At 39.7% G+C, this 72,089-nt stretch overlaps 1 protein-coding gene across 1 annotated transcript; it reads left to right on the top strand.

The window, feature by feature from the left end:
- The first annotated feature begins 18,541 nt into the window (after positions 1–18,541).
- On the top strand, positions 18,542–38,249 carry LOC126251408 (respirasome Complex Assembly Factor 1). Its single transcript, XM_049951819.1, has 4 exons — positions 18,542–19,015; positions 19,089–19,192; positions 27,248–27,377; positions 38,052–38,249. Exons 1-4 carry the CDS (start codon positions 18,911–18,913, stop codon positions 38,091–38,093), a joined length of 381 nt encoding a protein of 126 aa, XP_049807776.1. The 5' UTR covers positions 18,542–18,910; the 3' UTR covers positions 38,094–38,249.
- Positions 38,250–72,089: the final 33,840 nt, after the last annotated feature.

Raw genomic sequence — 72,089 nt, 5'->3', positions numbered from 1 at the left:
GAATTTGGTAAGCTAGACTGGATACCTGGTGAAACAGTTGCTCAGTAATGCAAGGTTAACTTCCCCAGACAGCTCACAGGTTTTAACCCGCTTTTATTGAATATCAGCACCGCTTTCATAGCAAATTAATGCAACAACGTTACATTGTGATCTCTCAAAGGCTTTTGATTGTGTAAATCATGAAATTATGCTAGACAAGCTCAAGTATTGTGGCATGAGTGGGACAGTGCGCAAATGGTTTAATTCGTACCTAACTGGAAGAGTGCAGAAATTTGAAATAAGCAGTTCTCATAATACACAAAGACCAGCACATTCCTCAAACTGGGGAACTATCAAGAATGGGGTTCCACAAGGGTCGGTCATAGGTTCTTTGTTGTTATTAATATATATTAATGACTTGCCATTCTATATTCATGAAGAGGCAAAGTTAGATCTCTTTGCTGATGATACAAGTAGAGTAATCACACTTGACAAACAAGAATTAACTGATGAAATTGTCAATAATGTCTTTCAGAAAATTACTAAGTGGTTCCCTGTAAATGGACTCTCATTGAATTTTGATAAGACACAGTACATACATTTCTGTACAGTAAATGGTATGACGCCATTAATAAATATAGACCTTAATCAGAAGCATATAGCTAAGGTAGAATATTCAAAATTTTTAGGTGTGTCCATTGATGAGAGATTAAATTGGAAGAAACACATTGATGATCTGCTGAAACGTTTGAGTTCAGCTACTTATGTAATAAGGGTCATTGCAAATTTTGGTGATAAACATCTTAGTAAATTACCTTACTACGCCTATTTTCACTTATTGCTTGCATATGGCATCATTATTTGGGGTAATTCAACACTGAGGAATAAAGTATTTATTGCACAAAAGTGTGTGATCAGAATAATAGCTGGAGTCCACCCAAGATCATCCTGCAGACATTTATTTAAGAATCTAGGGATGTTCACAGTAGCTTCTCAGTATATATACTCTCTTATGAAATTTGTTGTTAACAACCAAACCCAGTACAAAATTAATAGCAGTGTGCATAACTACAATACTAGGAGAAAGGATAATCTTCACTATTCAAGATTAAATCTAACTTTGGCACAGAAAGGGGTGAACTACACTGCCACTAAAGTCTTTGGTCACTTACCAAATAGTATCAAAAGTCTGACAGATAGACAATAAGTATTTAAGAAGAAATTAAAAGAATTTCTGAATGACAACTCCTTCTACTCCATAGAGGAATTTTTAGATATAAATTAAGAAAAAAAGAAAAAACAAATAAAAAAATAAAAATAAAAATAAAAAACAAAATAGGTGTTATATTAACTTAATTATGTTGTTAAATTAACTTAATTATGTAATGTACTGGAAAATTTGACTCGTTCCACATCATTACGAAATATCGTATTCATGATCCATGGAACTAGCATTAATCTAATCTAATCTAATTAATTATTGAAAAATGAATGAACAATGTAATTTCTGTAATATAGTATTTAATGTTCGAGTTCAATTACTTAATAAGGAACAATAACATACTTATTCATTTACTTGTATATGGGGTGGAAATTGTGAGAGTCCAGAATTTTTATACAGGGTGTTACAAAAAGATACGGCCAAACTTTCAGGAAACATTCCTCACACACATATAAAGAAAAGATGTTATGTGGACATGTGTCCGGAAACGATTAATTTCCATGTTAGAGCGCATTTTAGTTTGTTCTTCCACCTATACTCAATGGAGCACGTTATCATGATTTCATACGGGATACTCTACCTGTGCTGCTAGAACATGTGCCTTTACAAGTACGACACAACATGTGGTTCATGCACGATGGAGCTCCTGCACGTTTCAGTCGAAGTGTTCATACGCTTCTCAACAACAGATTCGGTGACCAATGGATTGATAGAGGCGGACCAATTCCATGGCCTCCACGCTCTCCTGACCTCAACCCTCTTGACTTTCATTTATGGGGGCATTTGAAAGCTCTTGTCTACGCAACCCCGGTACCAAATGTAGAGACTCTTTATGCTCGTATTGTGGACGGCTGTGATACATTACGCCATTCTCCAGGGCTGCATCAGCGCATCAGGGATTCCATGCGACAGAAGGTGGATGCATGTATCCTCGCTAACGGAGGACATTTTGAACGTTTCCTGTAACAAAGTGTTTGAAGTCACGCTGGTACGTTCTGTTGCTGTGTGTTTCCATTCCATGATTAATGTGATTTGAAGAGAAGTAATAAAATGAGCTCTAACATGGAAAGTAAGCGTTTCCGAACACATGTCCACATAACATATTTTCTTTCTTTGTGTGTGAGGAATGTTTCCTGAAAGTTTGGCCATACCCTTTTGCAACACCCTGTATAGTTAAATTCTGAATTTCTGTTCATAAAGTAAGAGTTGTGAGGTTGTCTGTACCCTTGTCATCTTACATGAATGAGTAACTACATATTTTATTAACGATAGGGTAAGGGGGAATGTTTCAGGACGAGAGCAGGTCTGCATTTTTTAATATTATGTTATATGTTACTACAACTACTTGTTTCCATTGTTATGTGCTTCAGATACTCTTTGGACAGATTGTGGTGTTTGAAGGTCATCAGAAGACGCCTTTACATCACAGCATGTGTGACACTGAGATTCCAAGTATGTATGGACAGCGTAAGAAGTGCCTTGGAATTAGAGACGTTGAAGGTCATCAATGAAAATTATACAAAAAAAATGTGTAAGTAAAAACTTGCATAGGAAAACTGTGAGTTTGTCTTAGTATTGAAAATTGTATTCAGATACATATGCAGGCAACATGTTGTTCAAACTAACACAATTAATATACACTGTTATTTAATCCTGTGAATAATTATTTACAGTTTATGAAAGGGTATAATAATAAGGAACACATTCACAAGGCAGATACCAGAAAACTGTACACAGATTGTATACCTTTGTAAAATGGTGGTATTCTTACATGCTTCTGAGTAGAAGTAAATGATAGCTGTTTTTTTAGACTTGTTATTTATTTTGTTGTATGAGTTTATCTATTCTGTGGACGTTTGTTTAGAGTGAGTTTATTTTGTGGCGTAGTTTTCCCCCACAAGAGTCACTTGTGGCCACTGTAACCAGATCCAATCTCTGAGCAAAGCAGTTTTCAGCAACAGCAGCTTATCATTTGTTCACAGAATGTATACATTGTTTAATATAGCGGCATTCTTACATACTTCTGAGAAGAAGTGGAGAGTAGCTGTTTATTTAGCTGGTTTTGTACTGGTATTATTTTCTACATCTACATCTACATTTACGTGACTACTCTGCAATTCACATTTAAGTGCTTGTCAGAGGGTTCGTCGAACCACAATCATACTATCTCTCTACCATTCCACTCCCGAACAGCGCGCGGGAAAAACGAACACCTAAACCTTTCTGTTCGAGCTCTGATTTCTCTTATTTTATTTTGATGATCATTCCTACCTATGTAGGTTGGGGTCAACAAAATATTTTCGCATTCGGAAGAGAAAGTTGGTGACTGAAATTTCGTAAATAGATCTCGCCGCGACGAAAAACGTCTTTGCTGTAATGACTTCCATCCCAATTCGCGTATCATATCTGCCACACTCTCTCCCCTATTACGTGATAATACAAAACGAGCTGCCCTTTTTTGCACCCTTTCGATGTCCTCCGTCAATCCCACCTGGTAAGGATACCACACCGCGCAGCAATATTCTAACAGAGGACGAACGAGCTGTAGTGGACTTGTTGCATCTTCTAAGTTTCCTGCCAATGAAACGCAACCTTTGGATCGCCTTCCCCACAATATTATCTATGTGGTCTTTCCAACTGAAGTTGTTCGTAATTTTAACACCCAGGTACTTAGTTGAATTGACAGCCTTGAGAATTCTACTATTTATCGAGTAATCGAATTCCAACGGATTTCTTTTGGAACTCATGTGGATCACCTCACTCTTTTCATTATTTAGCGTCAACTGCCACCTGCCACACCATACAGTAATCTTTCCTAAATCGCTTTGCAACTGATACTGGTCTTCGGATGACCTTACTAGACGGTAAATTACAGCATCATCTGCGAACAACCTAAGAGAACTGCTCAGATTGTCACCCAGGTCATTTATATAGATCAGGAACAGCAGAGGTCCCAGGACGCTTCCCTGGGGAACACCTGATATCACTTCAGTTTTACTCGATGATTTGCCGTCTATTACTACGAACTGCGACCTTCCTGACAGGAAATCACGAATCCAGTCGCACAACTGAGACGATACCCCACAGACCCGCAGCTTGATTAGAAGTCGCTTGTGAGAAACGGTGTCAAAAGCTTTCCGGAAATCTGGAAATACGGAATCAACTTGAGATCCCCTGTCGATAGCGGCCATTACTTCGTGTGCATAAAGAGCTAGCTGCGTTGCACAAGAACGATGTTTTCTGAAACCATGCTGATTACGTATCAATAGCTCGTTCCCTTCGAGGTGATTCATAATGTTTGAATACAGTGTATGCTCCAAAACCCTACTGCAAACCGACGTCAATGATATAGGTCTGTAGTTAGATGGATTACTCCTACTACCCTTCTTAAACACTGGTGCGACCTGCGCAATTTTCCAATCTGTAGGTACAGATCTATCGGTGAGCGAATGGTTGTATATGAGTGCTAAGTTGGGAGCTATTGTATCAGCGTAATCTGAAAGGAACCTAATCGGTATACAATCTGGACCTGAAGACTTGCCCGTATCACGCGATTTGAGTTGCTTCGCAACCCCTAAGGTATCTACTTCTAAGAAATTCATGCTAGCGGCTGTTCGTGTTTCAAATTCTGGAATATTCCATTCATCTTCCCTGGTGAAGGAATTTCGGAAAACTGCGTACAATAACTCCGCTTTAGCGGCACAGTCGTCGGTAACAGTACCATTGGCACTGCGCAGCGAAGGTATTGACTGCATCTTGCCGCTGTGTACTTTACATACGATCAGAATTTCTTCGGATTTTCTACCAAATTTTGAGCCGTTAGTTGTTGTGTACATAATGTGATTCGATACGATTAATTTTTTGTTTTCAACGCTAAGTTCCTATGCGAAAGAATACGAAATGACCCGATCTGGCTCAACAGTGTTAAAGGGCATAGGACAATTGGGATGAAGACGTATCGAACTGTACTTTGACCTCGGCAGCATCTAATACGTTTTTGAAAGGTGCTTCTCATATCATCTACGGTCTAAGGATACAAGCATGTGGCCTTCTTGACATGACCAAGTAGTGAATTCTGAAGATGAACTGTGAAAACAATGTATTAGCTAGCCTTCGGAAGTGGCAGTGAGTTGCCTCGTTGACGCCCGCCCTGAGCTGCAGAAAGGAGGGCGGCGGAGTAGTACGTCACGGGTGACCACGCCTCGGTCGTCCAGGACGTCAGGATACTTCAGTGGTGAGGGATGGGGTCGCCGTGCGTCAATAAGGGGCGCAGCCCGGCGCCTAAACAAAAGCCGGACAAAGTAGCGCACTTCTCACTTAAGAGCTGCTCGCAACAAAAGGAGGACCGGCCCGCGATGAAAGCGAGGAGATCCAATCTACTTGGGTGGCCAGCGGCGGCCAACTTCGGCTAAGGTGTTTTAAGAGGCTGCTCCCCTTTCTTCTCGAGTTTGTTGCTGAAAGCGAGTTTCGTGGGGTAAAGGGAGCGGCAGGGAAAAGGGGGGAATGGTGGGGGGTAGTAGGAGGAGGGGCGGCCCGCCGCTGGAGCGGTGAGAGTGGCAGGGAGCGAAGAGGGAGGGGGGAGAATTTTTTCTGGATTTTCTACCAAATTTCGAGACAATGTTTCGTTGTGGAACCTATTAAAGGCATCTCGCTTTGAAGTCCGTGCCAAATTTCGCGCGTCAGTAAATTTTAGCCAATCTTCGGGATTTCGCAGTCTTCTGAACTTCGCATGCTTTTTCCGTTGCCTCTGCAACAGAGTTCGGCCCTGTTTTGTGTACCACGGGGGATCAGTTCCATCTCTTACCAATTTGTGAGGTATGAATCTCGCAATTGCTGTTGCTACTATATCTTTGAATTTGAGCCACATCTCGTCTACATTTGCATAGTCAGTTCGGAAAGAATGGAGATTGTCTCTTAGGAAGGCTTCTAGTGACACTTTATCCGCTTTTTTAAATAAAATTATTTTGCGTTTGTTTCTGGTGGATTTGGAAGAAACGGTATTGAGCCTAGCTACAATGACCTTGTGATCACTAATCCCTGTATCAGTCATGATGCTCTTTATCAGCTCTGGTTTTTTTGTGGCTAAGAGGTCAAGTGTGTTTTCGCAACCATTTACAATTCGCATGGGTTTGTGGACTAACTGCTCGAAATAATTTTCGGAGAAAGCATTTAGGACAATCTCGGAAGATGTTTTCTGCCTACCACCGGTTTTGAACAAGTATTTTTGCCAACATATCGAGGGAAGGCTGAAGTCCCCACCAACTATAACCGTATGAGTGGGGTATTTATTTGTTACGAGACTCAAATTCTGTCTGAACTGTTCCGCAACTATATCATCGGAGTCTGGGAGTCGGCAGAAGGAGCCAATTTTTAACTTAGTTCGGCTGTTAAGTATAACCTCCACCCATACCAATTCCCACGGAGTATCTACTTCGACTTCACTACAAGATAAACCACTACTGACAGACACAAACACTCCACCACCAATTCTGCCTAATCTATCTTTCTGTAGTTAGATGGATTACTCCTACTACCCTTCGTAAACACTGGTGCGACCTGCGCAATTTTCCAATCTGTAGGTACAGATCTATCGGTGAGCGAGCGGTTGTATATGAGTGCTAAGTAGGGAGCCAACGATAATACGATAATTTCAAATGAGATTAGTATAGATTGAATGAAGACAAGTATTTATGGTGGTTCAAACATGGTAATCGGATGTTTAACGGACCCATGCCTCTGGAGCAGTTGTGGTGGAACATTTGGAGGGAAACTTGAATAGAGTTGTTTGTGTTGAGTGAGTTCAACTTCTTAGGTTAGCTGAAGATTGATAGAGACTGAGCCTGTTGCATGAGCATGATGGAGGAATTCGGGAATTCGCGACTGTTCACAATCAGGTGGAAGCTGTGCTGGCCACAGTCGAAACACTTCACGCTGCTGCCCTGGGCTAAGGTGTCCCGGGGCACCTAGACAATTACTTTGGCATCTCTGGAGCGTATAGAATCGGCAGAGGTCCCTGGTGCCGCTTCACCTTCCAATTTGCATGTCCCAGACGATGAGCTCTCTCTGGGTGGAAAGCAGAACTGGGTACCAGCAGCTTGGCTGAAAGTAAATCTGAGCCAGCACAGGATGCCTCGCCTGTTGGGATAGTGGCCAGTCTTCCTGAGAGGTCCGGATAAGTGCAGAGGGTGGGATTCCTTGTCATTTGGAAATATAATGTTGGGTAGGTGATGGAGCACCTCAGGGAAACAGTGGACAGCTCAGCAAAGAGGCCATTGTCCTCTATGTTTGCTTGCTGTGCAAGTCTCATCCCAGATGTGGAGGAGGCTCTGCTAGCACCTGCAAATCGCGACTCATGTAGACACAAATGACAACTTCTGCCTAGGTTCAGAGGTCATCTTTGGTTCCTACAGGAGTTGTTTGGCGAAGACAGCTAGCCTCGCCTGTGTGGTGGAAGCAGCGTTACCGTTTTGTAGCTTAGTTCCCAGAACCAATCGTGATCCTCTGATTTGGAGCTAAGCAGAATATTTAAACCAGAAGCTCAGACTATCCTGAGATGATCTTGGATGTTGATTTCTCGATCTGCGCTATCAGGTGGATAATTGTTGGACACCCTTAATAAATAAGTTGTGCAGTACACGCAGGGAGCAGCTGCTAGGCTAGCGGTATGTATGTGGCATGTACATGTACCTTTTTTACGATTGCGAAATTCCAATACAAGCCCAACAAAATTTGCTCTGATTCCAGACAGGGTGGCATACATCACAGCAGTTTGGAGAAAGAAAATGTTAGTATAGTATCAGATAAATGCAGGTGCATCTATTGAAGAGTTCTGGAACTAGCCTTGCTTATAAACGTTAATAATACACACATAATACTAGGAAAAGAAATCAGGTTGAAACCAGATGTCAGTAGTAATGAAATTCTAATTTCCGAGTGGAAATGTGTATTGTAAGGATAGCTCGAACACTGGCGCTAGAGGTGTGTTTATAGCCATAAGTAATACGATAATTTCAAATGAGATTAGTATAGATTGAATGAAGACAAGTATTTATGGTGGTTCAAACATGGTAATCGGATGTTTAACGGACCCATGCCTCTGGAGCAGTTGTGGTGGAACATTTGGAGGGAAACTCGAATAGAGTTTCGCATAAATTTCCTGGTCATGTCGTAGTATCAGGTGAAGATTTCGTCTTACCAGCTACAGACTGGAGGACAAGTGATTAGGGAAAGGGAATCATGCTAAGTTGTTTTAAATGCCTCTCCCGAAAATTACTTTGAACATTTAATCTGAGAACTTAATCATGAAGATAACATCTGAGATCTTCTGGAAGCAAACATACTCAAATTTTCGACTCAGTGTAGGACACAAAATCAGAGATCATAAGGCTGTTCCATCATCGCTAAATATGCCTGTAAATAGGAATACAAAAAAAAGTGGGAAGATTTTCCAGGTTAGCGAGAGTGACGAGAAACAGATTTCAAATTACCTGAGCAGTCAGCTTGAAAATTTCTTCTACAACACTAACGACATTGAGTACAGTACATTTTAAACAGTTATCTGCCTAGTAAAGTTATGAACGATGGAAAAGACCTGCTGTGGTCCAACAGTCTATTTAGAAAGCTGCTACAAAAGCAAAAAGGGCTTCACTGCAAATTTAAATGTAGCTAAAGCCTCACAGATATACAAAAACTGAACGAAACCAAAATTACTGGAAAGAGAGCCATACCTGTTGCGTTCAGCGATTTCGAAAGAAACATTCTTTCTACCGACTTGACAGAAAATCCTAAGATGTCCTGGCTTCTGTTAAGTCAGTAAACAGGTTGAAGCCATCTGTCCAGACACTCTGTGACCATAATGCCACTGAAACGGAGGACTACACAGAAAGACCGAAATACTAAACGCCTTTTTCCAAAACTGTTTCACAGAGAAAGATAGCACTGTAGTACTTTCTTTGAATTGTAGCGTGAACAACAAAATGACTGATATCGAAATGAGTAACCATGGACTAGAAGAGCAACTGAAATCGCTCAATAAAGTGAAGACCACTGGAAACGGCAGAATACCAATATGATTCTGCTTAGAGTGTGTGAAATAACTTGCCTTCTGCTAGTGCAGTGTAGTGTAGCTCTGTGTAGGAGTGATCTTGGATCATATGATTTTGGATCATATTAAGAGCTCACATATTCTGGAGACCGAAAATCTCATCTGCAGGAATAAATGTGGGTTCTGATAACAATGGTCATGTGAAGACCACTTTGCTCTGTTCATCCATGAGACCCAGAAGGCTGTAGATACTGGAGCCAATGTAGGTGCCATGTTCATTGACTTCCATAATGCACCAAATACAATTCTGCACTGCCTCCTAACTAACAAAATGCGAGTTTATTAAATATAAGATCAATTGTGTGATTGGAATGATCACTTTCTGGTAAACAGAACATGACATGACAGTTTCAATGGAGAAAAGTCTTCAGACACAAAAGTGACTTCAGATGTACATCAAGGCAGTATTATAGGTCCATTGCTCTTCACAGTATACATAAATTACATAGCAGACTTTATCAGAAGTTCCCTGAGGCTTTTGTGAACGAGGCCATTGTATAAAGAGAAGTCGCAAACCAGGAAAAAACAGGAAGACCTTCACAGGATTGATACTTGGTGTGGGGAGTAGAAATTTCTCTGAGACTGTTATTGATAATATCTTTGTAGACAAATGTAGGAAAAAAGTTGTATCACAAAACCAATAGTTAATTGGCTCTCTGATCATGACATGCAGCATCTTGTGTTAAATGTTGAAACTTGTCAGCGTAAATAGTCTATTAAATCTGAGTACAGGAGGGTAATAAATCACTCAAAAATTGAAAATTTTAGGAGATTGCTCAAAGATAAGAACTGGATAGATATTTACAGAATTTCTGACTCAAATGGAAAATACAAAGTATCCTTTAATAAAGTTACTTCTTCTTTTGAAATGTTCCCCTAAAGTTAACTCAAATCAAACAGAAATCTAAAAATAAACTATGGATTACACACGGAATGAAGATATCATGTGGGACAAAAAGGAGACTGTATCCACTATCTAGGAACAGATCTGATGTTAGCATTGTAATGCATTAGAATGAATGCTTTAAAATATTGAAGAAAGTAATATAGAAATCTAAGCAGCTTTATTATGAGAAAAAGATAATTACATCAGGCAACAACATAAAAACTATGTGGGATATACTGAAGACAGAAACAGGTGGGACCAAAAAGGTAGTGGAAAAGATACGTTGGTAACAAACACATGTATTGGTGCAAACTTCCTAAACAAGTACTTTGTTGCTGCTACTGACAACTTGGGGTTATCAGGTTCAGTAAACAGAGCAATGGAGTATCTGAGGCCTGTCTTTGCAAATAACTTCAGTAAAATAGAAATGACACACACGCCTTCCAAAGAAGTAATATACATCACAAAATCCTTAAAATCTAAGTATTCTAGTGGTTATGATAACATTTCAATGAAGTTAATCAAAGGGTGCTCATGTGAGTTACATTTTCTCTTGTGTGACCAATCTCTTATCAGTGGAACATTTCCAGACCAGCTAAAATATGCTGAAGTCAAGCCTCTTTACAAGAAAGATGATAAGGAGATACCATCAAACTATCGATCAGTTTCATTTTTGCTGGGTTTTTCAAAAATATTTGAAAATGTTGCGTTCAGGTGTCTCCATAAGTATCTGACCGCAAATAAGATATTATCCAAGGCACAGTTTGGGTTTCTTAAGTGTTCTGATATAGAAAAAGCTATGTACATTTGCAGTGAGAATGTACTTAATTCCTTAAAGGCTACTGGCATTTCCTGTGGCCTGTAAAAGCCTTTGACTGTGTGAATCACAGCATTCTCTTAAGTAAATTAGAATATTATTGGTGACACCAGCAGTACTGTGAAATGGTTTGAATCTTATCTAGCTAAAAAAAAATAAAGGGTGTCGTTGTGAAGTATCTGAGCAGTAAGCAGTAATTCTACATCTGGTTGGGAATTAATTACATGTGGTGTTCCTCAGGATTTCATCTTGGGTCCATTGCTTTTTCTTGTATCCATTAATGGCTTCTTGTCTGTTACACTGCCAGAAGCTTGTTTTGTTTGCAGATGATACAAACACTCTCAGGATTAAAAATCCTGATAAGTAGCAAATTAAGTACACATTTGGAAATGGCTGCTAATCAAATTTTCATTGACATTATTAGATGGTTTAAAGCTAATTCACTGTCATGACATTTTGAAAAGACCTACTATATGCAGTTCAGAACCTGTAAGAGATTTCCTTCCAGCATGTGTACAACATATGAAGACGTTCAGATTGAAGAGGTTGACAGTGTTAAATTTCTGGGGTTACAACTCAGTAATAAATTCAGTTGGAAAGGGCATACCACAGAATTGCTGAAGCACCTAAACAAGTTTGTGCTGCAGTGAGAACAATGTCAGATGCAGAAGACATGAATATCAAAAAACTTGCATACTTTGCTTGATTTCATTCTATTATGTCATAAGGGATCATATTTTGAGGTAACTTGTGAAACTGAGCAAAAGTTTTTAGAGTGCAAAAGACTCACTTGTGGAGTAAATTCGAGAAAATCATGTTGAAACCTGTTCAAGGAACTTTGTATTCTAACCACTGCTTCTCAGTGTATTTATTTCTTAATGAAATTTGTTGCAAGTAATATATCTCTGTTTCCAACCAATAGCTCAATACATGGTATCCAATATTAGGAATGAAACAATCGACATAAAGACCTAAAATCACTCACCTTGGTCTAAAAAGGGGTCCAATATTCAGAAACACACTTTTTCAATAAATTGGCAGCATTCATTAAAAACTTGGTTTTAGATAAATCACAATTTAAACAGAGTTTGAAATACTTTTTGATAGGCAACTCCCTCTACTCTGTAGATGAGTAGTTTAACATGGACTGTTTGACCAGCTTAAGTTAAAATGTCTCTCAGATTTCAGTTTTGAGAACACTTGGTCGCAACAGACAAAATTAGCTATTTTGTATATGATAAATTTATCAAAAGTTTGTAACTCTGTTTCACTCTGACAGTGTATTAATTGTGTAAATATCAGCAGTTCCAGATTACTTTACGCATTCACCTATTTTGACAATCTCCTGACTTATGATCAAGGTAGTGAGTATTATATTCAAATGTTTTTTGTTTTTTATGTTTCACTTTCTGATTTGTTCCACATCCCATGAGAGTCATCTCATTTTTGGGTCTATGCAATGAAAACTGAATCTAATTTACTCTAATCTCGATGTAAACAGATGTAACATATTGTGCACACATAGACTGAAAGACTCATTATTGTATGATTACATAACGGCAGAACAATCGCTGGAAGCAATTATTTCCATAAAATATCCAGAGTATGTGTATACAGTGACTTAAAGTGGAACGACCACATAAAACCAATTGCAAAAAAGGCAGATGCAGCAATGAATTTCATTGAAAGAAACCAGAGGGAATGTAGTCCATTAGCGAAGGAGGTACCTTACAAAACCTTTATTCAATCAATACTTGAAGATTGTTCATCAGTCTAGGAATTGTACTGCATAGGATTGATAGAGAAAATAGAGAATATCCAAAGAAGCGCAGTGAATTTCATTACAAGTTCATTTAGTAGGCACAAAAGCATCACAGAGATAATCAACCAATGCCAGTGGCAGGCAATGCAAGAGAGGCATTCTGCATCATAATGTGCTTTACTGTTAAAGTTTCGAAAGTGTATCTTCCTACAAGAGTCGACCAATACACTGCTTTGCTCTATGTATATCTCGTGATAAGACCATAAAGATAAAATTAGAGAGTTTCCAGCTCACCAGAGGCTTATTAACAGTTGTTCTTCCCATGACTGCCACAAGAAAAAGGGGGGGGGGTGAAGTGACAGTGGTATAAAAAATACGCTCCACCACACACCGCAAGATGCCCTGCGGAGTATAGATGTAGTGGTATATATGTAAATAATGATTTATCACGAGTTGACATGGCAGAACCCTCTCATAGCTAACTCCTCCCACGAGTGGACAGTTTTAGCTTGTACAGAGTGGTCAAAGTGAGGTTATGAGAATTTAAAGTTTGTAAGATAAGCTGCTGAAAAGACGAACAACAGGAAATGTGTTGTACATTCATTTCGAAACATCGACATTTATATGCTAGAGAAATTGTGTATGTAGAAATGCATCAAACAATATTTACGGGCAACACATAAAAACTGTTTACATTGTTCATTGTGTTTTTTTCTAAGTACCGCATAACGTCAAAACAACCGTGTTTTTCTTCTTCGGTAGACATGATTTTTACACTGTTAACAAAAGGTTATTTGATTGAATACTGACTGGGCTGGGACACACAACAAACCACAATCACACTGTGGTTTGGTGAAGTGAAAAGTGTTTTTGCTACGTTATTTGTGGAAAATACTTGTTATAGTTACGTGTGCATCACAACACCTCAGAATGATGCTGGGAATGGAAGTGCTTGCCACACTAAAACGTAAGTAAAAACGAATATATGCGCGAAAACATCACGACAAACTGAATTACATTCTAGAAGATAGGTTAACACCCAGCAAAAACCTTTCTCATAAACATCGTTTGGTTGCAGGTGACAAGCTACCTGTAGTAATTAACACACAAGTGATCCAGAAAATTCATGCACACCAGATTAAAGCCATTTACAAAAAGAAACGATCTGTTGTTTGAACGAAAGATGCACATAATTTTATAATCATTTAACAAAAATGTTCACATTGCAGAATAAATAAAAATGACAACCCACTGATGATGGCACAGTGGTGCCAAAACACGTTTGGGTACTGAGAGAAAACGGTGTTTTGCGTAAAGGACCTCATATCCAACAATTTTAACTGCGAACACAGCCAATACAAGGAGCTGCAAAACAAAATTATGAATAGGCAGAGTACTGTTTACAGTTTTGTGCCACCTTGATGACTGTAGTTTAAAGCTTTTTCATTTGTACAAAAGATACAAATCTAAAGATTAGAAAATATTTACAATTTATATGACACACATTAACACTGATTATGTTACTGACTAAGGTATTCTACCGAAACTCATCCAGATTTTTGGAGCAGCTAGCTTCACTAGCTTCTATATAGTTTAAGATAGTACATATTCATATAGAACTTTTAAGTGTTACAGGGTTTAGGTTAGCATCTCACTTTTGTAGATGAGAAATGGAGAAAGGAGTGGTTGCCACATTCATCAGGAACTATCATAAATTTAAGAACATAGACATTGATAAATTTTGCCTAGAACAGCATATGGAAGCATGTGCAACAGAATTAGATTTTCACAAAAAATCCTTCATAATATTAAGTGTATATCGAGCACCTGCAGGTAACTTTAATCTGTTTGTAAACCACCTTGAAGCTGTACTGGCCCATTTAACAACCAAAAACAAAGAAATAGTGGTTGCTGGTGATTTCAATGTTGATTTCCTTAAAGACTCTCCCAATAAGAACTTATTTGAGTTAGTAACACTATCATTCAACTTAATTCCCACAGTAAAGTTCCCCACTAGGATAGCCACTTGCTCACAAACAGCCATTGATAATATCTTTATAGAAAAGTCCAATGAACAAAATTATATTACAAAACCAATAGTCAATGGCCTCTCAGACCATGACATGCAGTTCCTTCTGTTAAATATTAATACTGAACAGGATACAAAATCTGTTAAATCTGAGCTCAAGAGGGTAATCAGTAGGCCAAAAATTGATTATTTTAGGACACTCTTCAGAGACATTCACTGCACTGATGTTTACAGTGCTCATGGCATGAATGAAAAATATAACATTTTTGCTAATGAAGTGCTTACCTTATTTGAACACTGTTTTCCCCCAAAACTTACCAAGGTTAGAGCAAAGTCTACAAAGAAGCCATGGATTACTCGAGGAATAGGCGTATCTTGTAAAACAAAAGAAAACTGTATCTGTCAATCTGAAACATTTCCAATGTTGATGCTATAGCACATTATAAGAAATACTGCAAAATATTAAAGACTGTAATACTGATGTCAAAGCAAATATGTTACAAGGAAAAGATAGTCATATCAGATAACGAAATAAAGACAATATGGGATATAGTGAAGGAGGAGACCGGTAGAACCAGACATGAAGAGGAACAAATAGCATTAAGAGTAAATGATACATTAGTGACAGATGTGTATAGTGTTGCAGAACTTTTTAACAAACATTTTATAACTGTTACTGAAAAGATGGGGTTGTCAGGTTCGGTAGATGCTGCTATGGATTACCTTAGACCAGACATTCAAGTAACTTCCATAATATGAATTTGACCCTCACTACCCCAACAGAAATAATGTCCATCATAAAATCTTTAAAATCAAAAACATCTAGTGGGTATGATGAAATATCAACAAAGTTAATTAAAGAATGTGATTCTGAGCTAAGTAACATATTAAGCAATCTGTGTAACCAGTCGTTTATCAGTGGAATATTTCCTGAATGGCTGAAATATGCTGAAGTTAAGCCACTGTTTAAGAAGGGAGATAAAGAAGTAGCATCAAATTTCCGTCCAATTTCACTGTTGCCAGAATTCTCAAAAATTTCCGAAAAAGTAATGTACAGTCGTCTTTATAACCATCTTATCTCAAATAACATACTGTCAAAGTCACAGTTTGGATTTCTAAAAGGTTCTGATATTGAGAAGACTATCTACACTTACAGTGAAAATGTGCTTAATTCATTAGACAAAAAATTGCAGGCAACTGGTATATTTTGTGATCTGTCAAAGGCATTTGACTGTGTAAATCACAATATCCTTTTAAGTAAACTAGAATATTATAGTGTAACAGGAAACGCTGCAAAATGGTTCAAATCTTATATCTCTGGTGGGAAACAAAGGGTGTTATTAGGAAAGAGACATGTATCAAGCTATCAGGCATCATCCAACTGGGAACTAATTACATGTGGGGTCCCACAAGGTTCCATTTTGGGGCCCTTACTTTTTCTTGTGTATATCAATGACCTTTCATCAGTAACATTACCAGATGCCAAGTTTGTTTTGTTTGCCGACGATACAAACATTGCAATAAATAGCAAATCAAGTGTAGTCTTAGAAAGATCAGCCAATAAAATATTTGTGGACATTAATCACTGGTTCCTAGCCAATTCTTTGTCACTAAACTTTGAAAAAACACACTGCATGCAGTTCAGAACTTGTAAGGGGTGTCCCAAGAGTATATGTCTAACATACAATGACAAAAAGATAGAAGAAGAGGACAGTGTTAAATTCTTGGGATTACAGCTTGATAATAAATTCAACTGGGAGGAGCACACCACAGAACTGCTGAAGCGTCTTAACAAATCTCTGTTTGCAATGCGAATTTTGTCAGACATAGTGGATATAAAAATGAAAAAGCTGGCATACTATGCTTACTTTCATTCCATAATGTCATATGGGATTATTTTTGGGGTAATTCATCAAGCCAAGCTAAAGTTTTCCGGGCACAAAAACGTGCAGTAACAATTATATGTGGTGTGAACTCAAGAACATCCTGCAGAAGCCTGTTTAGGGAACTAGGGATACTAACTACTGCTTCCCAATATATTTATTCCTTAATGAAATTTGTCATTAAAAATATATCACTTTTTCAAACCAATAGCTCAATTCATGGAATTAATACTAGGAATAAGAATAATCTTCACAAGGACTTAAAGTCGCTTAGTCTAGTACAAAAAGGTGTGCATTATTCAGGAACACACATTTTCAATAACTTGCCAGCAGCCATAAAAAGCTTAACAACCAATGAAATTAGGTTTAAGAGAAGCCTAAAGGATTTATTGGTGACCAACTCCTTCTACTCCATTGATGAATTTCTTAGTAAAACCAACTGATTTGTATATAAGTACAACATAACTTCTGCACAATTTCAGTGCAGTAATGTGTTCAGTGAAAATTTGTGTGTGTGTGTGTGTGTGTGTGTGTGTGTGTGTGTGTGTGTGTGTGTAAGTATAATCTAACTTCTGCACCATTTCAGTGCAGTAATGTGTTCATTGTAAATAAGTATTACAGTAGTTGTATTACATGTTTATTACCTTATAAATAAATAAAAAACTTTTTTATTTTAAATTCAGTGCATTAGTATTTGTAAAATGACTCTTAGTGTTCATTAAAAAATGACGATTATTCCACTTGGGACCTGTGGAATGGTACATTAGCTTATTTGTTTTAGTTGTAAATATTTGTCATGTATTGTTGTTTTTCTGACATGTTCCACATCCTGGAGGACCTCCTCACTACGGATCAATTTTAATGAAAGTAAATCTAATCTAATCTAATCAACTCCCATAGTACAGTTTATTTAAAAAACACATTTTTAGAGCCGTTTTAAAATTCATTAAATTTTTTTGTGTCTTAATGTGTTGTGGTATCTCGTTCTAAAGTTTCTTCCCTGCTGATAAAGGCCCATCTTGTTTAACTTTTGTTTTTGCATATTCACTATGCAGTTCCATTTTCTATTGAGTATTGTACTTATGAACTGTTGCATTTTTTGCATTAGTTGGTCTTGAGTATGTGTTTTTTTTTTAATGAAACATGTTACTTCTAAAATGTATGATTAACACGGAATGCCAAAACACATCACAATGCAATGTCAGTGCCTAGTGTTTCTCCGAAATGAACGAAGTTTTGACGTTGATGGCGAAAACTGATGACTGAATTGGCCCTCACGTTTATATATTTTTTTGAATGTGTAAGAACATCAATCATACATGAATATTAAATAGTGGTTTACATGTTTCTCTTTGCTGTCTGAATAAAACTGTTCTGGTGACTTTTTTAAATTTGAATAACTTCACTCAGAACTTTGACCCTAAAAAGTAACTGATTAACACGGAGCCCCAGAACAAGCCACAATGCAATTGCAAAAGCGGCATTCACACAGTCTGTCAATAGCACAGAACGGGACGGAACACAGCGGAATGAAAGAGCCACGTTTTCTCCGAAAAAAAGAAAGTATTGACGTTGATGGGGAAAACTAATGACTACTCTTGCCTCACGTTTAAATAACTTTTTGAATGTGCAAGATTGTCAATCATACATGAGTTTTATGAGAATAAAGTTTTTGTTTATTAAATATATTTTTATTAGTTACATTTTTTGTGATCGATCGATGAACTAATGCTTAGGCCGCAAAATATGAACTGATAGTACCAAGAAAAAAAATTCTGGCGCAGATGATACATTTTTTTAGAAAAACCAAAAGTGTTACGTCTTTGGTGATGTTTTGTGTATAGAAACTTTGACACAACAGTGTCAATGTGACGTACCAACATGTGAAATGTGTTCATCTTCGGAAGCTGTTCGATGTAGTTGGTGTTAGTACGAATTGTAGGGTCAGAAATTGTTCGCCAGAGTTATTTCTTAAATTGTTACTATTTTGGCTGCTGTCTAGTTTTCCATTGTGTCTTTTATTAACTAAATTGTTATAGATAGTGTTGTGGGAAATTTTTCTTTGAAGAGGAAGTTTTTAATCAATCTGAAAGTGGAAATTGTAACATGTGGATTACATTGACGAGACCTGACAAGAGGAAACGAGAATTTTGATACTGTTTTTACATATTAATGTCTTGAACAACTGACGCAAACGTTATATGCTGCTTTAATTAAAGTACGAAAATATGTCTAAAGCAAGAGTTCATGAAAAGAATGGTACCGCTGCTGTTAAACAAACTGAATCCGTGTGGGTTAGGGCGTTTACATCGAATTCAGAATGGCCAGATAAGGTGAAATAAATTATGATTTAAATTATTGTTGTGCGTTTGTTGTTTACAGAGCCATAATAGTGAGTTCTTTCAGGAGGAATTTTTAGACGTGATCTATTGGGGAAGACAAGCCCTTGGAATCGTAATTGGATTGCTTTGGGGGCTAATACCACTGAGAGGATTTATTGGCCTGTTTTTGTAAGTTGCGTTGTCAGTTTTGTAATCAATCTTTTTTTCAATATGCATTACCCGAATGTTTAAATACGTTGTGTGTTTTGGTGTGCCTTCAAATATTTCATTGCTGTTACAATGACAGTAACAGTAGTATATCATATTCGTTTACCTCATTAACATAGAGAGACTGAAGTGTTGCCAGCAGTATAAATCGACAGAAATATCTCATGTTGTGAGATGTTGGTTAACATTCAGTTTCTGTGTATGTGCTGCCATCTGCTACTCCTTGGTGAACATTGCTGTGTGAAGCACTGAGGCTGAATCCATTTGAAATATCAAACAACAGCTAAAACGCACAAACATGAAGGGTCAAGAATTATCAAATTAGTTGAAAAGTGTAGCCATCTGACATCTAGGACAGGGGTAAGGGGAGATTTAGTGGAATGAGATGTTAAATATATGCTATTTTAAAAATATTTGTAATACTGTCCCTTTTTCCCACAATAAGTCTAGTTATACGTATATTATTGACATAACATTTATCCCCTATAACTGTGGAAGTTAACACCATGTTATATTTTCAAAATTTCTCTTTAATGTATGTCATTCACAGAGTAGTTTGCTGTCTGATGGTTTGTAGTGCTTCAGACACATGCAGTGGAGGAATGTAGTAACTGAAAATTGACAAAGCGTAGAACTAGTTGCACATTATGTCTTCAGTGGCTGCTGGTACAATCCCATCATGTTTCAATGAGGTCCCTGTTGCACATTTCTGTTCTTCCCATTACTTGCTGTGCATTCCCCAAGAGGTTCCATTATTTTGTCAATTTGACTGCACTTCAGATTCGTAAGTGGTAAATGTGTAGCAAGCTGCAGTCGTGTTCTGCATGTACTCACCCAAAAATCATATCATATTGACATCACAAGGTAGCATTGTAGTTCGCAACTTAGTTACATAATTAGTGTGGCTTTCTGAAAAAATTTCAACTTACATTGTTGTTCAGATTCCACTTTAAATTCTGTTTCCACTTCAGATATTCAATTCACATTGCATTAAGATTGCTTGTATTCTGTCTAGTGACATCATCAACATGACTTTAAACTGAGCACAGCACTGTGGTGGTCAAACCAACATTTGTGTTAAAAACAGATTTACATGCCCGTTGCTGGTTGCAAGTACCCAATAAGGCAGCGAAAGAGTAACATTCCTAGTAATGACTGGAAACAATTGTAGCATCCTGTACGTAACTTAATGAAGGAAAGTCTGTTGTGTGCAAGGAGGAGTGTCCAAAATTTCTGAAGTTCACATTATATTTGTGATTTCAATTATAATAATACTAAGAAGAAAAAAAAAACAAAAATTGTGGGCCACTTCATGGAGCCGAAATTATAAAAGAAAGTAAAGTGTAAAACATGTGTCCTCTGGTCGTTGTTTGTAACTGAACCACTACTTCAGCTGCTCAGAAACATTGCCAAGATGCTTCTCTTGACATCTTATACTTCGGTTAGCCACGTTTTCACCACAACCTTCGCACCAAAACACGTAGTAAAGAAATTATAAAAGATGCGACAACAGCAGTGTAAGGCACTATCAGAATCCACTATTCTAATGTCAAATGATTTCAGTTTAAACTTTCAAATACAATTTGTCTTTTCACACCTCTTATTACTTACTTAAAGATATCCCCTCCTTCCTCTTGGTGACACTAAACAGTTATCTAACCATTTTACATACTGTAGAGGACAAGAGCCTTTGTTTAGCCATTGTGTGTGCTGTTTGTGTTGTTGAATGTGCGTGCATGCATGCTTTACTGCTTTGAAAGTAGGTCTAAGGCCTATACTGTTACTCAATTATTGTTTATAAAAGGTCTTTCTTTAGGGCAAAAAGTGAACACATTCATTTAAATATTGTCTAGAATGTGGAGTTCCAAAGAAGACCTAAGAGTGCACTTTCTTTTGATGATTTGTCTTTGTATCAGCAAATTTCTGAAAACATCCAAATTCAGTTTTCAAGACCAGCTATTTTCTCCTACCAGCAGCCTGTCCTGAATTTGAACAAATTTTTTGAAATTACTGTTATTGCTTAGTCAGTGTTCACAGATATGGTGATCATTGTTACTAATTACACACGAGAACACACATGCATAGTACACAGAATATGTAATTGCAGAAATAACATGAAACTAATGGCACAACTGTGGGAATGAAGGAGTTTTGGGCAGGGACAAATTAAATACGATAATCCTAATAATGAAGATTTACCAAAACAAAAACTAATGAAACCTACAAACATATCATCGATCTGTCATCGAAAAACTTACCTGTCCAAAAAACAATGCACTCCAATATACCTACTTACGAAAGTAAAGCAGTCAGTCTGAATGATTGTTTTGATTGCTGTACTAGACATGGTAGTGTTGGAGATTGTATGCTGTTGCCTTCCTCTGACCTTTGCACTGACTTAACGAGCCAGTAGTGGGTGCCGTAATGTGCATATTGAGCCATGATGCAACTCAACGTTCCTCACAGCAACAAACATTGTGCAAGGTGAAAGAAGTGATAAGTGACATAAGAATCGTAAGACTGGAACAAACCCAGGATCTTAGGATTTGAAATCTGGTGTTTTAGCACTGAGCCACCAATACTGACCAATATCAGCAAATAATTAAGATCATCAAGTAACAACCCAATCCACAAAATCATAAAAAAACTACTTCAGCATCAGTTAATCCCCGCATCACAAAAGTGCATGTGCGCACGTACACACACACACACACACACACACACACACACACACACACACACACACACTCTCTCTCTCTCTCTCTCTCTCTCTCTCTCTCTCTCTCTAGAAGAAACAAAATTATGGAACACACCTAATTATGTCCCACATACTTGACAGCAACTTTGGTCAATTTCATTCGTTCACTGCAGTGCTACCACTTCACACATTCTGCTACTGCAGAAATTTAATTCTGATGATCATATTGTCACCCGTAGTGACAACCAATGTACGACTCGTGTATTTCGATGTAGTATTCAAAACTAGTAACAGATGAAAAACAAAAATTAAATTTTCAACCTTTAACAACACAGTGAATTAACAGTTCCAAAACTGAAAACAAAATTAGTAGCTTATAACTAACGACATTAAAATAACTGTCTGACAAGCAAACAAAAACAGACATATAGAACAAACAGTCCCCCCCCCCCCCCCCCATAAACCATGGACCTTGCTGTTGGTGGGGAGGTTTGCATGCCTCAGCGATAGTTAGCCGTACCGTAGATGCAACCACAACAGAGGGGTATCTGTTGAGAGGCCAAACAAATGTGTGGTTCCTGAAGAGGGGCAGCAGCCTTTTCAGTAGTTTCAGGGGCAACAGTCTGGATGATTGACTGATCTGGCCTTGTAACACTAACCAAAATGGTCTTGCTGTGCTGGTACTGCGAATGGCTGAAAGCAAGGTGAAACTACAGCCGTAATTTTTCCCGAGGGCATGCAGTTTTATTATAGGGTTAAATGATGATGGTGTCCTCTTGGGTTAAATAGTCCCCCATGCGGATCTCCGGGCAGGGACTACTCAGGAGGACGTTGTTATCAGGAGAAAGAAAACTGGCATTCTACGGATCGGAACGTGGAATGTCAGATCCCTTAATCAGGCAGGTGGTTAGAAAATTTAAAAAGGGAAATGGATAGGTTAAGGTTAGATATAGTGGGAATTAGTGAAGTTCGGTGGCAGAAGGAACAAGACGTATGGTCAGGTGAATACAGGGTTATAAATACCAAATCAAATAGGGGTAATGCAGGAGTAGGTTTAATAATGAATAGGAATGCGGGTAAGCTACTACAAACAACGTAGTGAACGCACTATTGTGGCCAATATAGATACGAAGCCCATGCCTACTATAGTAGTACAAGTTTACATGCCAACTAGCTCCACAATTCACGAAGAGATTGATGAAATGTGTGATGAGATAAAAGAAATTATTCAGTTAGTGAAGGGAGACAAAAATTTAATAGTAATGGGTGACTGGAATTCGAGTGTAGGAAAAGGAAGAGAAGGAATCATAGTACGTGAATATGGAATGGGAGTAAGGAATGAAAGAGGAAGCCGCCTGGTAGAATTTTGCACAGAGCATAACTCAATCATAGCTAACACTCGGTTAAAGAATTGTAAAAGAAGGTTGTATACATGGAAGAAGCCTGGAGATACTGGAAGGTATTGGAAATTGTAAGACATTTCCAGGGGCAGATGTGGACACTGACCACAGTCTATTGGTTATGAACTGTATATTAAAGATGAAGAAACTGCAAAAAGGTGGCAATTTGAGGAGATGGGACCTGGATAAACTGAAAGAACAAGAGGTCCCAGAGAGCTTCAGGGAGAACATTAGGGAATGATTGACAAGAATGGGGGAAAGAAATACAGTAGAAGAAGAATGGGTAGCTTTGAGAGATGAAATAGTGAAGGTAGCAGATGATCAAGTACGTAAAAAGACGAGGGCTAGTAGAAATCCTTGGGTAACAGAAGAAATATTGAATTTAATTGATGAAAGGAGAAAATAGAAAAATGCAGTAAATGAAGCAGGCAAAAAGGAATACAAACATCTCAAAAATGAGATAACACAGGAAGTGCAAAATGGCTAAGCAAGGATGGCTAGAGGACAAATGTAAGGTGCATATCACTAGGGGTAAGATAGATACTGCCTACAGGAAAATTAAAGAGACCTTTGGAGAAAAGAGAATATCAAGAGCTCAGATGGCAACCCAGTTCTAAGCAAAGAAGGGAAAGCAGAAAGGTTGAAGGAGTATGTAGAGGGTCTATACAAGGGCGATGTTCTTGAGGACAATATTATAGAAATGGAAAAGAATGTAGATGAAGATGAAATAGGAGATATGATACTGCGTGAAGTGTTTGACAGAGCACTGAAAGACCCTATTCAAAACAAGGCCCCGGGAGTAGACAACATTCCATTAGAACTACTGACAGCCTTGGGAGAGCCAGGTTTAACAAAACTCTACCATCTAGCGAGCAAGATGTATGAGACAGGCAAAATACCCTCAGACTTAAAGAAGAATATAATAATTCCAAGATCAATTTGGATTCCGTAGAAATGTTGGAACATGTGAGGCAATACTGACCCCCTACGACTTATCTTAGAAAATAGATTAAGGAAAGGCAAACCTACGTTTCTAGCATTTGTAGACTTAGAGAAAGCTTTTGACAACGTTGACTGTAATACTCTCTTTCAAATTCTGAAGGTGGCAGGGGTAAAATACAGGGAGCGAAAGGCTATTTACAATTTGTACAGAAACCAGATGGCAGTTATAAGAGTCGAGGGGCATGAAAGGGAAGCAGTGGTTGGGAAGGGAGTGAGACAAGTTGCAGCCTATCCCCAGTGTTATTCAAGCTGTATATTGAACAAGCAGTAAAGGAAACAAAAGAAAAGTTTGGAGGAGGAATTAAAATCCATGGAGAAGAAATAAAAACTTTTAGGTTCGCCGATGACATTGTAATTCTGTCAGAGACAGCACAGGACCTGGAAGAGCAGCTGAACGGAATGGACAGTGTCTTGAAAGGAGGATATAAGATGAACATCAACAAAAGCAAAACGAGGATAATGGAATGTAGTCGAATTAAATCGGGTGATGCTGCTGGAATTAGATTAGGAAATGAGACGCTTAAAGTAGTAAATGAGTTTTGCTATTTGGGGAGCAAAATAACTGATGATGGTCGAAGTAGAGAGGATATAAAATGTAGACTGGCAATGGCAAGGAAATCCTTTCTGAAGAAGAGAAATTAGTTAACATTGAGTATAGATTTAAGTAAGTCTTTTCTGAAAGTATTTGTATGGAGTGTAGCCATGTGTGGAAGTGAAACGTGGGCGATAAATAGACAAGAAGAGAATAGAGTGTTTCGAAATGTGGTGCTAGAGAAGAATGCTGAAGATTAGATTGGTAGATCACATAACTAATGAGGAGGTATTGAATAGAATTGGGGAGAAGAGGAGCTTGTGGCACAACTTGACTAGAAGAAGGGATCGGTTGGTATGGCATATTCTGAGGCATCAAGGGGTCACCTATTTAGTATTGGAGGGCAGCGTGGAGGGTAAAAATCGAAGAGGGAGACCAAGAGATGAATACACTAAACAGATTCAGAAGGATGTAGGTTGTAGTAGGTACTGGGAGATGAAGCAGCTTGCACAGGATAGAGTAGCTTGGAGAGCTGCATCAAGCCAGTCTCTGGACTGAAGACCACAACAACAGCAGAACAAAAAGTAACATACAGCTTTAAAAAGAGGACTACACCTATTCATCACTGATTTTGTTTGAATTTGTTGTACATGCAAGCTTTGGCAAGAGATGCAAGAGACGGAACCGGAGCTCCAGGTGGTCATGCATTTAGAAAAATAGCATTGTTGGTATTCGTTGGGTGAAGTACAAGCAATTTATATTAGCATAATTTCCAGGCAATGGTTGGTGGAGTGGAAAGAGTACAGAACAGTAATCCAAAGATCGTGGAGTCTAGTCCCTACGTGGAACCTTTTTTTTAACTGTCAATTTTTATTTTACTACACTGCAAACAAACCAAAACATGAATAAAGTAAGTCACTCATATGCACCACAATATGGTATCTCTTTCTTGAAAAATTATTGCCAACAGTCTATTCATGTCTACAAGAGTACTGGTTCTTTTGGACTGAGGATTCAAAAGAACAGTGGCTGATTATGCAGCAAAAGGAGGAGGTCATCATTACTTCATAAAAATTCTAGGAAACGTGCAGTAACACTAAGCAAATAATTTTTGACTGATTTGATGAAACTCTACAGGTAGAACTGACAAATTTCTTCTGTTAATTGACTTGTGCAGAAGCAAACAAATCAACAGTTATAAGAAAAGATTTCTCAAGATGGAGGAGGATTGCCATCATGCAGTGTTAAATGATTTCCCACCAACTGTACTCTGCTAGTGCAACCCTGTGGTGTATACTTCTATCATTAGGTAAAGAGTGTGATGAAAAATCTTCAAAACTCCTCTACCTCTTCGAGAAAGAAAAAGAAATCACATACTGAGAAGACTGCATCAAAATACAGTCAACTGTACATCTCCAGCTATCCTTACCAATACTTGGCAAAATGATGTTTTGTGATATTTGCTCCTATAGCAAATGGGAGCAAATCTTTATGAATGTGAACCAAGTTTGTTTTTCTATAGAAACTGTGAAACAATGATGATGTTGTAAAAATGCAGCTTTGATAATGTTAAAGAGGCCAAGAAAATTACATCCCCTAGTATTGTGATGAATATCACCCCAGCATATGTAAATCAAGTTTAAAATACTAAAGGTATCTAATTATATGCTCGAATTCTTAAGTACAACCTATAATCCTGGTAATTTATTTCCAGTCCCAAATTTTCTTTGCCTTTTCTTTTCTTGCCTTTTATAAAAATATTACCAAATACAGTACATTTAACATTATTCTGATTTATTTGCAGCGATGTAAAAGTAGAAAATAGACAGCACTTTCTGCATAACAACTCAGCCTCACGACCCTCTGATTAGTGTTCTCTGTCCTTTCTGCTGTGCCCATCGCTATCTGGAAACTACACTAATGTAAATGGCTGATGTATCGCCTGACCTGCACAAAAAAACATGCTCATTTGGAGCTCCCACTTCAGTCACTTTCATTTCTGGCCAAGCACTGCATAAACCACAAATTTGGATGAAATTGGTGGTGATGAGTAGCCGCTGCCCCCATGTAAGTCCAAAGCCTTGCCAACAACACCTACGTAAATCTCACACACATGGACATCAAAGCACTATTTGTGCCACCACAGACAACAGAACACCATCTTCAAGCATTATGCATTCCAAATATGCCATGCAAACATGACCTCGCACAACACAACATAGCTAGTTACAGGTATATAAACCGAGGGGCGATACTGGAACTTCAGTTGACCCCTTTCCACAGTTCTGTTATTAATAAGTGTTACTTGTAAATTGTAAGTGTGTGAGGGCAACTCGAAATAAATTCATCCTTTTTAAGCGGTGTCATGTCATTTTCTTTTCCAGGTTTGTGTTGATAAATGCTGGCCTCATATACATATATTTCACAAATTTTCAAAATATAGATGAGGAGGAGTATGGTGGTGCTTGGGAGATAACCAAAGAAGGGTTTATGACTTCCTTTGCTGGATTTTTGGTTAGTATATTTTGGTACATTTTTTTATTGCTTCTGCAGAAGATACAGCTTAATTGTACGAGTGTTGCTGTTTTGGTTGCTTGTTTGCTGGTTTTTAATTCATAATCCAGTTTTAGCTTACAGGTTTTTAACTAAGTGCCATAAGAAACCCTTGCTTTCGTAGACAGGATCTATCAGAATGCTGGATGAGGGAATTGGCAAAGAATGATGCTCACTTTTCATGTAATTACATTTTATTCTGTCATTGCTTCTATTGTTCCATCAATTCAACAGTATCTCATTCTCTTTCCATGATTTAGATGGGTAGTTCTGGAACGTAGCTGTTTCTTAAAAGGTCCGCCCCTATTGTGACTATTGTTGGCATCTTGTGACTTTTAAGATTTTGGTGATGGGGAAGGGTGGAGTTAATTAGCTAGTAAGTACTGTAAAATGCCTCTGTCTTATTTCTTCCCATCAATTGAGAACCTAACCTACACTAACCTCAGAAAAATAGGTACAGTGAAAAACAAGAAGTCAGGTCAAAAGTTGCAAGAATCAATAGAGGAACTTGGTCTGCTAGAGCCACAGCGAAAAAAAGTCAACTAACAGCAGGTAACATTAAAATTCTGGATTGGTTAATTTGATGCTGTTACATGTAAGTTATGTATGGAAATGTTTAAGGCAGTATTCTAGCAAAGAGGTTTTTGGATACTAATTACTTGAAGGAATTGGTTAGTGTGATTTTACTTCCTATGTGGTGAGTGACGGAGTTGATCACCTACCTTGTGCTCAACCAGTACACCCAAGAAGGGGAGCTTGCCTTGTCTCTCCGTTGTGGTAGTGTATGTATGTTGTAATGAATCCATTCTTTGATTCATAACTGCTGAAGAGCCGTAATGTAGTGCCCAGTGTACCACATGTTGAATGCTGTTTGATCTGTCACCTGTTTCACCAGTGGATGATGAGGGAGCGATTAGGAGCCCCACTAATTATAAAAATATGTTGGATATAATGGCAACAAACAGACCTGACCTCCTTGAAGATGTCCACATTGAAATTGGTATCAGTGACTGTGACGCATTTTTGGCAACAATGGTTGCCAGTGTACAAAGGGCAGCTAAAACAAGCAGAAAGATATATATGTTCAGTAAATTAGATGAAAAACCAGTAGTGTCATATCTCAGTGAGGAACTTGAAACTTCCATCACGGCGTAAGAGCATGTAGAGGAACTATAGCTCAAGTATAAAAGAATAGTTGACCACACACTGGATAGATATATACGTAGTAGAACAGTTCGTAATGGGAGGGAATCTCCATGATATACAGTCACTGTAAAGAAACAGAGATTACTGCATAATAGATGTAAAACAAAGTACAAGGCTATAGATAGAGAGGTGCTGATTAAACATGTTTGGCTGTCAAGATAGCAATGTGTGATGTCTTGAGTGACTACCGTAGCAGAGTATTGTCAAATGAACTTTCACAAAACCCAAAGAAATTCTAGTCGTATGCAAAGGCCCACAGTGGCACCAAAGTTAGTGTCTAGTACCTATCGAATGAGATAAGAACTGAAATTTAGGGTAACAAAGCAAAGCTGAAATGATTAATGTTGATTTCAAAAGTTCCTTTACAAAGGAAAACCCTGGAGAATTGTCCCAATTTAATCTTCGTATCACTGAAAAGATGAATGAAATAAGTATTGGTGTCAGTGGTGTTGAGAAACGGTCAAATTAGTTCAAATTGAACAAAGCTACGGGATCTGATGGAATCCGTATCAGATTCTATACTGAATTTGCTGCTGAGTTAGCACCTGTACCAACTATTCCCTAGAACAAGAAACTGTGCATATTTCCTGGAAAAAAAGCACAGCTCACACCTGTTTACAAGAAGGGCAGTACAAGTGATTCGCAAACTACCGTCCAATATCCTTGACATCCATTTATTGTAGAACCTTAGAACATATTCTGAGTTCAAACATACTAAGGTATCTTGAACAGAATGACCTCTTCAATGCCAGCAAGCATAGATTCTAGAAACATCGATATTGTGAAACTCGGCTTGCACTTTTCTCACGCAACACACAGAAAGATTTGGATCAAAGCTGTCAGGTAGATGCTGTATTTCTTGACTTCCAAAAAGCATTTGACTTAGTACCACACATATGCTTATCGTCAAACGTACTATCATATGGGGTCTCAATTTGTCACTGGATTAAGGATTTTTTTGATAGGGCGGACGCAGCATGTTATCTTGGCTGAAGAGTCATTTTCGGACATAAAGTAACTTCGGGTGTGCTCAAGGGAAGTGTGTTAGGTCTTTTGCTGTTCATGTTGTATATTAATGACCTTGCAGACAATATTAATAGTAACCTCAGACATTTTGCAGATGATGCAGTTATCTATGATGAAGTCATGTCAGAAAGAAGCTGCATAAATATTCAGTAAGATCACAGTAAGATTTCAAAGTGGTGCAGAAATTGGCAACTTGCTTTAAATGTTCAGAAATGTAAAACTGTGCACTTCACAAAATGAAAGAACATAGTATCCTAGGGCTATAACATCAATGAGTCACAGTTGGAATTGGCCAACTCATTCAAATACCTGTTTGTAACACTGTAGGAATATGAAGTAGAATGATCACATACCCTCAGCTGTGGGCAAAGCAGGTAGCAGTCTGGGTTTATTGCTAGAATACTGCGGAAGTGCAATCAGTCTACAAAGGAGATTGCTTACATATCAATCATGTGACCGGTTATAGAATATTGCTCCAGTGTGTGGAACCTATACCATATAGGACAAACAGGGATATCGAAAATATAAAGAGTAGCATGAATGGTCACAGGGTAGTTTGATCTATCACAGAAATACTGAAGGAACTGACATGGAAGACTCTTGAGGAAAGAAGTAAACTATCCCGAGACAGTCTATTAATGAACTTCCAAAAAAAGTGATTTAAGTGATGACTAAGAATATACTACAATCTCACATATATTGCTCACATAGGGATTGTGAGGATAAGATTAGAATAATTAATGCACACACAGAGAGAGTCAAACAGTCATTCTTCCCACACTTCAAACGTGAATGGAATGGGAAGAAACCTTAATAACTGGTGCAATGGGATGTGTCCTCTACCATGCACTTCATAGTGGTTTGCAGAGTGTAGATGTAGATGTTGATGGCTGTAACAACAGGTCTAAGAGGAATCGCTTCCATATAAAGTCCATAAATTGTGGGAGGTTGGCAGCACATGGCATTAGTATTTTGAATGATTTGATTGATGATGGATCAGATGTAATTTGTTTGATAATGTTCCTGGTGACCCAGATTCTTTATACAGGTTCTGTCTTCATGAATGAATGTGGCAGAGTTTGTTGATGGTTGCAGAGCAGTAGACCTTCTGCTTCATCTTCATACATGAAAACAAAAATACAGTATTACATTTTGGCCGAAATTTTACAGAATTTTACTGAATTTTGTTGTTTTATTTTCAAATGTGGTTATGAAATGCAAGCCAGTTGTTAAAAGTATTGTCTTTGTTCTCTTGGGAACCTCAAAAGGCCCTTATATATGAGTGCCTGACTATTTTGCAGTTTCCGAGTGTGCTGTTAATAATGAGTAACCTTGAACATTAGTGCACATTTATTAAATGATCTGTAAATGCAGGTGCCATGTAAAGTTCTAACTAGTAATACTACTTTCATTTTAAGGTAGTGCATTAACTGCACTAAAATTTTCTCTAATAGCCAGGTGTATCTGCTATCACTGAGAGATATACTGAAAGTTCTTAAAGTTATACATTAATCAATGTCCCCAAGTATCTATATCAAGAAAATGCTTGCCTAGTTTTGATAAGGTCAATTGTACATGAATACTCCAGATGCTATGATTGTATCTCCCCCCCCCCCCCCTCTCTTCTCCGTTCCTTTTGTGAGTGGTGTGCAGGAAGAATGGCAATGGATAAGCCTCTGTATGAGGCTTGAATTACTCTTATTTTTCTGTCGTAGCATTTCAAGGCATGCATACAAACACAAGTAATATGTGGCTGACTCTTCACGGAATCTGCACTCTTGTTACAAAAAATCTCTCCATGATACACTACACTTATCTTTTAGTGTCTGCCACTGGAGTTTTATGAACGTCTGCATAACATCGTCGAGCTTATTGGATAAAGCTGTGATGAAACACACCTTTTTCATTGACTGTTTCTTCTATCACTCCTACCTTTGAGGGTGAGGCTCGCAAATAGTACTAAAGAATAATTCAAATAAGCATTCAGTAAACTATCTCTTTCATTGGTGAAAAGTATATATAAAAAACAAAGATGCTGTGACTTACCAAACGGGAAAGTGCTGGTAGATAGACAGAATAAAAAACACACACACAAATTTCAAGCTTTCGTAACCCGAGGTTGCTTCATCAGGAAAGAGGGAAGGAGAGGGAAAGACGAAAGGATGTGGGTTTTAAGGGAGAGTGTAAGGAGTCATTCCAATCCCGGGAGCGGAAAGACTTACCTTTCCTGATGAAGCAACCTCAGGTTGCGAAAGCTTGAAATTTGTGTGTCTCTTTGTGTGTTTTTTATTGTGTCTATCTACCAGTGCTTTCCCGTTAGGTAAGTCACAGCATCTTTGTTTTTTATATACAGGGTTATTACAAATGATTGAAGTGATTTCACAGCTCTACAATAACTTTATTATTTGAGATATTTTCACAATGCTTTGCACACACATACAAAAACTCAAAAAGTTTTTTTAGGCATTCACAAATGTTCGATATGTGCCCCTTTAGTGATTTGGCAGACATCAAGCCGATAATCAAGTTCCTCCCACACTCGGCGCAGCATGTCCCCATCAATGAGTTCGAAAGCATCGTTGATGCGAGCTCGCAGTTCTGGCACGTTTCTTGGTAGAGGAGGTTTAAACACTGAATCTTTCACATAACCCAACAGAAAGAAATCGCATGGGGTTAAGTCGGGAGAGCGTGGAGGCCATGACATGAATTGCTGATGATCTTCACCACGACCGATCCATTGGTTTTCCAATCTCCTGTTTAAGAAATGCCGAACATCATGATGGAAGTGCGGTGGAGCACCATCCTGTTGAAAGATGAAGTCGGCGCTGTCGGTCTCCAGTTGTGGCATGAGCCAATTTTCCAGCATGTCCAGATACATGTGTCCTGTAACGTTTTTTTCGCAGAAGAAAAAGAGGCCGTAAACTTTAAACCGTGAGATTGCACAAAACACGTTAACTTTTGGTGAATTGCGAATTTGCTGCACGAATGCGTGAGGATTCTCTACCGCCCAGATTCGCACATTGTATCTTCACTTCACCATTAACAAAAAAGGTTGCTTCATCACTGAAAACAAGTTTCGCACTGAACGCATCCTCTTCCATTAGCTGTTGCAACTGCGCCGAAAATTCAAAGCGTTTGACTTTGTCATCGGGTGTCAGGGCTTGTAGCAATTGTAAACAGTAAGGCTTCTGCTTTAGCCTTTTCCGTAAGATTTTCCAAACCGTCGGCTATGGTACGTTTAGCTCCCTGCTTGCTTTATTCGTCGACTTCCGCGGGCTACGCGTGAAACTTGCCCGCACGCGTTCAACCGTTTCTTCACTCACTGCAGGCCGACCCGTTGATTTCCCCTTACAGCGGCATCCAGAAGCTTTAAACTGCGCATACCATCGCCGAATGGAGTTAGCAGTTGGTGGATCTTTGTTGAACTTCGTCCTGAAGTGTCGTTGCACTGTTATGACTGACTGATGTGAGTGCATTTCAAGCACGACATATGCTTTCTCGGCTCTTGTCGCCATTTTGTCTCACTGCGCTCTCGAGCGTTCTGGCGGCAGAAACCTGAAGTGCGGCTTCAGCCGAACAAAACTTTATGAGTTTTTCTACATATCTGTAGTGTGTCGTGACCATATGTCAATGAATGGAGCTACAGTGGATTTATGAAATCGCTTCAATCATTTGTAATAGCCCTGTATATTTTCCCACGTGGAGTTTTTCCGTCTATTATATTCATATCTTTCATTGGTGAAGTATATTTTAGTAGCATATTTCCAATTAATTGCTTGTGATCACTCCAGATTATTACTCCTGGGTATTTTGCACTTTCCAGTGACTGATGGTCAATTATGTAATTGAACTGCACCACCTATTTATATGCATATTTATCTTGAAGGTCAGGAGCCTGTGTCTGCACAAAGTGTCTGCGCTCTGTAGGTTTCCCTGCATTCTACAACTTTTCAATATACTTCATGAACAGTAATGGCTCTATAACACTTACTTGAGGTTTGCTGTAAAGGTACTTCCATGTTCAAAAGAAATGTTCTTTCAGAAGTTATAATGTGTTTGCAAAGAGGTTTAGTTGGAATTTTAAAACTTCTTTTGTTTCTTTAATTTTTACTTTAAACATGCCAATTGTTAAATTGATAGTGTTGAAACTGGATACCCAGATAAAACTTCAATACAATGATATGTACTGCAGAAAAACTAAAAAAGGATTGTTATATGAAAATACATAAGTAAACAATAATATTTTTGTTTAAATTACTATCATAGCCAAGGTACATAAGAAATACTCACACACACAAAGAGATCAAACTGAAATTTATTATTTGTAGTACAGTGCAATGTTATATCATTACATTTCCTACACTCATATGAGATGTCTTTTTTTGCCAGCCTCAGATGTTAAAAACCATTACTTACTACCATCTTCTTTGTCCTTCTCTATTTCCTTCTACAATGGCAATGCAATTATAGAAGTGTTTTTCTCAAAGCCAAACTATTTTGCTGTCCAGTGTAAAAAGTTTTTTGGTGACTCTCCAGAAGACAGCAGACATTATCTGTGAAGCCTATATTGCAATGCTTTTCATTTTTGCCATCATGTTGTATAGTATACAAGTATTTAATACTGACGTTATAGTTCAGTGAAAAGTTAGTTTTTGTCAGCACTTCACTGTTTGTATTCCAGGGCCCCATGTCATAGACATTAACTAAATAGGTCAAACACCCCCCCCCCCCCCCCCCAACAAATGCTGCAGGTGTTATTTTATCCATGGATCTCCATGTTATGGTCATCCGCATTTTATCTGTATTTTTTATTGGATATATAATTCTCTTACCTTTCCAGCACAAGGCAAGAATCTAAGATATCCTTTAACACTGTTGACAGTTCTGTTCTGTTCTTAACTAAAGCCCAAATAAGACCAGTATTAGCTTTAGTTAATTCTGTAGTCACATTGTTGATTAGGGGAATCAGTTTAACACCCTGAGTTCTTCCTGGTCGCTGTCTCCGTTGTACAGGGTTTCTAGTCCTACCACTATCGCATCACTCACAATCAAGAGGATGAGTAGCAACAGATCCATATTTCCTATCCAGGAGAAAGGACCCACAAGAGAAGATAGTATTTGAGGTTCCGTTGGTAAATAAAGCCTTAATAATGTTATAAATTCCATCAGATCTACCTTTCCATCCATACTCTTCAAATCAATGTTTAGTAAATGGCAGAGGGTGCTTCCTATTGCAGCAGTTGTCATTCAGGTGAAACATGGATAATTGTTTATAAATGATGCAATTACTTAAAATGAAGTACTGTCTGAAAAAAACTTTACAAATATTAAGTCTGGTCTTGATAAAATTTCAGAATGGTGCCAAGATTGTTCATAAATGTAAAACTGCAACTTCACAAAAAGGAAAACATAGTATCCTTTGACTACAGTGTATAAAAGTCACAGTTGCAATCAATCAATTCATACAAACACCTGTAAGTCACACTTTCAAGTTATGTGAATTGGAATGGTCACATAAATTCAGTTGTAGGCCGACTTTAGTTTACTGGTAGAATATTTGGTAAATGCAGTCGGTGTACAAAGGAGATTGCATACTAAACACTTGTGACCCATCCTAGAATATTGCTCAGGGATCTGAACGAAATAGGACTAACAGGTGATATTGAACATATACAGAGAAGAGCAGTACAAATGGTCACAGGTTTGTTTGACCTGTGAATATGTGCACAAAGATGCTAAAGAAAACTGGCAGACCCTTGAAGGTAGATGAAAACTATCCTGAGGAAAGCCTACATGCAAAGCTTCATGAACCAGCTTTAAACCTGTATGTTGGCAAAAAAGAAAAAGCCTCAGTTAACAGCGATGGAAGACTGTATAATGTCTGGCTCTTACTTATTTCCATTCTGCAACAAAAATCAAGAATTTCTGTATATATCTGCTGTAGTTGCAATTTTCCATAGCTTGAATCTAAAACAACGCAGCAGCTTATTCTTAGACCTCAGATTTGCTAGTTCTGCCTGCATAAAATTTTATCACTACATTGTCAAAGAAACATTTCTCTCCCTCTGCCCAGTTCTTCATGCAGGAAATGGGTTCGTATTTTAAGATCGTGTGCAATTCCCTGACTTGAGAAAAAAGGTCAAAACCTTCTTTCAGTAACTATCAGTTACCAATATTAGTAAACTGCCACTCTCAGATTTACAGCATTTTTACAAGGGAACATTGAATACTGAGGTGAATTTCCAGTACATATAGCTGTCATCCAGAAACCACAAATAAAACATAAAAAAGGAAAGCATCACTTAGCAGCTAAGAACCTATGTCTATCTGAAATTTACAAATAACCTTAGAGTTCCTGGAGCTGCTACAGTCCGTAACTACTACAGGTATGACATAGGTTTCAAACAAACATTACCATGGGCGAGTATACCTTGCTGTGTTCGTGACCACTAGGCTCTTATACCTGAATGAGTATGTAAGCCTGCCTTCCAGCTTCATCATGCCACTGCATAGTACAAAACTTCATCAAAGCAATTGATGAGGGATGTGTTACTCATTCTGTTGTCGAGGTGCATCCATAGCAGGTTTCCCTCATTGCCCTTTAACCCAAGAATGATAGAGACTGAGTTTAAAAATACCAATTGAGACCCCCCCTAGGCCTAAATGAACCGTCACACAGAGCTCTGTCTTTAATGATTATAAATCTATGTAGCAGTCAAAGTGCACCAACCTCCCATCCCATTCCAGAATGAATTTTCATTTGGTGGCGGACTGTGTGCTAATTTTAAACTTCCTTGCCCCTGTAGATTAAAACTGTGTGCCGAACTTGGCCTCTGACTTGGGACATTAATTTTCTTCCTACAGCTTTTATCAGTACCCCAATCTAATATGATATTTTCTTCAATGCCCCTCGAAAGCTTCTCTTTTTATTGCCATTTACTCATATGAATTTGCACCACAAACATGTTTTTCACTGTATATGGTTACCAGTACTGTCTGTCACCATCCATGTACATAATTTTTTCTTGGTCCAGTCAGATTAATGTGACCATGACCTATTTTGGAAATTAGCGTGTGATAATACCTTGCAGAATGCAGGTGGCAGCACTAGCAGTGGAGGGTATATATAGGGCATTGGTGGACACTAGAAACAGTGCAGTCGTTGTCGTAATGCGGAAATGGAGTGAATTATCTGATGGATGTCCATAATGGCATGATAATTCGCTTTTGGGCCAAGGGAGGAAGCATTTCCATTATGGCTAAGTTTGTAAAGTGTTTGCATGCCACTGTCATTAATGTATACCTTGAATGGCAAAATGGTGCTATCCAAAACTGGCACTGAGACAGCTGTGGTGCACCATGGGCCATTGATGACAGGGATGGATGAGTGTGGAGATGCGTACAGGTGAACAGACATGCAATTGTTGTGCAACTGACTGCCTAGATGAGCCAAGAGGCTACTAACAGTGTCACCTTCATAACTGTTCAGCAAATGTTGCTGCGTGTGGGCCTCCCCAGCGGGCACTTGGCTCATGCACCCATGCTGACTGATGTTCGTCTGCGATGAAGACTGGAATTTGCATGCCAGTACCGCAATTGGGTGTCCACTGAGCGGCGACAGATCGCCTTTCCTGTTGACTGAGATGCTGTTGGCATGTACAGCGTGAAGCATCTGAAAGCAAACACCATGCAATTGTAGTCGGAATCGTCCAGGACAGAGCAAGGAGCATTATGGTCTGGAGAATGCTTTGATGGCATATCCTGTGTGATCTCATCATTCTGGAAGGCACAGTGGATCAACACAAGTATGCATCTATTCTAGGGAACCATGTCCATCCCTACATGTAGTTTGTTTTTCCCTGGCATGATGGCAGCTACTATCAAGACAGTACATGTTACACAGCTCATGGTTTAGTGCATGGTTCAAAAAGAAACAGGATGAGTGTATCGTACTCCTCTGGTCACCAGATTCCCCAGATTTAAACCCAGTCAAGAATCTGTGGGACCGCCTCAATCAAGCTGTTTATGTCATGGGTCCTCAGCCGAGAAACCTATGGCAGCTGGCCAGGGCACTGGGGTCGCCATGACTCAGCTTTGCTTTTGGTACTACTGAGGACCTCATTGACACTCGTCTTGCATGTCTCAAAGTAGTCTGCACCGCAAAAGCTTTTGACAAGTACTCACATTCATGTGACTGGACAGAGTAGATGTTTGAATCAAGCACTTTACTTTTCCAGTCTCCTTATAGTCTTCTACCCCTGTTCCTCATATTCTACTGCTTTGCAGACATTTCACTTGTTGCATAGTGTAATGGATTGTACCACATATCACTAATATTTGTTTGATGTGCCAACATTAATTATTGTTTATAATTTCTTATTTACATATTTGTTTATTTTCTAGGTGACGTGGATCATAATTTATTCAGGGTTAAATTTTGACTGATTGCATTTGTGTGAACATTAAAGTAATGTTCTGGGAATGTTGTTACAAAATAGTGAACTAGAAAAGTACACTTTGCAGCTGTTTGGCCTGTAAAGAAGTATGTAAGTTATTTATCTTGTTAATAAAAAGATGTATGGTGTCTGTTTTAATATATAATTACATGTATACAGAAGATTATTGTCAGAGGTTCCTGTACAATTGATTTAATCTGGGTATATGCTATTTATCTACTTTATGTTGTAACTTTAAATTGTTATTTGAATGAAAGATTTTAAGGAAAGTGAGAAATGCACGAACACCTGCACGGACAGCTTCACAAAAACTCACTGTCAAAACCAACAAAATGGAAATACTTCTCTCCATATAGTAGTGAAAACAAACCAAAAATCGAATTAACAACTCCACATTTTAGTTCCATTATTGGATATTTTATAATGTGAAACTTTCTTGGATCTGATGGTGTTTCATCAGTATTCAAAAGTTAATAATGAATAGGAAAACCTACAGTACACACTGGTTGTTAACAAAGACAATGGACTACAGTCTTTTACCACAGTTTTGAAGTTTTGAGTTCCATAATGGGGTAAATTATGTTGGGAAAAGTCAACAGAGAGTGAACCAGTCTCACATTTTATAGAGATATAAAAATAAATTTATTCTCTTATAGTGAAAACAAAAACAATATTAACACATAAACAAAAGTTTATTCTAGGTCTGTAACTGGATACCAGTGTGAAATGGAATACAATGTTACTATAGTTGTTGCAGAAAGCTTTCTTCTGGAAGAATACTCGTAGTTGCACAACACTATTACTTAAATCAGATGCTGACTGTTCATTCCAGTGCAAATCAGTTTGTGTAAATCTATATTTATTTTATTTTATGTTGATGTTTATCTCAAATACATGAAACATATTTCAAGACAATATTGTATCATCTTCAGGTATGTTAGGCGCACTTCATGAATCATATGCCATAAATACTTAACTGCTGTTCCATCAAGGGAGGTGCCTGTAGTGCATCTGCCACACAGTTGAATAATATGTATCAAAGACACTCCTCTCACTGTGTTAAAACAAGTGTTCTAAGACCAAATGAAAGAAATTTCATTTTGACACAGAATACGGTTTGTTACCAAAAAGTGTGGCAGCACTTTATAGATTTCTCACTTGGTGGAAAGACGGTTATGTTACATGCAGCATTTGATTCAAAAAATATGCCTAGCAGGTGTCTGAAGATTAGACAATATTGTCTTGAAATCAGTTATACATATATAAGATAAAAATCAAGGAAAAATTGCAGCTGTAAATAAATTTACTGTCATAAATAAAAACCAGCTGAAAGCTCTATGGATAAGCAGTACATAGCCAACTACACAAAAATAGTTACTGAGTACATAGATTCATTGGCTCAGTTACTATAAATAAAAAGGGATTAGCTAGAAAGCAAAGAACTAGATAGTGTACCAAGTACTAAGTTTGTTCTAGGACAGAAGGTGATTCCTTCATAATGAAAATTTTACTTTTTATGGATGATACAGGGTGTCCCAGGAGGAATAGTCAATGTTTAGGAATGTTACAGGAACAAAAGTTTGAAACAGAAAACTTCACAAAGACATATGTCCTATTCTGAATGGTTTCTGAAATAGAACACATTTAATGTACACTTGTCTGTGGGCTAGTGGTGTGCATGTATGTGTCGTATGCAACCAATCTCTTTGACATATTGTTAACCCAGCCAGCCTCATTGCTTTTGACCTCTTTGCTGGTATTGTTTTTCTGCCAATAAACTAGCCCCTTGAATACACAGTTGTTCATGGTTTGTTGAGTGAACTAGTGCAAGGGATAGAGTTAATATGAGATAAGGAATAGTTAACTTTGTACATGTGTTGGCAAAAATGCCACATATGCAGATTTGGAGTATGTTTACAGCTTCTGGAATGGTGGTGCTCCTCCTGCTGTCGAAGAATACTGACAGTGCTTTTCAATACATGTAATTCGTAATCATTGCGTGTTTACCAGAGTTTTCAGCACACACAGTGAAACGCCTATCCTTCCAAGTTCCCATTTTTTTCCTGGCCATGTTGCTCAACAACTTGTGCAGGAAAAGCAGTATACTGTTGAAATGGTGCAGTGTAGTCCTACTACCAATGTACAGTGACTTTCTGCATGTATCAATGTCACAATGTCTAACATTACATGGGGAAAACTTGTTATCCATGTCACATACAATGTCTGCACAATCTTCACATTGGCGGCAATGCCACACAACATGAATTTTGTTACTGCTTAAATGACAATTCTCATTTGCTTCTATAAATACTATTGGCTGATGGAGTCATGTTTGCACAGAGTGGAATCAACAATAATCATCGATGCTCACAGGAAAATCCACATGCTGCAGCGGAAACCAATTTCCAAATTTGTTTTTCGATCAGTGTTTAGTGTACAGGTTTTCAGAAATTACTGCAACCAGTCGCCTTTTATGTAGATGTATTTTATTTAACCATGACCGGTTTCGAGCTGCCTAGCAACTCATCATCAGATGGTGTATACATTTAGTGCTTTTTTGTACCCATTGTGTGGGTGGTTGAGTATCTGTGGAAATAAATCTTTTTGCAGGTATATATATCTCTTTTAGGACGTATTTTTGAAACCATTGTGTCTTGTTTTTCACAATTTCACAAGTTAAAACTTTCACTAGATGTATATTACTTTTATGAGGCACTGTTGGAAACATATATCTAGATATATCTAGATATATCTAGATATATCTAGATATATCTAGATATATGTTTCCAACAGTGCCTCATAAAAGTAATATACATCTAGTGAAAGTTTTAACTTGTGAAATTGTGAAAAACAAGACACAATGGTTTCAAAAATACGTCCTAAAAGAGATATATATACCTGCAAAAAGATTTATTTCCACAGATACTCAACCACCCACACAATGGGTACAAAAAAGCACTAAATGTATACACCATCTGATGATGAGTTGCTAGGCAGCTCGAAACCGGTCATGGTTAAATAAAATACATCTACATAAAAGGCGACTGGTTGCAGTAATTTCTGAAAACCTGTTCACACCACAGTCGCAGTGCTCCACATCCACAATGGATAAAAGTCTCAGTGTTTAGTGTGGCGTGATTGGTAACATGTCAATATGTCCAGTCATTTGAGAAGGAATGATTGGCAAAGAATTACTTGCATTTTTTGGAAAATTAGTTTAACACCATGAGGACATTCATTTGGCCACACGGACTGCAGTGTACTTCCAGCACAACGGAGCCCCTCCACATTTTGCCAGATGTGTGAGAGAAGATCTCAGCCACACACACCGTAGTTGCTCTATTGGTTGTGGTATTATAATTAATTGGCCATCAAAATTGCCAGACCTTACGCCGTTAGCTTTTTGTTTATGAGGTTGGATGGAGTCATGTACAAACGGAAGGTGAATATACGAGATGAACTGCTGGATTGTATCATAGATGCTGCTACCCTTGTAGGGAAAATGCAGAGACAGTCAGACAGGCAACATGTTCTCCCAAGAGTGCACAAAGGAACTGACATTGGTAGTGGGAAATTCATAAACATTTATTGTGAACTGTAAAGTGCAGTAATGTGATGTGTACAATAATGCTTGGACACGAATGTGTTAATAAATATGTGTTTTTAAATTGAGACTTTGTAAAATGCATGCTACAGAAAATAAATAACAATGCACACTAAATGTGTTCAATCTCGGCAACCATTCAGAACAGGGGACATGCACATATGAAGTTTAACGCTTCAAGTGATCATTCGTGTCGTCCCTGGGACACCCTGTATAGAAGATGTGTTAGAGTACCTACATTGAAAAATAGTGCAGAATGGATCCTTATAGATTAAAGCAGCTAATGCAACCCAGCCTCAAGTACTCGATCTTGTATCAAGCTGGTGCTCCTTGTCACTGTTCCACCCACACAAAAGCATTAAGAACAAAGACATGTTTCACAGAGATCTAATGGAATGTCACAGTATTTATTTAGTATGTTATGTACAGAGAGGTCTAAAAGAGAATCAGTTGGACACAGGGCCTCCATATTGGCATTTAAACAACAAATCCTATTGACAAACATCAAGGTTATATGTTGATATGATGTTGAACCCAACATCCTGCCACCCATGAGGTATTTTGGTTGTATCATTCCACTGTGCAGAACTCCACAAGATGACCAACCTTGTAAACAGTCAGTGTGTAGAAACTGCCCAAACCAACGCCGTCCTCAGTAACAGGTGTTTTTTTGAATGCTTGAATATGTAACCTTCAGTGTTCTGTCATGCATTGAAGCCTGCAAACAATAAGCATGTCTCGCTGACATTATCACAAATTTTGCAGAAGCTACAGCTAGCATGTCCCCCATTCAAAGCTCTGAACTACCAACTATTCATGAGAGATGTTACTCTACCACCCCTCTTAAACTCCACTCATACCACCCCTGTGTTGATAAAGCAGGAGACCCTATGTCCTCGAATAGCATCACTGGAGAAAACACAGTGTGCCCATCCTGAATTGTAACTAATCCACACACAAATAACAAGGGCATGGGCCTTATAAAAAAAATCAGAGAAATTTTTAAAAGAAAAAATCAGTAAAAGGGAAAGATGTAAACAAAAAACCACTTTGGTAATAACATTTACCCTTGGATCTCCGCCAACACTAGAACAACCTGTAATTATAAATTTTACGCTTATCCCAGGAAAGGTGGAAACAAATAGTGACTTAACCCAGCCACCCACTGTCACTGCTCCAGCTCCCACTCTCTGAATGATAATATAATGGAACTACCATTGTTATTACTATCACTTGACTGAACTTGAGCAGTTGATGTTCCACTTTAAATCATTATTTGAGCAGTATGCTGAACTGTGCATGAAGCTATCTGAGGACAGAGAAGAGGGTTGTTCACACGTTTGTGGAAGAAACATTGCTCCTCACTCGGACATGTCATATACAACGTAGTTTGCATCTGAATTGTTCTGGTAAAATGCTACTGTCATGGCTAATTGCCAGAAGCACATAGTCTGACTGAAGCAGTATCCAACCTATCCCACTGGCTTACCTATATAAATTTAGAGTAAATTTATCTAAAAGAAAAACTGTGGAAAAAAGTTATATTTGCAAAAGCTAATATAGTATGGAACAGTGAAAATGGTGGTTAGAGGGGCAAGTATGGAAGGTACCCCATCTACCTTTTCTGCACATTTTTCCGTACACATCTGCTCGCTGCAACAACAGTCAGGAGTAAGCAGAAGCCTTCATCAGACCTGCGACAGTGTGTAAACTTTCCAATCAAAGAATGGTGCCAAGGAAGCTGTGTGACACATTCATAATATGGCTATGCAGGTGGTCACTTGAAAATGGTATGATTACCAAAATTGGCTAATAGCACATTATGGCAAAGATTTTAGAGCTAGAAATGGAGAATGACATAAACAATTTATTATGACTGTGGCACCATACATCAAAAAATGTTTTGAAATACTGTAGTAAAATGGCCAGCCATAGCTCCAGTCGTGAGCATTTCCAAATTAACGTATTCTCATATGATTATAAGGTATATTGTAGCAAAATGCACTATTACTGCTCTCCTGTTAAAATATATAGCTATTTCAATTTTGATTGTGTAGGTGTTACAGCATTCATTAGCTCTGCACGTCAGTTTTAACATAAGTACAAACCAAAAACTCCAGGTCTTCTGCTCCTCAGCTAACAGTACCATAGAATGAAATTTTAACTCTGCAGTGGAGTGTGTGCTGATATGATGAGTGCAAAGGCAGTGTGTGAGCAGAAACTATTACACTTCATATTGGCAAATTTTGGGAGGCGAGAGAAAAGGGAACAGTGATAGGAAATGGTGCTTACAGCTTTGAGGGAAGAAAAGAACAAAGAGCATAACAGTAAATATAATTTATTGTTGGTTAATTGTCGTTTTCTGTAGAACTGAGTGTATTTGAAAATTCAGTGTCAGAGGACTCAATTGAAGCTATGATGATGCTTTCAACATCATTTTTGCCATTGCCTTCCTTCCAAAAGCAATTTTCTTGGACATTTTTATGTAATCTATGCTCTTAGTTCTGCCTTCCACCATTTAATTCTCAGTGGCTTTCTCAAGTAAATTCTCTGCATCTATAATTGGCAGTCTCTGAAGTAACCTTCTCTTTGTCCATAATTTTCTATTGGTATGTATTGTCAGTGGCAAGGGGGAATTCTCGTAGTCTCCTAAGCTATTTCTGATGCTAAGCTGTTTTCAAATTGGTTCCCAAAATTGAAGTAGTTTCCTCTTACAACCACTGCATAATTTCTTCCTCTCCTCTGTTTGGATTAGGAATTTTCAACCCCCTTTCTTTTCTTTTCTTCTTTCCCCCCCCCCCCCCCCCCATAATGATCACACAACCTCCTCTAAATCACATAACTCTCAAAACCAGTGTTTAAGCACATCACTTTTCATCTCCTCATGATAATTGCAAGGTTTGTTGGGTGTAAATACGAGGTGTATTTTTTAAATAAGTACCGTTTTGAAATTTAAAAAAAAGTGCTAAGATATCTCAATAATTTTATTCTTACATGAAAGCCTGTACCTTAATCTGCTATTCTACATAATTTCCGTCAATATTGAGGCACTTGTCATAACGTTGTACCAGTTTTTTAATACCCTCATAGAAGTCTGCTGCCCGACTTGTTAACCATTGCATCACCACTGTTTTGACTTCGTCATCGTCTTGAAGACACTGACCGCCCAGGTGTTTCTTTAAGTGCAGGAACAGATGGTAGTCACTGGGCGCAAGATCGGGGCTGTACGGAGGACGGTCTATAGTTTCCCATCGAAAAGATTTGATGAGATTTTTGGTCTGATTCGCCACGTGCGGATGGACATCGTCTTGCAGCAAAACGATGCCCTTGCTTAACTTGCCACATCTTTCGTTCTGAATTGAATTGCACAGATTGTGCAGTGTCTTACAGTAAGCTGCTGCATTGATTGTCTCATTACGAGGCAGAAATTCCACAAGCAATACTCCTTTTCTGTCCCAAAAAACTGTGCACATGATTTTCTGGGCAGAAATTGTTTGCTTAAACTTCACTTTTCTGGGTGAATCTGAATGACGCCATTCTATGGACCATTACTTTGATTCTGGTGTGACGTAGGCCACCCATGTTTCATCGACCGTAACAATTTGGCTTAAGAAATCATCACCGTCGTTATGGTACCGCTCAAGGAAAGTCAATGCACTGTCTAAACATTTGGTTTTGTACACATCTGTTGACATTTTTGGTACCCAACTTCCGCACAATTTTTGGTAATTCAAGTGCTCGGTCACAATGCCATACAAAACACTACAAGAAACATCAGGAAAGTCATCCCACAAGGAAGAAATCATAAATCGTCTGTTTTCTCTCACCTTACTGTCCACTTCCTGCACCAAACTTTCATTAACGACCGAAGGACGCCCACTCCGTTGTTCATCATGCACATTTGTGCGGCCATCTTTAAATGCTCTCACCCACTTTCTTACCATTCCATTACTCATAATGTTTTCTCCGTTAACTGCACAGATCTCACGATAAATATCGATCGCTTTTAGGCCTTTAGCACTAAGAAATCTTATAACAGCCCTTACTTCACAGTCAGCAGGACTCATGATTATCGGAGGCATCTTAAACACTCAGTACACAACGTAAACAAGGAAGAATCTAACTGCAATGGCGTCAGTGCATAGACAACAGACGTAGGTACCCAGTGCACATGCGCAGAACGCCAACCGCAGCACTGCGGCTGCGGTGTGACAAAAAGGTACTTACTTAAAAAAACACGCCTCGTATTAGCTTTGCACAATTTTTATGCAGTTGTGCTGTAGTGATTGTGCATGTCAGCCATTGCCCTTCAAATCCAGCCAAATATTTCTAGACACAATTGTAATTGTACGAGGTCTAATCAGGATGGATCACAATGTTTTTCCTTCCTGATGCTGTGCATTGTTGTCGGAATAGATAAATATTACATCTTTTCATCAGAATGTGCCTTCTGTCATTGCTTTTTTTCTGTTTCTGAATGCTAAAGATTTCAGGATTCTTCTGATTGAATGGTAGTTCGTTTTGAAATCAGTCTTGTTGTCTTCTGGGACACTCACTGCAACCACAAAATTCCATTCAATGAAGTCCAGTAAACGGTGCCATCCTGGTGGTAGTCCAAATCAGTGACTCTCATGCCATGAATATCTTCCATTAGTAATTGAAATTTACCATCTTGATCATAGGTTTTCATTCTTCATGCTTGAGCAACATATTCTTTGTACATTTTCCAGTGAAATGCCACACACCTTTGCTGTTGCAGCTTGAGGTGCTGATAAGATTTCATCTGTTCTATAAGATTTTCTGTAAAGTCAGGAAGAAATTCATACACCTTGCATGTGACTCCCTTGTTGTATTAACTATTTAACAAGAACAGCGATAGTACATGATGAAAGTCATAGCTCTCTTTGTAAATAAACAATAATTATATGCAGCAAAAAATAAATGAATGATCAGTCAGAACAAAGTGAAAAAGCTGTGTTGGTGGTGGCATGAATGAAGTACAGCGATGGACATCTGCTTGGTAATCATTGTTCCTTGTTGTGCTATGTGGATAGCAGATGTGGTGGAAATGGTGCTGTGGGAACAGTGCATGCTGGCAGTGGTGGACTAAGCCAGACTAGGCCAAAGGCTTTTCATTGTGACTTAGAAGAGGAGGAAAGACTAAGAGGTGAGGAAACTGACATCCCCTCCCCAGCTGTCAAGTTACTCTACTCTCTAATTTAGCAAACTAAACACTCCAACTTTGCAAAACCACTTATTAAGGAAAATGCATTTAGTGACATTCATAAAAAAACAGAAACCTAGTTAGTGAAAATGGTGTACTTGTCATCTCCATACAGTAAAATAAAATGGCAGACAGAAATTCACCCAAGGTACAACGCATATTATTTTCTGTAACACAAAGAACAGACACAGTTGTTTATGTTCAGCTTCTATTCACTGCAGTAAGGTTTCCAACAAGTATTGAATGGCATATTAAAACAGCCTTGACATCTGTTCTTATCTTCAATTACCCTCAGTGATTTACATGTAAAACAAATAGTCTTTGTTTTACCTGACCCTGATAATCAAATTTTAACAATAAAATATATTGATCAGCTAGGTACAGATATTAGAACAAAAGTATTGTCTACTTAATTAGAGGAAAAGCTGTAGTCAATAGTTCAAACTCCCTTACCACTGTGAAATCCACCACGCAGTTTTTTTTTTTTTTTTAAGGGGAAATGTAGCACTATGCTCAAATGAAACACTCAACGAATAAAGCAAAAATTATTTGGATTATTATTAAACACAAAACAACCCAAACAGCTATCAAAATGAAATTCAGTTACCAGAAAATAGCTCTTGGAGAAAATAGTGACATGTTCATATGACTCTCCATTGGCACAAATACAACCCCTAAGGAGATTACAAAGTTCATGTTGCTAAAAAGTTGTTATTGTGCTGGATGCCATCATGGTTTCATCAGAAAATTTAAAATGTTCTGTTGGCTTGATAGGACTGTAATTGAGTTATCTTTGTAATCAGTCTCTGAATCAAGGCACATGAATTTGGACATTAGCAAACCACTGCTAATTACAGACCCGTTTCACTCTTTCCTGTCTTTTCAATTTTTATTGAGAAATTGGCGTATGATAAAGTACTGGCTTACGTATTTAGCTGTGCACAACTTGTTAATTTGCCCCTCACTTAAGTTTTTGTAAAAGATTCTCCACAGAGAAATCAAATATAAGACTTGGAACAGAAGTCCTGGCAGAGCTAATTAAGAAATATCCTGTTGGTGTATTCTGTGATCTTCATAAAATCTGTATGTGGATCACAAATTTTTTCTCCTCCAACTATACCTTTGTACCCCTCTTGTGTGCAATGAGTTGTAGCATCATAAGAGAAAGCAGATGGTCTCACTGACTGTGTCACAGGCATGAATCTAACATCCAAATAGGAGAACATAATGTGGGGTCTTCTAGATATCAGTACCGTGCCCAGTATTACTCCTAGCCTGTACATGTGGTCTTCCAATGACATTAAAGGACAGTTAAAAATCTGTAATGTTTGCCACCCCCCCCCCCCCCCCACATACATGCTATTCGAAAGGTGGCTTGATGCCGCAGTAGATACTCAGTGGTCAAAGAAATTGTGACAGCCTGCAACAGCAAAGAATAGTGTGGAGCTATCTGTTTGAACATAAGAAATCATTGGAATCAAGTATGAGCTACACACATTAGGTTTCTACAATTCTACATCACAGTAATAGTAAGGTATCTTCAGGGCAGACATTCTCCATCAGAGCAGGTGAGCCAACCACTTCCATCAAAAGACTAGCAGTTGGAGTGCTCAGCCACACATTGTATTCAGTCTACAGCCGACCTACCAGTGATTCCGAGAGTAATGAGACATCTCTGTGTATGACACGGCTCTCGTCACAAGAAATAGGTGATAACTGACTATCTACCACCAACTGCAAGCCACCTGTTGGGAACTAGTGGGATGGGCATCCAATTGCTGAACTTGCTTTAATGCTAAAAGAGCTAAGTCATGACTACCAGAACACTACAGCTGGACCTTCGATCAGACAATTATTTGGAGAGCCCGTACAATGGAGGGGAACCACCAAATGTGGTTATCTTAGGACAGCGAGTTGACTTCTTGTCAGCAAGTTCTAGATCTCCATTGGGAAACAGAACAGTGGCTAGGAGCACTTTACCCACTACTTAATGAGACATCTAACCTATCTATCAATTGTGGCCTGACCCTTTTTTTACTTTACAATCATTCTGTTATGGACTGTGGGAGAGCAGTGTGGGTCAATATGTAGAAGATACATTTGCAGAGACTACAAACCCTGAAAACTAGGCACTATGTGGAGTTTACCACATCCCGTGGAATGTCCCAGCCCAGTAGCTACACAAAGCTGCATATGAGCTTGAGGCTCTCAAAAAATTTCTAGATAAATGCCTGTCACCTTTAGCGGAGACCACCATCCTCCAATACGACAAATAGGTTTGCCGAATTACAAATGAGACCACCACATGTGCCAGTAGCCTTGTTGTCAAGAACACAACACTGCCACATCAAGAAAATTCAGCTAACCATTGCTTGTAAGGTAGTGCACAAACACACAAGAAATTAATAAATGTAAAACATATCACAAGACACTAACAGACTGCGCAACATGATAAAAACTGCATCCCCTTCTGTTAAGACTAATAGGGAAAGTGAGTGGCCTAGTAATAAAGGGACCAAACTCGACCTCAAAATACACTGCTTATATAGTAGCTGAACATGCCTAAAAGTCCACAACTATCAGTTTGCCTTAGTCGTATTATGCAGTGTAAAGCTAATAAAAATGAGTTGATAGTGCCAGAAGTAGATAGTAATAGTCACACACTAAATAAATGTGTAAAATTCCTTGTTCGGACATGAGAAGTTACAAATGTAGTTGATGTATGCATAAACTAAGCAAGAAGCTCAATCAGCATATTTTGCCATGAGAAGTGTCTTTTGTTGTACTGACATAAAGACAAGAGTGTTGCTTATTTTACATATTTTCACTCCTTGTTCTCTAAATTAAATAAAGTGTGTCTTTTGCAGTAGTGAGCAATAAAGTAAACACCTCAATCTTGTGAAGGCTGCTTTAAAGATATTAGAATTCTTACATTCTCATCCCAGTACATTTACTTAATGGTTTTTGTTACTGGAATGTAATCAACAAACATAATTCAAGACACAAAACTAGATTCCATGTGTATTTTGCTTCTGTGTCTAGAATTCAGCGTTCAGTTACATACTTTAGTGTAAGGATATTCAATAACCTCAAATTTTTCTTCAAAGTAGGAATTTTCTAATTACTTACTTCAAGTTTTGCTGGAATTTAGTTGTAGGAAAGGAAAGAGAAGGAAAAAATACAATAACTGGGGGAAGGAAAAGGGGCAGATGTGGACTGTGACCGAAATTTGTTGGTTATGAACTGCAGATTATAGCTGAAAAAATTAAATTTAACATGGATAAATTGAAGGAAGTGCTGTTCGTGTAGCTTTTCAAAGGAAGCATCACTTAACAACTGACAGCAATGGGGAAGGGAACATAGCAGATATTGAAATAGTGAAAGCAGCAGAGGATGAATTAGGAAACCAGATGAGACCCAGCAGAATGCCTTTGTTAATGTACACTCTATTGCAATTTATTGAAGAAAGGAACCATATAAAGGTGCAATAAATGAAGTAGGCAAAAGGAGTACAGATGCATGAAAGAGAATGCAAAATGTAAAAGCTGAAATAGCTAGAGGAGAAATGTGAAACTGTTGAATCATGCATGACTGTCGGTAGAGATAAGGTAATGTTATCCATAAGTTCCCAATCTTTTGTACACTTCTATAGATTTAAAAATGTCTTGTCAGTAGCTGAGTGGCAGCATGTATTGTGGTCTGAGAAGTTGCAATGTTCTCTCTTTTTTTCAAATGATGTGTTAGTGGCTCAATGAGGCGAACATGGTGTGTGTAGTTCAGTGTATAGTTGGTTTGTACTGTTGGCCAACACTGTGACATGTACCGACTCATTCAGGTTACCGTTAATGTGAAGCAGAATGTTTATTTCAACGTTCTTGGTAACCGAGCATTCTTTTTTGTTAGTCTTCATGATGAATATGAGATCTGTTCAAAATATACTGGAACTGTCCACAAAATTTTTGAATGCTTGCTTTTAGTTATTGTGCACGGTCTCCTTTGAAATGCCCTCCTCACAATTGACACACTGCTTCCAATGGTGTTTACACATCCGGAAGCAGTCTTGGTCGCCTCTTGCTGAATCGGGAAAAGTGCCCTATGCGAATTTTCTTTTATCTTGTATACTGTTGCAAATCTTTGTCCTTTCAATGGGGTTTTCAACTTTGGAAATAAATAAACAATCTGTAGGGGCCAGGTCTGGAGGGTACCCAGGATGAGGCAGCACAGTGATTTGTTTTTTTTTGTACAGTAGTCATGTACCAACAGGGAGTATCATGATGTAAGAGCCACAAATTGTCTCGGCACGTTTCCAGCCGTTTCCTTGTCACAGGTGTTGCAACATGTCCCAATAGTACCACTGGTACCACTGATTAACAGTTTGTCCCTGTAGCCTAAATTCATGATGAACTAATCCTTCAAAGAAAACTGTCAGCATGGCATTGACATTTGACATGACATGATGAGCTTTTTTTGTTAAGTGATGCTTCCTTTGAAAAGCTACACGAACAGCACTTCCTTCAATTTATCCATGTTAAATTTAATTTTTTCAGCTATAATCTGCAGTTCATAACCAACATATATATATATATATATATATATATATATATATATATATATATATATATATATATATATATATATATATATATATATATATATAATAACCAGAGCCACTTCCTCATCCTCTCAAACCCAGAACCTCCCACAGAAGAACCACAAAAGTGCCCCACTTGTGACAGGATACTTTCCAGGACTGGATCAGATTCTGAATGTGGTTCTCCAGCAGGGATACGACTTCCTCAAATCCTGCCCTGAAATGAGATCCATCCTTCATGAAATCCTCCCCACTCCACCAAGAGTGTCTTTCCGCCGTCCACCTAACCTTCGTAACCTCTTAGTTCATCCCTATGAAATCCCCAAACCACCTTCCCTACCCTCTGGCTCCTACCCTTGTAACCGCCCCCAGTGTAAAATCTGTCCCATGCACCCTCCCACCACGAACTACTCCAGTCCTGTAACCCAGAAGGTGTACATGATCAAAGGCAGAGCCATGTGTGAAAGCACCCACGTGATCTACCAACTGACCTGCCTACACTGTGACGCATTCTATGTGGGAATGACCAGCAACAAACTGTCCATTCGCATGAATGGACACAAGCAGACAGTGTTTGTTGGTAATGAGGATCACCCTGTGGCTAAACATGCCTTGGTGCACGGCCAGCACATCTTGGCACAGTGTTACACCGTCCGGGTTATCTGGATACTTCCCACTAACACCAACCTATCCGAACTCCGGAGATGGGAACTTGCTCTTCAATATATCCTCTCTTCCCGTTATCCACCAGGCCTCAATCTCCGCTAATTTCAAGTTGCCGCCACTCATACCTCACCTGTCATTCAACATCTTTGCCTCTGCACTTCTGCCTCGACTGACATCTCTGCCCAAACTCTTTGTCTTTAAATATGTCTACTTGTGTCTGTATATGTGTGGATGGATATGTGTGTGTGTGCGCGAGTGTATACCCGTCCTTTTTTTCCCCCTAAGGTAAGTCTTTCCGCTCCCGGGATTGGAATGACTCCTTACCCTCTCCCTTAAAACCCACATCCTTTCGTCTTTCCCTCTCCTTCCCTCTTTCCTGATGAGGCAACAGTTTGTTGCGAAAGCTGGAATTTTGTGTGTATGTTTGTGTTTGTTTGTGTGTCTGTCGACCTGCCAGCACTTTCATTTGGTAAGTCACATCATCTTTGTTTATATATAAAAAATAGAGGGAAACCTTCCACGTGGGAAAAATATATCTAAAAACAAATGTCTGCTTGTGTCTGTGTATGTGCGGATGTGTGTGTGTGTGTGTGTGTGTGTGTGTGTGTGTGTGTGTGTGTGTGTGTGTGTGTGTGTGTGTGTGTGTGTGCGCCCATGTGCGCGTGTGTGTGCAAGTGTATACCCGTCCTTTTTTTCCCCCCTATGGTAAGTCTTTCCGCTCCCGGGATTGGAATGACTCCTTACCCTCTCCCTTAAAACCCACATCCTTTCGTCTTTCCCTCTCCTTCCCTCTTTCCTGACGAAGCAACTGTTGGTTGCAAAAGCTAGAATTTTGTGTGTATGTTTGTGTGTCTATCGACCTGCCAGCGCTTTTGTTTGGTAAGTCCCATCATATATTCACAAACAGATATATGTAAACAGGCAGAATACGGCTGTGTCAGGAGATCATGACATGGTCCAACTGAAGTGTGACATTCTTGTGCAATATCTCAGTCAGTCAGTCTTCAATAAGCATGCACAATTTCATTGACGTTCCTGGCATGAGCGTCGTCGGTAGACATCGAAGGGTGTCCTGAATGAGGGCCGTCATTAACTTCTGTTCGGCCATTTTTAAATCATATGAACCATTCGTATCACTGAATATTGCTGGAGCACACATCACCAACGGGCTTCATGCATTGTTTGGTGTGTCTCTGTGAAGGAGGTTTTCTTGAGTTTCACATAAGATGTGTTGCTCCTCTAACCCTGCAATCACAAAATTTGCAAACTTTGTGATACAATTATTTTCAGACATGAAGTCTGTTTCAGTTAGAGTAATAATAGTGCATTAACTTAATGGTGGAATTAGTGTAACACCATTAGGCCATGTGTTAAAACAATGACAGTGTCTGTTCAATTTATGTGAGAAATAGTGTCACACGAACTTTATTATTCTGCTAGAAATGTGAGCTGTGTGGTTACGTATTTACTGTTCACAGCGTATTTACTGTTCACAGATGTTCAACAGCAAACTACTGTAACAGTATGTTGATGTTTGCCCACAAACTATTAATGAGGCTTATCAAAAGTTACCAGTAGGGAACTGGCCATACCACTGTATAACAATGCAGTACACCGACACCGAGGACTAATCAACGAAGAAATAAAGCAGACAAACATCACAGCTGGCACTTCTGTCACACTGAACGATTCTGTTCAGTCGTTCTCAGTCCCTTTCTTGCAGGGTCTTTTTTCAGCCGCAACGATGTCGAAGATTTGATGTCTCAGAGATGCTGTGTCCCATCACTCGCGCGCCAACTAGAACACCATGAACAAACTCACTTAAATCTCAATAACCTGCCATTGTAGCAGCAGTAACCGATCTAACAACTGCGCCATTTGGGTTAGGTAAAGTGTAGCCCAGGGCCAGTACGTGGGGAAAACTCCCAAAACCATGTTCAGAATGACTGACAGACTCAAGAACTGCACCAAGATAATCCTCGTCTCTCCAGTTTATTACATTATTATGCAGCATGTTGACTGGAACACAGAATTCACAGATCTGTAACTGCATGTTACACCCAAACTAACTTTGAAAAAGTCCCTATCCTGATGAGTACACTTTTTTTTTTTCGACCTCGAAATTTCACAAAAGTCCATATCATGGAGGGTATATTTTTTTCAACCTTGAAATTTCGCAATTTTTTTCCCCAGTCTTCTAGTGTAAAAAATGGTATTCTTTTATCGACTGATGTGTGTGAGATTAAGTGCAGATGTATACGTCTATGATATAGCATGGATGTGTTCTATTTATACTATAATAGCCCTGTCGTGTAAAAATGAATTCAGAATCAGCAACCAATCAAGGGTTCTTTGTCCAAAGACAAATGGTTAATCAGTTGTTCTGCATTAGGGAGAGGAGCATCTTTATGGGAATTTGGGACAGACGCGGAACGGATACTGCTGCCATGTTTGTGTGTTGAGAATGAACGATGGAATTTGTGCTCCCGTCTTAGACCAGCTCCTTTCTGGATATTGGTAACGGTTCAACAAGGAAGCAACATAATGCTGAAAATACTGTTTTGGCACAGCATTATAAGCATCCATATCTGTCTTGACCGCAAGTCAATGCTGAAATTGCTGGGGCACCAAGGAATTGGCAATGTTAAATCTGCAGTTTACTGGAGTCACAGAGAGTAATTGCCACAAATTCGAGAGCATCATGTAATGAATATAAAGGCTGTACTCAGATTCTAAGAAGAGCAAGTGCCCCCTCTTCCCACCACACCCCTCCCCTCCCCTTTGGACGCTTACACTTGTATTCCCAGCAATCAACGATGAAGAAGAGGAATGTGAATTTGTATCGAACGACTGCAACAGTACTTAGTAGCCTTTAGTAAAGATGATGAGCATATCCAGAAAGCATTCTTTTGCTCTTCATGTGGTAGATGTATTTCAATTATCGCAAAATCTGGTCCCAATGCCAGACCCCAGTTCATTGTCGTTTGTCGAAATGTGTGAACTGTTAAGAGCATTCTGTCGAAAGAACATGCATATCATAGCACCTAAACTGCATGTTCATCAGTCACATACAAAGACAGGTCAAACCTTTAAAAAAATGGATAGTAGAGCTTCACGGTTTCAGTCACTAGTACTAATTTTAGTGCAGTCAGTGTGTGTTTGTATCACACCACTGTCTTCCATGGTTTTTCATTCACGGGTGGCAAAAATGAGTTAGCCACGGTTCGCAGGTGTGGTAAATATTAACAGGTGCCAGGATTTTAAACTGAGTGCCTTTCCAGTATCTGATCGTGTAAGCCATTGGCAATGTTCCTACTTGCAGGGGGGGCCCTGTTTTTTTTTTTTTGGGCACTGGGAAAGTTGGAAGAATATCACAACTCTAATAAGAAAGAAATAAAGAGTACCAAAAATATATGTATATTCTGGAACTAGCATTAAGCAAAACGTAATACTTCTATGCGTGGAACTTTTACTGATACTATACAAGATATGACACAGAGCATATGTATTAAAACCATAGGTACATCGAACCACAGTCGAGCTGGAGAAAGTGTACTGAACCAAGAAATAGCTCAAGGTAACAATCGGGGGTGGGGGGAGATTCTAGTTGATCTTACCACATAAATGGCACCTTTTAGTTTGCAGCCATAGTGCACAAGATACCTGCATTTGCCAAGTGAACTAAACAGTGAATGATTTTGCTGTGTGATGGCAAACAGCTAAACTGTGGGGGTAAATGCCTGTAGCAAGACATGATGGTAATGAAGCTGCAGTTGCTTGTCCATCTTGAAGTTCAGACTGAATGGGCATGACGTGGCTCGCCTGAGGCCACATTCCTGTAAAGCCTCAGACTCCAAAATATAGAACCATTGACAACTACGTGAAAGAGCAGGGACCTTACTGAGATGGAGCTGAATATGTCTTTCTGCCGACAGAGATTTCCCAGTCTGGCTCAGTTCCAACAGTCAGAAAGATGGTTCTCACTGTATCCCTATATCTCTGTGAGTAGGAAGGACGACCATTTAAAACTTGGGATAGTTTTTAATGGTTGCCTCAGTTCTGAGTTATCAACTGCCTTCAAAATTATGGCAGCTGAAATCTGTTTCCAGATTTTGGTTCCTCGGTATGTTAGCAACTGTTATCACGCAGTTTCTTCTCTCTCTGAAACTTCGTTAATAGTTTAAATCATGATTGAATTTACAGGTACATGAAATAAAGTTGACAGGGAAATTATAGCTGGACCAGTGCACTGTTCGTTACTAAAGGGTCCTGAATAAGTCATGTAATTGATAACTTATTAATTCCTACTCAACACTTTGTTTGTGGGAACCCACATGTGCATACCACCACATGGCATTCTGGGAAGATTTTTTGTACTACAATTGTCAAGCACCACACATGAATTCAGTGATTTGTGATATTGTAATACAGCTCGTCAGATAAAAATATCTGCCACAAACCATTAAAATTATGAGGTTCATTGCTTGAACAATTATTGGTATTGCAAATCCCTCAGGTTGGAGAACTCACTCAGTTGGCCTGTGGTGGCTTGTCTTCCTCACACGTCTATAGTGTGAAAGTTTTGCATGAGTGTTGAAGCGTATTGTCTGTAAATTAAGTGATGTTTCCAACTCCCTACTAACCACATTAATTTTGTGATACAATGTATCTTTCAAGTGTGTTGCTAGTTTTAAAGAAGTCCTGTAGTTATTACTGTTCATCCATGTTTTAAGTGGGGTAAAAAAGGGTAGCGACAGTGGTGCCCCTGTTTTATAAAAATTAGGTCGTCTGCATCAAGTAACTTACCACACAACCATGACAATCGAGGAGCAACAGTCACAACTAATCATGCTTACTTGCAAACAAGAAGACAACCAACATCAATACAATTGCATTTCCCCGGTTTTGCCAATGATTTTGTCGCAAATGGACAGTTCAACTGCATTATTACCAACTATAATAGCTTCAATATGACTACTGACTCCAAGCAGCTCACCAGGCTGAATGGTCTGTTCGAGTGTAGTGCATTTTTCAGCAATATGGCATGTGTAATGACAAAGACAAATTAAATCTTATCTTCATGAACATGAACGTAGGAATGGTTAAAGTCTTAAAGACTTAGTACTGCGACCTATCTCTGAGCGATCGTATCAGACCTTCAAAGATTCAATAACAAAGGATCTATCAGTACCTAAGGAACACATCCTAAATGAAGAGACCATAGGAAATAGGAGTTTAACTGAACTGCTGCAGCACCTATGTAAACTGGCAGGTCAGAAGCCGTTTTCAGAAAACTGATTATGTACAGTATGGTTCAACTGCCACCCATCAAGAGTAAGTATGATTTTGGTGAGACATGATAATTTACAGTTATCCATATCAGCTGAGAAGGAAAGCATAATTATTCAAAATAAATGCCCTGCAAGAAACAGTGCTCATTCATGGTAGTGTTACAGAAAGCAACACACTGAAACTCCAGATTTAGGTCAGCTGTGCTGAAATATAAAAGAAGAAAGAAAAATTTTTCCACGTTACGGGACGTAACAGCTCCATTTCAATATTCTAGGAGAAGGAACTATTGTCAAATGACACTTAAATAATGTACAGACTACTCTAGCCGGCCGGAGTGGCCGTGCAGTTCTAGGCGCTACAGTCTGGAGCCGAGCGACCGCTCAGGTCGCAGGTTCGAATCCTGCCTCGGGCATGGATGTGTGTGATGTCGTTATGTTAGTTAGGTTTAAGTAGTTCTAAGTTCTAGGGGACTGATGACCTCAGAAGTTAAGTCGCATAGTGCTCAGAGCCATTTGAACAAAGACTTTTCTAGAGCACAGCAGCAAATTAGAGGTCAACAGAACTCAAGTATACACTTGCTCCAGATATCACATAAAATCTGAAGTTTGAGCACATAATTGCAAACAACCGTGACAACCAAACACCAAAAGCTACTGATAGACTTTATTATTGGTTGCAAACAACAGTTTGTGCCCCACATAAAAACAAGTGAATCACAGTTCTGTTTCACAGAATGTGTATCTGCAAGTGACACATACAAAGTGTCTCAAAAACTAAGCTAAAACTTCAGTGTGTTATAGCACCCAAACTAATTAAGATATTCACACCATATTTGCTTTATGTGACAGACCGACTCACAAAGGTTGATTTGCACGTGTCCCAGTTTGTCGTGAGTGAAGCATAGGGACAGTTCAAGGAAACACTCAGTGTATGGAATGGTTTTTTCAGACCATATTGGACACACAGGTTCAAAGGAAATGCCAGTCATGCTAAATGAAACACAAACCCTTGCAGACGTCAATATGCCAATGGTACAGGAATTTTATGCAGACAAGGTAGTGTTGACTCGAAGCATCATACTGGACAACCTGGAACAAATGGAGCCACCAAAGAATGGATGCGGTTGCCTTTTCAGTGTTCCCCACAGAAGTCTGTCTGGAGGGCTTCACAGGAGATGCAAATTCCAAGGGTAACCATGCACTGGGTCTTCCAGAAACATTTACAGATGTATCCATACTGATTGCAACAACTGCACGCCTTGAAACCAAATTACAAGTCACAGTGTATGGAATTCACTTTCAGCGGTCTTCAATGTTTAAAGGAAGATGGAAATTTTCTAAAAAGTCTAGCATTTTCTGATGAAACAACATTCCATGTGTTTGGTAAGAGAAACAAACACAATATTTGCATCTGGGGCACAACCAATCTGCATAATGTGATGAAAGAGGTACTTGATAGCCCAAAAGTGAATGTTTGGTGATGTTAAATAGTTGATCACATTGGGAGACCATTTTATTTTTTTATTTTTTTATTTTTTTTTTTTTGTCGGAAAAGAAAGTTAATTCTAGCAATTACCTTGGTAACCTGGAGCTGTTTGTATTACCACAACTGGCTGTCCACTAAGACACAGTCATTATCAAAGGAAATAGTGTATCATCACATTGGGCTCAGTGTATGCAAAATGTTCTAGACAAAGTGTTTCCAGAGCACTGGATTGGCAGGGGTGGTCCAATTCCCTGGCTTCATAGGTCGCCTGACATTACACCGACAGACTACTTTCTATGTGAATATGTCAAGAATAGACTACCTAATGCGCCTGCCAGTCACATCAATTATTTAAAGAACCGAATCATTGGTGTCGAGCATGGATAGAGCTTGAATATAGACTGGATGTAGTGCATGCTACCAAAGATGCACATGTTGTAACTGACTGACTGGCATAAAAGATGTGTGAGATGTCACATAAAACAAACATCATGTGAATATCTTTATAAGTTTGGATGCTATAACACATTAAATTTATACTGTACACTCATCAGGAAAAAAAAATAGAATATGGACCACTGTATACAAAAGGCAGAAAAATTGGGCCATTTGGCAATAACAGCACAAAAATAGGCCAGGGCTTGACGTCAGACAGGAAATAACGAGATATCCAGCGCTTTATCGTTTGTACAAACTCACTAGAGTGGAAAAAGATGGCGAGATTTTGGAAAATGTGTTGGGGAACCCTGGATAGAACAGGGTACAAAGTTGAAAACATTAATTAAAATTACAAAAGTGTTAAATAAGAGTGTTACCAAGTTTTATGTGAACACATTATGATGTATTAACCACAAAAATAAAAGAACATTGCCATAAAATAAAATAAAAACAATATTTTTGCACTCAAAAACAGAAAGGTATTTCATTTGCCCCATTCTGCTCCACGCACGTGGCAGATTGGGGTGGTAAGTACAAGTGATCATAAAAAGGTATAAAATTATCAGAAATGCAGAAAATACTGGCTCTCTCGGTATTTATGTCGTTCAAAGTGAATGTTAACGACAAACTACAGTTTTCATGTATTGTATCAATTTCTTAAGGCTATTTAAAAAATTCACACACAAGGAGACTCATCATCTTCCCTATCTATTCCTGCACAAGAATCGTGTGCCTGTTTTTTGCACATGGAACAAGCGACCGAACCTTAAACTGATTTTGAATAAAACTCACCGCAATATTAACATTCACAATCAGAACTCTCCTCTTGTTAGTATTGGATGCTCTCTCCTTCGGTTTTCCATTTATTTTCAGGCTCTTTCCTTTTTTTCCGCAAATAGTTTTGTCTTTGCTCTTTCTTCTTTCTCAAAGTTCTTTTCCTCTTTTTCCTTAATAATGGCTTATAACTTTTTTTTTTGTATGGCGAATCAGTTAAAACAACAGCTTTCCCCCTCTTCTGTTTCGCCCTTTTGGTGCTTTCATTAACTTTTGGTAAGTGCATCAGAATTTCAGGTGAAATATGAAATGAGGAGGCCGTGTTGTCAGTATTCATCCAAGAGCACCCAGGACTAGAACAATTAGCCTCAATGACTTTTTCATTCTTAGGTGGCAGTTCTTTGTTACATTTCGCTGAAACCTCGCCAGCTTGATCATCCAACCTGTTGGTGTTGTCTTTTTTAGCTGGTGTGCTAGGTGAAGGCAATTCCAGTTGTTCAACTCCAGATATGATACCTTCTTTACCTGACGACCTATCAAGTCCGATGTCAGTTGTGTCTGCCGGGAGGAAATCTGCATCGGTGAATATGGATGGACCCGTGGGCCATATTCCAGTTGCTTCTAAACCTTTAATAGCGTTTTTCATTGTTCCACTTTTGATAAAAGCTGAACCAAAAAGGTCTGAAATTTGAAAGAGAGTTAAGACTTTCCCTGGGTTGCTTTGTAGCCATTTTCGAAGCTCATCACTATAATGAAGACTTAAAGGCTTCATAAAAGGAACATCAAGCGGCTGAAGTCTGTGAGAGTAATGTGGTGGTAAACATAGCAACGAAACGCCGTTCTCCCTCGTGTAGTCTTTGTGTTGAGTGGCCATCTAATATAAGAAGAACTTGGAAGTCTTTTGATGCCTTAGAAAATTGCACACATTTTCGATACCATACAGAGAATGACTCTGTGGTCATCCATTCGGTGCTGTGGACCTCAGCCCAACCTCTTGGTTGCAGTCCTTACTCAAATTGTTTCTGCTCCATCTTTCGTGGAAAAATAAGCATTGGAGGCATGTAAGCTCCGCTTGCTGACATACAAATGAGGCAGGTTACAGTTTCGCCCCTTTCTGCAGATGTTAACGATCCTACTTGATGTTTACCCTTGCAAGCTATGATCTTTGATTGGTTTTTAGGGTTAACCGAAACGCCTGTTTCATCACAATGAAATATTTGAGAAGCCATTAGTCTGTGTTTGTCAATTACATTTGTTAGTAGCGAAAAAAAAAACCTATTGACAGCTACTTTATTAAAATCCATGGCTCTTGCACCAGATGCTGCTTTGGATTTGTGAACAAATAAAGTTGGATGTCTTTTTAAGGTATCCGTTGGCCCAATCTTAGCCTGCAATTTCATTTTTAAATCTATGAACAATGCGATTTCTTACAGCCAGCTGATAAGCTAGGTTACGCAAGTCTTTGAGTATTAAGCCGAATAACCTAGCCTCGATACTTTTTAAGTACTTAACGATCTCAATTTCCTGTTCTTCTGTAAATACGTTTTTAAACTTTCCAGCCATTTTATTAATTTCGTAGTCAGCGTTTTCCCTTCTTTTTTTAACGTATATTTCCAGAGCAGTCTGGGGGATGTCAAATTGGTTGGAAGCCTTCAAATACCCATAGTGGCCAGAATTAACTGCCTCCACAGCATTGTTCATAATAGCCTCAGTAGACCATATTGCCTATTTGTTTTTCTCTTATATACTCGAACTATCTGAAATCGAAAGCAAAGTAAATTAGGAGCCTAATAAAAGCGATCTCTTTGTTAAAAATGTAGCGAGGCAGAATGAGGTACTTCCCCATTCCACCCCAGTTTAAGTTATGGAGGTAAGGCCACTAAACAAAGATACGAAAACAAACATTTAACTGCATGAAACTAAAGATTATTAAACATATTTTAAGCGTCTACTAACAATAGTCATATTGTAAATAAGTAGGTATACCTTTTCATGCTTCAATTCATCAGAAGTTACAAGGCAGGAACAAAAATTAGCACAACGAAAAGTTCACGATCCAATGCTTACGAAAACCAAACATGTCTGCCAAGGTTGAGCAGTAACTGTCTGAACTAGTTATACTTACTGCCGATCATTGACAGCACCTCCTTGACACGAAAATATGTACATCTTCATTCTGCCCCAGTACCCCATTCTACCCCGGTTTCCCCTATCCAAATTATGAAATCGAACCTGAGATAAATGAAATGATTGGCCTTGTTTAAATTACAGTGAATTTTTTTCTTCAAGTCGCTAAAGTCTGAAAGGTATGGTGCCTTATGTCAGAAAAAATATCCAACCACAAAAGCAATTTTTGGAGAGATTTTTTTCAAAAGATAGACCCGAACATGAAACATTACTAGTTCAGCATGAGATATGTTACAAATTCTTTCAGCAACATCTAATAGCTGTTATTCATAAATTTTTAAAAACAGTGATACATTTTCCCAATAAATAAACGACAGAATATATTTGACCAACAGCAAGTGAGCAAGGATGTAACAACTGTTTTTGCCTCTATACACAGCCATAAAGCTCTCATGAATGAACAGTATTGTCATATTAACAATGTTGCAGAAGAAGCTGAGTAGCACCGTGACGTAGTGGTTATGATGCTAAACTGTTGCATGGAGGGTCGTGAGTTCAAAACTCACCTGCACTCTACGATTTTAATTTCTATATTCGGTTCGAGTACATTCTAGAAGTATCCACAAATGTGAAGAATCATTGTACCGGAATGTTCTGTAGCTGTATATATACCGTATGTGCTCTGGCTGGAGGCAGTTCTCTCCACGCTCTTGTATCTGCAAGTGCTGAATAAACCTTCGTTACGGTAAGTGAAGTGAGTGTTCATCATTCATCTAATCACATCTTCTTCAACGTGACATCATTCTGGTGGAGACGCTGGGTTTTGGAACCTGTGATAGTGCGCATTATCAACGACACAGTGGCTCCCATCAGGCCACGACATAGCAGCCGTTTACGTGGCAAGAAACCCGAGTTCTAGCCCTATTCAACAGATCACAATCTATCGGAGACAGAAGAAGAAAAGGACGTTACGATAACAGCAACTGTGAGCCACCACATGAGACATCCTTACGGGTTCTCTGGTGACGATGGCCAAGTTCCAAACAAGTGGCTGAAGGTATATGAGCCTATAGCCAAATTTAACAAATGGGATGACACCGTGTATTTGACTAGCGTATTTTTCTACTTGGAGGGCACTGCCAAGCAATGGTATGAGAACAATGAGGAAAAGTTCACAAGCTGGGAAGTATTCCAGGTGGAACTGCGCAAGTATTTGATGACACACAGTGACAGAAGTGCAAGGCTGAAGATAAATTAAAGTGCAGGGCACAGCGTCCAGGAGAAACTACAACATCCTAAATTCAAGACGTTTTGGAGCTGTGTAAAATAGTGGATCCTAGAATTAAGGAGGAAGATAAGGTTGCAAATCTCATGAAGGGTGTTGCTGAGGACATGTATCAACCCCTATTCCTGAAGGAGGTTTCGACAGCAGACGACTTCATAAAATGGTGCCAGTATATAGAGACCATGCAACAAAAAAGAATTACACGCAAGAAGTTTGAACGGCTTCCAAACGTCGTATCGATGTCTGTCATGGAGGAAAGAACTGATTTCACAAGTGTTCTTTGTCAGCTAGTGAGAGAGGAAGTTCAGAAGGCAGTTGGATTGTACGGCGAGCAAAAAACCGAGACGCTTCAAGAGGTCATAAGAGAGGAAGTGGAACAGACATTGAACCCAATCTTTCGTCCTTCATTTCCCTTTAAAACAGTGAAAAAGTCGTGACCCAGGCGGAGTTACGTTCGTACAAAGCCGTATGAGGAATCTGTTTGGGCACCAAGAAGAAAGCTGGAGGACCCAGGATAACCAACCAGTATGTTTCCACTGCGGACAACCGAGACATGTGGTGCGCTATTGTCAAGAAAGGCGGCGGATATTTGATGACGCCCGCGCCAGAAGACAGCAGACCGATTTTAGCCGACGCCAACTCCAGGACGACGAACGACGAAGATGAACAAGTTGATGTGGGTGCAGGACGACGTAGGTTACCATCACCGCAAGCTAGCCGCTGGAGAGGACGCTCCCCAGCACACTGATCAAGGTCTCCATCGCCGTTTAGAAGCTCCATCCAATCACCTACTCGCTACAACCTGGAAAACTAAAGGGTGCGACCTTCCTTGGAGGTGAGGCTGCCAAATAGAAAAATCCTCCGCCGTCGATCACTACAAAAATGAGAGGAAACTACGTCGCTATCCTCATGGATGGCCGACCAGCCCAAGCTCTAGTGGACTCTGAAGCATCATATTCAGTCATTTCGAAGAAGTACCGTCGCCAGTAGCAGAAAACCATATTCGTCGACAACAAAACATCTCTGCTGAAGGTGGCTCATGGGAAATATGTAAAACCTACAGGAAGATGTACAAATCGTGTGAGTATAAGTGGCCATACACAGCCCTTAGAATTCATCGTCTTACAAGAGTGTAGTTATGACGTCATTCTCGGATAGGACTTTTTGAAAGCTTCTCAGGCAATTATAGATTGTGGTCACTCGAAGATTATGCTAGACGAGATGAGATACTGTGGAGAGGAATATGCGCATCCGAGTGTGTGGAGACTATGTGTGCTGGATGAAGTGATCCTGTGTGGTCTGAGGTTTTCCCGGCGTACAGAAAAATTCGGACCAACAGTAACGAAAGTTTTCGAATTCGTACTTACGTCAACATACTTTCTGTTCGATGGGAACTACTGCGAACAAACAGATGGAGTAGCGATGGGCTGTCCGCTATCACTAGTAGTGGCCAATATCGTTATGGAGGCTTTTCAAGAAGAATCTCTCGAGTTGGCAGCCTACAAGCCCTCTTGCTTTTTTCGATATGTAGACGATACATTCGTAATCTGGCCGAACAGACTACAACGCCTCCAAGACTTTCTGCAACATCTGAACTCACTGCACCAGAATATCATGTTCACGATGGAGGTAGAAGAAAACAACCAGTTTCTATTTCTGGATCTGCTCGTCGAGCGAAGACCAGATGGCACACTAGGACACAGCGTCTACCGTAAGTCGACACATACAGATTTGTATCTGCATGCCTCCAGCTGTCATGCTCCTTCACAGCGAGAGGCTGTTCTATGCACACTGGTACACAGAGCACGCGAAATCTCGGACTGTGACAGCCTAGCAGCTGATTCGCAGCACTTGCAGGCCGTGTTCCGCACGAACGGCTACAACAACCTGCAGATAAAACGCGCCTTAAGACCGAAGAAGCCGAGACCGCAGCCTCCCGAGGACGAAGACAAACCGGTTGCGACAGAGATCATACCATATATCGGGAACACATCGGCAAAGATCGGCAGAATACTCAGAAAATATAATGTCAACTGCGTGTTTCGCCCTCCATCCAAAACGAAAACATTATTAGGACCAGTCAAGGACGACTTAGGACACCGGAAACTGGTAGTTTACAGCATCCCTTGCCAGTGTGGGAAAATGTATATAGGCCAGACAATCCGGATGGTACAGGAGAGATGTAGTGAACATAAACGCCACACAGACAACGCACAGCACACCAAGTCCGCCGTGGCAGAGCACTGCATCTCACATAGACATGACATGAACTACGATGGCACAAAGGTGTTACAGCAATCGAACAATTTCTGGGACTGTCTCCTCAAAGAGGCAGTAGAGATCCGGCTGCACGACGAACTAACAAATAAAGACAGCGGTTTCCAGCTAAGCAAAGCCTGGAATCCAGCTTTGAGTATGATTAAAACACGACGACAGCCTACACGGAAATTCGCTCCTTTCAGGACACCTGAAGAAGAAGAAGCATTGTCACCACGACGGCAGAGTTCTGCAAGCGGCCGTAGCAGCGGAAGGACCCATGATCTGTCGTAGGGCGCCGTACTTCCCCCACCACCCAGCGCCGCCCTTCCCCTACCACCGCCCACGGACCGACCGGAAGCGCCCAGAAGGAGGCTGCGTGAAAGGGGTGGAGATTATATAAAGTCGGCATCCATCAGAGATCAATCAGACATCAAGAACGCCTGAAGATGGCAAGTAGTCGGCTTGCCAAAATATCGCGCCTTTTGGACGACGCTACCTGGCTGAATACCCAAGAAATTTTCGTGAAGTGATCATTCCTGCAGACAGTGCTAGAAAGGTAACTGCCATGTGTCATGCCAAGCATGTAGTGGAATGTAAGAGAAGCATACCACTGAAGAATAACTTGGTCATCCCAGCCTCGGTCGTCTTGTTTAAGAAAGGATTCGGTGAATTGTGGAAGTGAACTGTTGCTGATAATCGCAGATCCTTCCAAGACGCATGTGCGTAGCAAACGCTGAGCCGTTCATTGAAGAACAGCTGAGCATCATAGAAACCTCCCACGCCAAGTCTGTGGACGAAATTAGCGCTACCACTGCGAGACAAGATCTTCTAACTTGACTTTCACCAGATCTCACTAAGCAACAACAGAAAAAGCTGCATGTCATTCTTCAAGAGTTCTCTGAATGCTTCAATCTACAGGTGAAGAGCAAATTAGACAAATCAATGGCGAAACACCAGATTAGCACTAGAGACCATCAACCAATAAGCCAGAGAGCATACCGTGTGTCAGCAATGGAACGTCGAATAATTCGCGACGAGGTAGAGAAAATGATGAAGAATGACATCATTCAGCCTTCACAGAGGCCATGGTCATCACCAGTGGTCGTCGTCAGGAAGAAGGGTGGCAGTTGGCGCTTTTGTGTTGATTACAGGAAGCTTAATAAGATAACTAAAAAGGATGTCTCCGACAAGGTGGACTGAAACCTAATCCAAGAAAGTGTCTCTTTGGAGCAAAAGAAATCAAAGTACTTGGACACCTTGTGTCAAACGAAAGTGTGCGGCCAGACCAAGAAAAGGTGAGATCTATAACGGAATTTCCTATTCCTAAAAGTATTAGAGATGTGAGAAGCTTCCTCAGATTATGTTCTTATTACCATCATTTTATCAGACTGTTGTATCAAAGCCAGGCCTCTCCAAGAGTTGTTAAGCTGATGCTAAATTTATCTGGGGTGGTGCTCAACAAGATTCTTTTGGTGTGCTGCGAGAAGCTCTGACGACCAACCCTGTACTTGGTCTGTATGATGAGAGAGCACCTACAAAACTACACACAGATGCCAGTGGGTATGGGATCAGTGCTATTCTGGTGCAAATTTCGGATGGAAAAGAGCAGTGCTTCTAGGACACTTACAAAAGCCGAGAAAAACTAATCAGCTACAGAAAGAGAATGTCTTGCTGCGATATGGGCCATGTGCAAATTTCGACAGTATCTCTATGGAAGCCCATTCACAGACGTTACAGACTATCATTCACTTTGTTGGTTGACAGGTCTTAAGGATCCAACAGGACGACTTGCCAGATAGGCACTACATCTTCAAGAGTATGACATTATCGTAGTGTACAAAAGTAAAAGAAAACACCAAGGTGCCAACTGTCTCTCAAGAAACCCTGTGCAAGACCATCAAGATTTTGATGAAGATAGTGACTGTCTCGCTGCACTCCAGGATCTCTCTGATGAGCGGAAGAAGGACACCACATATCTCAAATTATGCTTGCCTTAAATCGGTCAGAGGGTGTGAAAGGACAATTTAAGGTCGTTAATGGTTTACTTTACAAGAAAAACTTTGATCCGTTTGGAAAGAGGTAGCTACCAGTGATTCCTAAACACATGTGCTTTGATGTTCTACAGAAATTCCATGACACACCTCAGGCCGGACATTTAGGATTTATTAAGACATACGATAGAATCCGCAAGAGATTTTTCTGGCCAGGTTTATTTAGGATTGTCCGTCACTATGAGTCGCACTGTCGAGAGTGCCAGAGGACAAAGGCAGTTCCTCAGAAACCACCTGGCCGACTCATACCAATTCCACCAGCCGAAACGCCATTTCAGCATGTTGGGATTGACCTCCTTGGACGATTTCCAACGTCTGCTAGTGGCAGTAGATGGATTATTGTTTGCACTGATTATCTGACACACTATGCCATTACAAAAGCGGTGAAAACAGCCCAAAGCATCTGAGGTAGCCAAATTCATCGTGGAAGACATTGTATTAAAACACCGTGTCCCAAGGTCGTTAATTACGGATAGAGGGAAAGTTTTTAAATCGAATCTTGTGACAGAGATAAACCGTCAGTGCAACATTACTCATCATATGACGACTGCCTACCATCCGCAAATTAACGGGCTTACTGAATGCCTTAATAAGACCTTGGCCGACATGCTATCAATGTTCGTCAATGTTGAGCAGAGCAACTGGAATGAGGTGCTACCTTTCGTGACGTTTGCCTAAAACACTGCCAAACAAGACACCACAGGATTTACGCCATTTTTCCTGGTGCATGGGCGTTAGGCGATGACGATGGTGGACACTGTGTTTCCATTACATCCTGATGACGTGGACGACGACTACACCGCCCAGGTGGTAACCAGATCTGAGGAAGCTCGGCACTTTGCTCGACTCTGCACGCTGCAGGCTCAAGGAAACGATCGCCGAAGGTATGACGCGAGCCATCGCCCTGTTGTCTACCAGCCTGGTGACCTCGTCTGGATCTTCACTTCTGTTTGGAAGGTTGGTCTCTCTGAGAAGCTCCTCAGGCGCTGCTTTGGACCTTATAAGGCTGTAAGACAGTTACTGTCTGATGTTACTTATGAAGTTGAAAATTTCGACCCTGACACATGACGACGAAAGAACAGAGATACGGTCCACGTTCATCGAATCAAGCCCTATAGCGATCCTGCAACCCAGGGTAAATTCGAAGCTCCAACGACAGGCAACAAGCGGAAAGATGACGAAGAGCGTAGTGGCTAAAGAAGTTCTAAGAAGATCACTGCCAGGGCGAGAAGCAGTCATCGGGAGTCAGAGTATGCAGGACCGATGACTCGTTCCCGGACTAGAAGGATGTAACACCGAGACACTGTTCTCTTAAGGAGGGATCAATGCCGCAGAAGAAGCTGAGTAGCACTGTGGCGTAGTGGTTGTGATACTAAACTGATGCATGAAGGGTCATGAGTTCAAAACTCACCTCGACATTACAATTTTAATTTTGCTGCGCGAGTATCAATCCTAGTCGAGGGAAAGGGAAATTTTATCAAAATTCAATGAAGGTGCGGTTGGGCGATGAAACCTGGGGCCGCTGGCAGAGTGTGCTAACAGTCGACAGCTAGTAGGCCAGGCAACGCAAACATGGCACTCACGAGCGCGGTGCTGCGACGACGCTATTGCGCGCACGATTTGCTTTGTGTGAAGCAACAACAAGGCAGCAAACTGCAGCGTTGCTTGAAGTTATTGCGATATGAGGCGAGGTACTAGGCCAGAGCCAAGTGGCGATTTGCAGTGGCTGACATGTGGGAATTTATCGCTGCTATAGTTTCTGTCTCTCTCTGACACTACGTCAGAATCGAGGGAGAAACCAATATCAATAGAAGAGCAATTTTAGCTTGAGAGGGGGTGCCAGATCTGTCGAGCATCGGGACGGACCTGTGCTCGTCTACACTTATAGGGGCCAGTCTGGCAGCAATGTTATAAGTATTAGTCATGAACTTCTACTTTGTTTCTATGTACTTGTTCAGGCTATATTCCGCCTCCAGGGACACACCATCAGGGCGGGACGGAATGGCAGCCTGGAACTTGGAGATCGCACGGTCTGCCTGAAAGAGGCCAGTAACAGTGGTCTGCCTGGGTCCAGGACAGGCTTGGTTCCACTCCAGTGTACGGGCCACGTTCGCTTCCCACCTGGTGTACCGGGGTCTGGCCGAGGCGTACGCTGTGGGAGATGCAGCAGTGCTCTGACAGCGCCAGAGATGGTGGTGGGTTTGCCATCTGGCAAGCACCACTAGCGGTAAGTTGCGGCGCATGAGGGCGCAGGTTCGAGACCGGTTCTGTCCTGGGAGCAGCGGCGGCCCGAGAGCCACCGGTGACCTGTATGTCCACCTTCGTTCCATGGTCGGACAGAGCAAGCCAAACGGGACAGAGGGTGGCGAGGACCAGGGACTGTAGCAGTCTCCAGAATCGCGGGCAGCAGAATGGCGCAAGTCGCATCGCATCAGCGGGCGGCGACCAGTAGAGTGCCGGCCAACTTCCATCAGCGAGCGGCCTTGATGACCAGAGCAGAGGCGTCGGCATACCAGGAGTATGCTGAGCCGGCTGGACTCACGGCACAGTGGCGGGCGGCACGCTGACACTACGCTTCACCACTGAATACTGTAAATTAGCTGAATAGAGCAATGTTACCGAATACCGCTGTATCACTCTGCACTGCCACTCGACACTCTTGAACTTTCTCGGCCTCTGACAAAATACGGCGTGGTGGGTCCCAGCTTCAGCTCTGCCATCTGGAGTCCCAGGTTTGACCACCGACCCCACACCAGTTTCTATATTTGGTTCGAGTGCATGCTAGAAGTATCCATAAATGTCAAGAATCATTGTACTGGAATGTTCTGTAGCAGTATATATACGGTATGTGTTCTGGCTGGAGGCAGCTCTGCGCTCTTGTATGTGCAAGTGCTGAATAAACCTTCGTTAAGTGAAGTTAGTGTTCACGAGTCATCTAATTACATCTTCTTCTACATGACAATAACATAATGATACTGCATCACCTACTTGTTAGAAAATATTGAATGTAATGTATGAAGTTTGTTACAGACTCCTAGAAATAAATTATTCTCACAATTCCAAGCTTTACAGAAGAATTTGAACTTGGATGTTCATACCTCGAGTAATGAGTTAAGTGCAAATAATGGGCTTTCAGTTTGGCATTGATCATTAAATAAGAACCAGTCATCAAAGTAAAAGAATGGAAACAGTAAAAATCGCGATTCGTTTTATCTTCCTGTCGCTGGACTAGTTAAGCTAAAGGATTCATCAGTGTGCACCATGGTACATCTGAAAATTTCGTCCATCACATGTGCAAGTACTGGTATCGTGAATATCATGAGGATGCGCCTGCAATTATTTAACAAACAATTCACAACAGACTAACCACCCTTAAGAAAAGAAAAAAAACGAAAAATGCAAGACACAGAAGAAGCCAAGATGACCTCCAGTCCTGTGACGAACCATCATGGCAACAATACCTTAGGACCGAGACCAGTGGAAAAAGTTTGGAGAGACCTTTGAACTACTAGCAACAAACATAACAGACAAACGATCACACCACTGGATGTCATTACTCATACCTTGAGTGACCTCGAACTGTTTACCTCCAGTTAGCTGCATTGTGCTTATAGTGCTGTTTATGGATGGATGACTGTAACTGAGGTGTTGTCAAAGTGGTTTATGTGTTATGTCAGATGTAGCATATTGATCCAATATTTAGTCATCTCTCTTCTCGTGGTGATGACGTCGAAGGTGTTTAAAGCAGTTTCCCTCAACCACCTTCCTTAATAGCCAGTATGTCCACCTTTGGTATGGACAACAGTGGCGATGCGTCATGGTATGGAAGTAATGAAGCTTTGTAGGTCACTGGAGGGAGTTGGCACCATACCTGCATGCAGAAGTCGCCCAATTCCCATAAAATCTGGCGATGGGGCGATGAACTCTGACTCCACATTCAATCAGATCCCAGATGTGTTCGATTGGGTTTAGAGCTGGCGAGTTAGTGGGCCAGCACATCAACTGGAAATCGCCACTATGTTCCTCGAATCACTCCATCACACTCCTGGTCTTGTGACAAGGCGCATTATCTTGTTGAAAAATGCTGCTGCCATCGAGAAACATGATCTCCATGAAGTGGTGTACATGTCTGCAACCAGTGTTTGGTACTCTTTGGCCATAATGGTGCCTTGCATGAGCTCCAGTGGAC

The sequence above is a fragment of the Schistocerca nitens genome, chromosome 4 (genome assembly GCF_023898315.1).
Source record: "Schistocerca nitens isolate TAMUIC-IGC-003100 chromosome 4, iqSchNite1.1, whole genome shotgun sequence".
NCBI lineage: Eukaryota > Metazoa > Arthropoda > Insecta > Orthoptera > Acrididae > Schistocerca > Schistocerca nitens.
This window is presented reverse-complemented; position numbering and strand designations above follow the sequence as displayed.

Coding starts and splice junctions, on each gene's coding strand:
- LOC126251408 (XM_049951819.1), top strand. CDS start 18,911: ATGTCTAAAGCAAGAGTTCATGAAAAGAATGGTACCGCTGCTGTTAAA. Junction 19,016..19,088: donor ATTCAGAATGGCCAGATAAG/GTGAAATAAATT, acceptor GAGTTCTTTCAG/GAGGAATTTTTAGACGTGAT. Junction 27,378..38,051: donor CTTCCTTTGCTGGATTTTTG/GTTAGTATATTT, acceptor TTTATTTTCTAG/GTGACGTGGATCATAATTTA.